The sequence below is a fragment of the Euprymna scolopes genome, chromosome 46 (genome assembly GCF_053919585.1).
Source record: "Euprymna scolopes isolate OS-2025 chromosome 46, ASM5391958v1, whole genome shotgun sequence".
NCBI classification, from domain to species: Eukaryota; Metazoa; Mollusca; class Cephalopoda; order Sepiida; family Sepiolidae; genus Euprymna; species Euprymna scolopes.
The window spans coordinates 47,085,438-47,157,526 of NC_136527.1; the positions used below are offsets into that span (position 1 = coordinate 47,085,438).

The 72,089-nt window shown below is 32.1% G+C and overlaps 1 long non-coding RNA gene across 1 annotated transcript; it reads left to right on the forward strand.

The window, feature by feature from the left end:
- Positions 1-22,444: 22,444 nt before the first annotated feature.
- On the forward strand, positions 22,445-32,196 carry LOC145270666 (uncharacterized). The gene is made up of 3 exons (XR_013865496.1): positions 22,445-22,540; positions 25,387-25,474; positions 29,107-32,196. It is a non-coding gene; the product is annotated as an uncharacterized LOC145270666 (long non-coding RNA).
- The last annotated feature ends 39,893 nt before the right edge of the window (positions 32,197-72,089 follow it).

The window sequence follows — 72,089 nt, forward strand, 5'->3', positions numbered from 1 at the left end:
GCTTCCATGTTCTTGCTGTCAGCAGCTCCCTGCAGTGCAATTGCCTTATTGTACCACCATTGTTCTTTAATAGCTCGGAGAGCTCGCTATACTTCACCTTTACACTTTTTTGTAGGCTGTGTGCTTCACTGTTGAGTTTTTGTCCTCAATCCAAGATTTGTGAGATGAGTGCATTTGGTTTATCAGTGCTTTACCTTCATCGTCACTTTCGGCAAACCAATCCTGGTGTTTTCTTTTCGGTATTCCAAGGACTTCTACTGCTACAGCTTGAGTGCTTTTCGCAATGCTTTCCAAGAAGATTCAACATCATCAGTTACATCAACACCCTCAAGGTTTTCATCAAGCTTATTGGAGAGCTCAGTTCTCTTTTCCCTGGATTTAAGAGGCCGCACATCAATGCGTTTGGGGACTGTTGATTTTTTAACTCTGTGCCTTTGCACATGCAACGACAGTTTACTTCTGAGAAGGGCGTGATCCGAAAGAGCGAGTGATTTTGAAGTCACTCATGTGCTTCCGCTTTGTTATGATGAAGTCAATAAGATGCCAGTCCTTTGAACGAGGATGCATCCATGTCGTCCTCCGATGCACAGGTTGTTGGATATTGTATTGGTAATACAGAGGTCAAACTCCCTACAGATTGTAAGAAGTCGTAAACCATTTGCATTTACCTTGCCTATGCCATGCTTACCAAGTACACCGGTCCACGACAGATGGTTACTACCAACACAAGCATTGAAATCGCCAGCAAGAACGAGTTTATCATGGTGTCGAACTCTGGAGAGGACATCACGGAGGGTATCGTAGAAGTCATCCTTCTCTTGATCTGAACTGGCTAACGTTGGGGCGTAACAACTAACTAGCGTCAACATGGAGTTTCCTTCTAACTCTAGGGAAAGAGTTGCCACACGATCAGATATGCCTTTAGGAAAAGACGACAAGGACTTTGCCATCTTGGACTTAATGGCAAAACCAACGCCTGATTGGCGGGGTTCATTTTCTGCCTTTCCTGACCAAAAGAAGTCATATCCACCCTTTTTCTCTCGAAGTTGAGAATTGCCAGGCAAGCGAGTTTCACATAAGACAGCAATGTCAACATCATACCTCTGTAACTAAAGAGAAACAAGGGCTGTCTTGCGCTCGGGTGCAGCATTATTATCCTGGAGGGTACGGACATTCCAACACCCTATTGATAGATTCTTTGTTGAGGTTTTTTGTCGTATTCTATTGTTCTGACTGCGTAATTGGATAACCAGACAGCTGCAGCGGGCTGCCAAGTTAAGTGGTGAGCAAGCAATTTTTTAGGGCTCCTTTTATCGCCCCCTCCCCGCCACAGGGAAAGCAGTGCTATCCCTAAATAGGGCTGCTTTGTCCCTGATGGAGGACACGAACAGCACAATTGCTCACAGGTTTGTGCTAGAACGGCCATCTACCATCAGCCGCCACTGTGCAGAGATCCGGCTGAGGACTTCCAGTAATATCCTTTACCTGTCCCCGTCGCTTTCACTCCATCGCCAGTGGACTTCTTGCAGGACAGTATGAGGTTTTCATAATGAAATTATGACACGCTGTCCGAAACCCACACAAAGGACTTGATTTAAGTGGTGAAGGCTCGTGTAGGACCATCCACACTTTTTGGAACTGCTGATTAACTTACTCGGTGCAAACCAATTGCCACAGAACAAGCAGACAACAACCCTCAGGTTTGATGTAAAGGTTTCCTTCTCTTAGTGGTATAACTGCGCCCCCAGACACCAACCTGGTAATTTCCTTGTACCGACGCAATATATATATATATATATATATATATATATATATATAAGTATACATACACACATGATGCTAGTTGGCCGTTGACCCCGAAAAGGGGTTCATTCGCCCTTTGAAAGGTCTTGTTTTTAATCCTTCAGGGAGACTAGCCGCCCTCCTCACCAAACAAGTCTGGTGGGAGAACCAGTTTAGTCGCCGGTGACCCGACCATGTGGCAGGTAGTACTGGGTTACATGGTACCAGTAGCATATGACATGACCTGACTATGGCAAGTTTTAAGAAGGCTTGGTATTCCAGAAAACATGCTGAACATGATCATTTCCTTTCACGAGAGGATGAAGGCCAGTGTTGTCTCAGATGGTATGATGTCTGATCCATTTGATGTTACGAATGGGACCAAACAGGGATGTGTAATGGCGCCAGTCCTCTTTGCGCTCTTCTTTTCACTAATGCTGAAACATGCATTTGATGATTTGGACACTGGTGTCAAGTTTCAATTTCGGTCATCCGGTGGCTTATTTAACCATCAACGGTTTAAAGCCAAGACTCTTCTTCGCACCGAAATTATTCGCGACTTGCTCTTCGCTGACGATGCCGCACTGGTAGCCACGTCCTTTGAGGAAGCCCAGGTTCTTCTTGATCGATTTTCAGCCGCGTGCAAGGCCTTTGGCCTGACAATTAGCATAAGGAAGACCGAGGTAGTGCATCAGCCACACCCTACCCCAAAACAAGTTGAAGGCGTAAAGCAAAATCCACCAGAGTATAGATTTCCTGCGCGCAAGCTGAAAGTCGACAGCCATGATATCAATTATGTCAAGTCCTTTCCTTACCTTGGTAGCAAGGTGAACCAGGGCGGTTCTCTTGATGATGAAATTGTCAACAGGATTGCTAAGACCACTTTTGCCTTTGGAAATCTCCGCCATCGCTTGTGGAATGAAAGGGGTATTCGACTAGACACAAAAATCCTTGTCTACCGTGCTGTTGTTCTTTTCATTCTTCTTTATGGATCTGAGTCATGGACTCCATACAGACATCACATTAATCAGCTGGACGTTTTCCACAAAAGCTGTCTACGCTCCATATGTGGTCTTAGCCTCTGCGACAAGGTATCAAATGCCGAATTATTCACAAAATGCAAAATATCTGGCATTGAATTATTCCTTATTAAATCGCAATTGCGGTGGGCTGGTCATGTATTGAGGATGCCCGATGACAGAATTCTAAAAATTGCGATGTACAGTCAATTTGAGGGTAATAAAAGAATTGTCGGACGTCCTTGGCTTAGGTACAAGGACAAGTTGAAGAGTAACTTTTCTGCAGTGAACATACCATACAGGAGTCTTGAAGATGAGGTGAATGACCGAAAAGGATGGAGATCAAGGTGTTTTGAAGGTCTCCAGAGGTTTCAATCTGAAAGCTTAAGGCAACTGAAAGAAAACAGAGTAAGAGCAAAACGACTACCAGCCGAACCAATATCTGCAGCATTAAATCCACATTCATGTTCTATTTGTGGCCTTGTCTGCAAGTCCCTTGCTGGACTAAAAAGTCATCAGAGGCAAAAGCATAAATGAGTTTTAGAAATATGGGTTGTCTGAACCTCATACGTCGAAATCGACGGGAGAGTCCATCATATATATATATATATATATATATATAGAAAGCCAAAAGAGTCTGCACTTAATTTTTTTAAAGCTGCAAATTGCAGCTTAATTGAATGTAACAGTTTAAAATACCTTTTATTCCTCTATATTTTTTATGTTCATATTTGACTTTTAATTGAAGTATCCTAGTGTTCCTGTCAATTTAAGAATAAACTTCAAATTGAGAAGGCAAAAGCTCTTCAAATAACGTTTTGACACTGTAAGTTCCATGAATAGGAGCATTATCCTACATAAAGATGGGATTATTATCCAAATTTCGGTCAAAGTAGGGTAGAAAATGCTCAGTCAAAGTATTAATTAATTTGACCTTGTTACCAAACTGTATGCACTAATAATACGCCACACTAATACTGAACCTCAACAACCTTGTAGCATTGAAATTGTGCACCTAGGATTTCATTCGTCGTCCTCCCTTCGAGTGATGTACTGCCTGCCATCAGTGCCTTACCTATTGAACTTGCGGTTATTTCTAAAAATCACTTAGTATTAATATCAAGAGTCATGATCTTGAATGCAATTGACGGAGCCCAAATGACACTTTCTGTTCTTTACAGGAATCATTGATTTGCGTCTTTCAAAAGCGTCTCACAAATTAAATTCCTCCAATCTGTTCTTAACTGTAGAAAGAGAACACTTTTTAATACTGTTGTTGGATTTGGGAAGCCGTTACAAGTCTGTTTCTGTGAATATGGATAGCATTGTCTTCCCTGTAAGAAGTAACTCTATGACGACTAGATTTAGGGGTGTCATGAACACTGCCATCTAATCACATTTCAATCTGTGGCTGATTTCTTGATTAAATATACCAGAAAGATGGAGATTCTGACAGCGACTAAGAGGAAATCAAGGTATATAGACTCGATGTTACATTGTCTTACCTGGAACGACAACAATTACGATTACAGACACTTTGTTGCCTAAAAGGTGATATTTTAAGCTGGTATAAAGCTTATTTATTTCCTTAAGACAGCTTACTTTTCACTGTTCTTCACAATCTATAATTATTTACTTCATCCTATAAAGGTCAATGGTTTCCCTTTTCCATCAATATATTGCGCCATAACTGATTTTTTAATCTCTCCTCATATTACAGCTTTTCAATGTTTTTCTAACCTTACTGTTAATGAATGACATGGCTCACATTTATACAATTTTCCACATCTACATGGAACTCTTACTCAGGACATACAATTTTCCAGTACATATTTCAGTACATATCTTCTTAGTCATGATTTTGCAGTACACATTGCTTTTGCTCTGTGTTGTAGGAGACAGACTGTTACTTTCTTTAAAGATATCAAGAAATATTTAGGGTGTTATGAGAGTCTTTTAATGATGTTAACCCTGTGTTGAACCATATGACTGGGAAAGTAAAAGAGACAAGTCTTAAATTACAACACAGGTCACATATATAGCCCAGAGAAAAGGGTAGAATAACATGACTTGGAAAGTAAAAAAGACAACGGTTTAATTCCTTGGTATTGTATGTTGAAGGTGCACACACACAAATACATGCATGACAGCTGGTAGCAAATGCGCTGAACGATGGGGTCAGGTTGTCAAAATTGATACCGTTAGTAGGGAAAGGTCAACTATTTGATGTGTGCAGCTATCGAAGGTCACTGTATTAGTAAACAGCAGGTCATATATATAGCTCAGAGAAAGAGGAAAAAGAAAAGAGAGGGCTAAAGTGTGTGCTGTTATTTTTACAATGTTTGTACAATAAATAACACTCGAGATGAGAACAGTAGTCTTAATAATCTAAATAATACAAAGAATCATTCCTCATCTAAAAAAATTCAGAACCTTAATATTGTAATTTGTTTAAAATCATGATTATTTTTTAATTTAATAAAAGTTAATTTGTAAGGTTTGTTGAATGTATTTTTCAGAGAACTTAAAAATACAACATAATAAGTTTCTTTAATTATCAGCATTCTTTAAACAAACGAACAGAAAATTTGATAACTGCATTTCCAAATAAATTAACAGGAAAACTCTTTGGTATATTACGTGTGTACAGAGTTTCTAATATATCAACCCCCCATAGAATACAAACATTTAATTTAAGAAATCGGAAAACAACAACTAAATGTCATACAATTACATCAAAGAATTACATTGCTATATGCGATATTCGTTTTCAGCATACCCGAAAACCAACAGGGATCGTCATGTGAAAGGTGATTGTTAAGGTGGAAAGTAAGAAACAATTTACCAAAGCGGCTTTTAGGCAGCAAAAAAACAAAATTATCACCATATGGGCAGAAAATGGGTGCTCATTTTACATTAAATTCATATAGAAAAGTGATCCCACACTTTTTGAAAAAGTAATTCCACTTTAAAAAAAGTAATTTCCTCATATCATGAAATCTTTGCCACTTTTGAAGTATATATTCGTTTTCAGTAACTCTGAAAACCATAAAACGTCATCATTGTAAAGAATTTTTTTAGAGTTGGAAAGATTCTAGACATTAACAACAACAACAACAACAACAACAACAAAATATTTAAGTCAATGCCTAGAATCTTAACAAACGCCCCCGAAAATTTTTCAATGACAACTTCTATTAGTTTTCAGGGATGCTGAAAACGAATACATACTTTAAGTGGTGATCACATTTTTTTTTTATTTTAAAACAGTTTTTTGTTTTTTTCTGATTTCATGTTTCAATACGAGGACATTAAAGAAGAAAAATAGAGAAAAATTGTGATTTGTGTCATTCCTTATGTTAAAAATGGTTTCCATTTCTGCATGTATAAGCTCATATATTTTGCCGTAAAGAATTAATTTTTCATATATTAAGCAATGTAATTCCTTATGTTATCGGTGGTCGCCAATTCTGTATGCGCAAGTACATAAAGAATTGGCTCCCACTGATAACAAAGAATTACATTGCTTAATATCTGAAAAATTATTTGTTTGTGGCAAATTTAAATTCGATATTTGTTTTCAGCATACCTGAAAAACTAAAGAAATCGTCATGTTAAAGGTTATTGTTAAGGTGGAAAGTAAATAACAATTTACCAAAACGGCTTTCAGGTTAGCCTCTCACATCACTATGTGGTCAGAAAATGGGTGCTCATTTTGCATTAAATTTATATAGAAAGTTATCCCTACTTTTTGAAAAATTTCCTCATATCATGAAAACTAATCATTTGCACCAATTTTGAAGTATATATTCGTTTTCAGCACCACCGAAAACTTACCAAAGTCATCATTGTAAAGGTTTTTTTGGAGTTGGAAAGATTCTAGACATTGACCTTTTTTATTTTAAATTTATAAAATTATTATTGTTTCCTCAATGACGACGTCTATTAGTTTTCGTGGGTGCTGAAAAAATATATACTTTTAAAGTAACACAGAGAAATAGTGTCTTTGATATAAAAATTTCCTTTTTAAAAAAGTGGGGGAACACTTTTCATTATAAATTTTATGTAAAATGAGCACCGAATTTGTGGCCACCTAGTAATGCGGGCATGTTTGTTTTTGTTTTTTTTTAGGCAAAAGCTTTTTGTTTTATTTTTTTTCTTATTTCATGTTTTAATAAAAACAAAAGGACATTAAAAAGCAAAAATCAATAAAAATGTTATCAATTCTGTACGTGAAAACGCATACAGAATTGGCCATCAATCAAAGAATTACGTATTGACCTTTTTTATGTTTAAGTCAGTATTGAAAACAAAATCTGATAAATTAGTGACCATTCGATAATAATCCGATGAAAAAAAGATGAAAATAAAAAATACACATACGTGCGCCATGTAATACTTACGTTTTTGTTTTATAATCTGCTTTCGATTAACTTTATCTGCTTTTATAAAGGAAACGATTTTTCAAATGTGATTGACTTCACAAGCTCAAATTAACATTCAAGATGACGAACGGAAGAGCAAGTTCGCAGAAAACAAAATTGAAAAGGAAAAAAAAAAAAAGAAATCATTTCGAAATAGAGCCGATCTATTTGGTGAATATCACGGATAAAATTAAGCGCGATGAAAAACTGGCTCCAGAAAGCCTGTGTTTAATTTAGGCGGGAGGCATTGTTATTGGCCCAAAATATAAATGTTATGTTGCCGATGTCGCGGAATTTTAATATTTACATGAGAGAGAACAGATTACAAGTTTCATCTTTATTAATTCTTTAATTCGTTAGGAAGATATTTTTGAAAGCCGGATTATTATTTATTTTTATTTTTATTTATTCGTTTTTAGATTTCCGGTGTTTTTTGTTTGAAAGATAAAATTGAAAAAAATTACACGTAAAAAATAAATTAAAAAAAATATATTTTCATGTCGGCTTCAGAAACTAATAAATTCAGTGAACCTTTTTTTAGTTATTTCATTTTCTACACTGAGACACTTTATGATAGAGAAGTAATTGGTACTTAGGTTTTTTTTTGGTACGCGCTGAAATAATAAGGTAATCGTTTTGTAAGTATTATGTGCTTCCACCGAACAATTCAATAATAAAAAAGCCATCGTGACACTTGAATTAAACATGAAAAAAACTATTTAAAAATACCAAAAATACATAAGCATAGGCACCGCCAAAACTGGGGGGGGGAGGTCAGTACTTTTTGACGGACCGTCTTTTTAAAAATCTACCAAAAATCAGGTAATTATCCGATCAATACGAAATTTTCAGCGATTATTAGGAGAAGAATGAACTTTATAACAGTGTACTTATTTTTCATAAACGATATATATATATATATATATATATATATATATATATATATATATATATATATATATATATATATATTTGCATACAACCCCCCCTTGTTTTGAAGTGGGAACAAATATGCTTAAAATAATCATCTGAAACTGAACAACACATATTGTGTTGTTGTAAGGGACAGAATTATAGATTAAAAAAAAATTGTTTGCATACCTTATTTTGACATCTGAATATCAGAACTTCGATTGTGTTTAATTATCCCGCTTTTGAGTTTTGAAGTGTGAAATTCGGTGAATATGTTAAGTAAAATAATTAATTTAAGTTAAGCAAAACAAAAAAAAATGTTTTTAATATTTATACGAAAAAAGCCATTTTAAAATTTTTGATAAATAAATTAACAATTTTTTTTAGCGAGCCGAATAATGCATGACCATTATAAAACAGGGCATGCTTTGATTAATCGATACAAAAAAAATCGATAAATGTTGTGCCCTTTGTGTTAAAAATAGCATAATTTTTTTCGATCCCGTTTAAAAACGTTTGCCGCCTTTCGACTATGGTGGACCAAACGCGCTGAAATAATTTTTTTTTATTCTGCTTTAAATTGCCCCCCCTCCCATTTTTGGGGAGTCTGGTCCCCACACACATACACATTAAAAACCAAACTCATACAAATGGTCACCCATCTGGTACTGGCCAGCCTCAGCTTAATAATACATTGAAATTTTCGTCACTGAAAAATATTTTTTGGGCCTGTTTGGTCTTCCATAGTTTTCTTCTTATAAAACGCAAACGTAAACAGAGTCGATTTCGACTCTACATGGACGCGAAATATCTGGTTACCTATATGAATAAGTGGAATTATTTGAAATTCAGGTACTTATATTATAATATTTTTGCATATTCTCTTAGAAAATCATCCTAAATCTTAGTTAGACAATAAATAAATAAATTAATTATTTCAAAAACCTTTTTTTTTTTAAAATATTTTAGTACGTTTTTTGTGCAAGATAAAAAATGTCAATTGTTAACTTTTATGAAAATTTAACATTTAAAATTTAATTAAAAATAGTAGAAAATGTTTTACATTATTCTGTTTTCTATATGATAAAATTCAGGGTTTTATCTTTCTGGAAAAAAAAGTTACTCAGAAATAATGGATTTTAATAAATGTAATTTAGTTTTAAAAACAACAACTTGATTTTGCGGCCATTTTTGGCGGTGCCTACATAAGCACCTATATATTTAGATAAAATAGTCTTCATTAATAGCTTGATATCATTTTCTTCATGAATAGCTTGACATCATTTTCTTCATTAATAGCTTGATATCATTTTCTTCATGAATAGCTTGACATCATTTTCTTCATAAATAGCTTGACACCATTTTCTTTATGAATAGCTTGATATCATTTTTTTCATTAAAGCTTGACATCATTTTCTTCATGAATAGCTTGACATCATTTTCTTCATTAATAGCTTGACATCATTTTCTTCATTAATAGCTTGACATTATTTTCTTCATTAATAGCTTGATATACTTTTCTTCATGAATAGCTTGACATCATTTTCTTCATGAATAGCTTGATATTTTCTTCATGAATAGCTTGACATCATTTTCTTCATTAATAGCTTGACATCATTTTCTTCATTAATAGCTTGACATTATTTTCTTCATTAATAGCTTGATATCATTTTCTTCATGAATAGCTTGACATCATTTTCTTCATGAATAGCTTGATATTTTCTTCATGAATAGCTTGACATCATTTTCTTCATGAATAGCTTGACATCATTTTCTTCATTAATAGCTTGACATCATTTTTTTCATTAATGGCTTGTCATAATTTTCTTCATTAATGGCTGGACATCATTTTATTTATGTATAGCTTGACATCATTTTCTACTTGGTTTCATGCATATATATATTTTTTTATATGTATTTATATGTATATAGTTTTTATATATGTATATATTTTTTATATGTATGCATATGTATATATTTTTTATATGTATGCATATGTATATATTTTCATATATATGCACATGTATATATTTTTATATGTATGAATATGTATATATTTTATATGTATGCATATGTATATATTTTTTATATGTATGCATATGTATATATTTTTTATATGTATGCATATGTATATATTTTTATATGTATGCATATGTATATATTTTTATATGTATGGATATGTATATATTTTTATATGTATGTATATGTATATATTTTTATATGTATGCATATGTATATAATTTTATATGTATTCATATGTATATATTTTTATATGCATGGATATGTATATATTTTTATATGTATGTATATGTATATATTTTTATATGTATGCATATGTATATAATTTTATATGTATGCATATGTATATAATTTTATATGTATTCATATGTATATATTTTTATATGTATGCATATGTATATATTTTTATATGTATGCATATGTATATATTTTTTATATGTATGCATATGTATATATTTTTTATATGTATGCATATGTATATATTTTTTATATGTATGCATATGTATATATTTTTATATGTATGCATATGTATATATTTTTATATGTATTCATATGTATATATTTTTATATGTATGCATATGTATATATTTTTATATGTATGCATATGCATATATTTTTTATATGTATGCATATGTATATATTTTTATATGTATACATATGTATATATTTTTATATGTATACATATGTATATATTTTGTATATGTATGCATATGTATATATTTTTATATGTACGGTATGTATATATTTTTTATATGTATGTATATGCATATATTTTTATATGTATGCATATGTATATATTTTTATATGTATGCATATGTATATATTTTTATATGTATGCATATTTATATATTTTTATATGTATGCATATGTATATATTTTTTATATGTATGTATATGTATATATTTTTATATGTATGCATATGTATGCATATGTATATATTTTATATATATTAATATGTATATATTTTTATATGTATGCATATGTATATATTTTTATATATATGCATATGTATATATTTTTTATATGTATGCATATGTATATATTTTTATATGTATGCATATGTATATATATTTTATATGTATTAATATGTATATATTTTTATATATGTATGCATATATATATTTTTATATGTATGCATATGTATATATTTTTATATGTATGCATATGTATATATTTTTTATATGTATGCATATGTATATATTTGTATATGTATGCATATGTATATATTTGTATATGTATGCATATGTATATATTTTTATATGTATGCATATGTATATATTTTTTATATGTATGCATATGTATATATTTTTATCTGTATGCATATGTATATATTTTTATATGTATGCATATGTATATATTTTTATATGTATGGATATGTATATATTTTTTATATGTATGTATATGTATATATTTTTATATGTATGCATATGTATGCATATTTATATATTTTTTATATGTATGCATATGTATATATTTTTTATATGTATGCATATTATATATTTTTTATATGTATGCATATGTATATATTTTTATATGTATGCATATGTATATATATTTTATATGTATAAATATGTATATATTTTTATATATGTATGCATATATATATTTTTTATATGTATTCATATGTATATATTTTTATATGTATGCATATGTATATATTTTTATATGTATGCATATGTATATATTTTTTATATGTATGCATATGTATATATTTTTTATATGTATGCATATGTATATATTTTTTATGTACGTATATGTATATATTTTTTATATGGATGCATATGTTTATATTTGTATATGTATGCATATGTATATATTTTTATATGTATTCATATGTATATATTTTTTATATGTATGCATATGTATATATTTTTATCTGTATGCATATGTATATATTTTATTATGTATGCATATGTATATATTTTTATATGTATGGATATGTATATATTTTTTATATGTATGTATATGTATATATTTTTATATGTATGCATATGTATGCATATGTATATATTTTTTATATGTATGCATATGTATATATTTTTACATGTATGCATACGTATATATTTTTATATGTATGCATATGTATATATTTTTATATGTATGCATATGTATATATATTTTACATGTATAAATATGTATATATTTTATATATGTATGAATATATATATATATTTATATGTATGCATATGTATATATTTTTATATGTATGCATATGTATATATTTTTATATGTATGCATATGTATATATTTTTATGTGTATGCATATGTATATATTTTTATATGTATGCATATGTATATATTTTTTATATGTATGCATATTATATATTTTTTATATGTATGCATATGTATATATTTTTATATGTATGCATATGTATATATATTTTATATGTATAAATATGTATATATTTTTTTATATATGTATGCATATATATATATTTTATATGTAGGCATATGTATATATTTTTTATATGTATGCATATATATATATTTTTATATGTATACATATGTATATATTTTTTATATGTATGCATATGTATATATTTTTTATATGTATGCATATGTATATATTTTTTATGTATGTATATGTATATATTTTTTATATATATGCATATGTATATATTTGTATATGTATGCATATGTATATATTTTTATATGTATGCATATGTATATATTTTTTATATGTATGCATATGTATATATTTTTATCTGTATGCATATGTATATATTTTTATATGTATGCATATGTATATATTTTTATATGTATGGATATGTATATATTTTTTATATGTATGTATATGTATATATTTTTATATGTATGCATATGTATGCATATGTATATATTTTTTATATGTATGCATATGTATATATTTTTACATGTATGCATACGTATATATTTTTATATGTATGCATATGTATATATTTTTATATGTATGCATATGTATATATATTTTATATGTATTAATATGTATATATTTTTATATATGTATGCATATATATATATTTTTATATGTAAGCATATGTATATATTTTTATGTGTATGCATATGTATATATTTTTATATGTATGCATATGTATATATTTTTTATATGTATGCATATGTATATATTTTTTATATGTATGCATATGTATATATTTTTATATGTATGCATATGTATATATTTTTTATATGTATACATATGTATATATTTGTATATCTATGCATATGTATATATTTTTTATATTTATGCATATGTATATATTTTTACATGTATGCATACGTATATATTTTTATATGTATGCATATGTATATATTTTTATATGTATGCATATGTATATATATTTTATATGTATTAATATGTATATATTTTTATATATGTATGCATATATATATATTTTTATATGTATGCATATGTATATATTTTTATGCGTATGCATATGTATATATTTTTATATGTATGCATATGTATATATTTTTATATGTATGCATACGTATATTTTTATATGTATGCATATGTATATATTTTTATATGTATGCATATGTATATATTTTTTATATGTATGCATATGTATATATTTTTTATATGTATGCATATGTATATATTTGTATATGTATGCATATGTATATATTTTATATGTATGCATATGTATATATTTTTATGTGTATGCATATGTATATATTTTTATGTGTATGCATATGTATATATTTTTATATGTATGTATATGTATATATTTTTATATGTATACATATGTATATATTTTAATATGTATGCATGTATGCGTTAAAGCGTGTATGCAAATTTGCCAGTGTTCTGTCCTAGAAGATCTGCTCGCAGGTAAATCTTTCTGGTATGCAATAGGTTTTTACTATATAATAGCTATATTTGATAAATCACATTCCACCACAAAATTATTACCAATGAATTTCTTAAGGTAATTATATTTATTTTTTGTGAATGCATGAACGTGCTATATTTGAGGATTGCAGAATAAAAAACTTAGCATATAGAGGATAGTGTATTACATAATCATAATCCAGCCATTAGTGCATCTTAGATTTATCCAACAGATAATTGAATTGTAATGTTATACTCATGTTGCCATAATATCATTATATTTTTCAGACCTCCATCATTTTGGATGAATAAAGTTAATGTCTTAAAATAGTATCGGCCTACTTATGTATGATGAAGGTCCGATCGCCGATAGTCGACCATGTTCTTTTCCTGTACCCTGGGCGCGAATTGACCATGTTTATTTTCGTACTTGACAATACGTACACTAGGTATCATACGCCTTCAGCATGACGGACAGGATGCAAGCATTCAGACAACTGTTGAAACCTGAAACTCGATTCAACTGGGACAACACACTGGAACGTCTTTTTCAGGAGTCAAAAGCAGTCATCATCAGTGAAATTGAACATGGTGTCCAGATATTCGACAAAAACAAACCAACTTGCCTAGCTACGAACTCGTCGAAGAATGGCATTGGATTCTGGCTGTTCTAAAAATACTGCACATGCATCAAAACTGTGCACTTCTGTTGCCGAGACGGGTGGAAGATAACTCTTGTTGGTAGCAGGTTCACCAGCCCCACAAAATCCAGGTATGCACCCGTCGAAGGTGAACCCCTTGCAGTTGCTGACACCTTGAAGAAAGCAAGATACTTTGGTCTGGGATATGACAAGTTGATCATCGCAGTAGACAACAAGCCCCTGATCAAGCTTTTTGGGGACAGATCACTGGAAGACATCCCCAATTCAAGACTTCGCAATCTGAAGGAAATGACCCTAAGGTACAAGTTCACAATGATACACGTGCCTGGTGCCAAACACTGTGCTGCCGATACCGTATCTCACCATCCAGTTGGAAGGCCTGACAATATGGTTCTCATTGATGACATAGCCTCTGCTGATGGCTACAGCCAGAGTGAGGTGACACAAACCATCCCAACACTGCAGCACAAAGCCTCGGATGTTATTACCAGAGACCCAGACACTGCTTCGCAATGTGGTAAAGCCATATTCTACTCATCAGCCTTGTCTTCAGTCACATCATTGCAGTGTATCTCCTGGGACAAGATTAGAACTGCAACAGCCAGCGACTAGGAGCTGCTCAATCTAGTACAGCAAATTGAAAGTGTTATGTCAGACATCCGAAATGATCTGCCGCCTTCTTTGAGAGTATACCATCAGTTCCCCGACCACATTTCCACCGTTAATGGTGTCATTATATACAAAGACAGGATAGTGGTTCCACCGTTACTGAGAAAAGATGTGCTTACAGGGTTGCACTTTGCACATCAAGGCATTTCATCCATGACTTCAAAGCAGAAACCTCTGTGTTTTGGCCTGGTATAAGTAATGACATCACCAAACTCAGAAACTCTTGCAATCATTACAACCGAAATGCACCATCTCAACCAAGTGCATCGCCAATGCCACCCGTCTACCCCTTGTATCCATTTCAGTGTGTATGTTCGGACTTTTTCCACTACAAAGACGGTAATTACCTGGTGATTGTTGATAGATACTCAAACTGGCCCATCGTTTAAAGGGCACACAATGGTGCCTCTGGCCTCATTGACTGCTTACGACGCACATTCGTCAAATTTGGAATAGCAGATGAGTTATACGCAGATGGCGGTCTAGAGTTTACAGCTTCAACAACCAGAGATTTCATAAAGACCTGGGGTGTGAATCATAGGCTCTCATCTGTAGCTTTCCTACGTTGCAATTGTAGAGCAGAAGTTGGGGTGAAGACCGTGAAATGCATGATTACAGACAACACTGAACCAAATGGTGAACTAGACACCGATGCCTTTCAGCCTGCCATGTTGCAGTATCGAAACACCCCGGACAGAGATACAAAATTATCTCCAGCAATGTGTGTCTTTGGACGGGCAATCCGAGACTTCATCCCAATCCTGCCCGGCAGCTACAAACCTCATGAGACATGAGAGGGACACACTTACTCTGAGAGAGGAAGCTTTACGCAACCGACACATGAAAACTGGAACTGTTATTGAAGTTCATCAATTTGACCAATATGTTGTACGCATGGACGGATCAGGCAGAGTGACATTTTGCAACAGGAAGTTTCTACGAAAGTACATGCCGGTGTATTCCCCTCCTGAAAAACATACCATTGACCATGATTTGAGATATCACTTCAAAGGAGGAAATCCCAACCCACCTACACCAGTGAGTGGGATACCAATAGCCCCAGCTGTTCCATCTCAGACCGTCACATTACACCAGCTGAGCAAGGTAGACCACCTCATGTCACTCAGCCTTAATCACCAATGCCATCAGTCTTGGACAGACCACCACCAGTGGATGACAGTCAACCTCCCATGCCTGCATCTACCAGGCCACCTCCCACACCGCAGGCTCCAACGCCATCATCCACAGTACCAACTACAGCGAGAAACTAGAGTAAGACCAGAACAACTTTCCTTCGACCAGACTCCAAGATGCTCCAGTCACCCACGACAAGAACCAAAGTAGCTCAGTGATTATGAACATTAAACGGGGCAGAATAATCCCTGAACCAGAGGGCAGTTTACCCAATGATGATTCATGACTGTCTCTTTATTTTATGTACAAGCAGTACACGTATTAATTCTTATTTTAATTTCATTTTCCCACATGATTTGAGGTCATAGTGCAAAGACAGTATAAAGACACTATCTATTAAAAAATTATCTTTGAAAAGAACATCATCCTATCTGTAATCATCACCAGTAACAGACATTCAGAATACTCTCAAATGACTCGGGGAGGGATAGAGGATAGTGTATTACATAATCATAATCCAGCCATTAGTGCATCTTAGATTTATCTAACAGATAGTTGAATTGTTATGTTATACTCATGTTACCATAATATCATTGTATGTTTCAGACCTCCATCATTTTATACCCATGTTACCATAATATTTTGTTTGTTGGCTTCTCTTAACAAAACTCTCCAAAACGGTTAATTATAAATTATGTTTCAGACCTCCCATGCCTGCATCTACCAGGCCACCTCCATCACAGCAGGCTCCAACGCCTTCATCCACAGTACCAACTACACTGAGAAGGAGCGTGACTCCTAGAGTAAGACCAGAAAAAATTTCCTTCGACCAGATTCCAAGATGCTCCAGTCGCCCACGACAAGAACCAAAGTGGCTCAGTGATTATGAACATTAAACGGGGCAGAATAATCCCCGAACCAGGGGGCAGTTTACTCAATTATGGTTCACGACTGTCTCTTTATTTTATGTACAAGCAGTACACTTATTAATTCTTATTTTAATTTCATTTTCTTACATGATTTGAGGTCATAGTGCAAAGACAGTATAAAGACACTATTAATATGTGCTTTGAAAAGAACATCATTCTATCTGTAATCATCACCAGTAACAGATATTAAATCAGTCATTCAGAATACTCGCAAATGACTCGGGGAGGGATAGAGGATAGTGTATTACATAATCATAATCCAGCCATTAGTGAATCTTAGATTTATCCAACAGATAGTTGAATTGTTATGTTATAGTCATGTTACCATAATATCATTGTATGTTTCAGACCTCCATCATTTTATACCATGTTAACATAATATCATTGTATGTTTCAGACCTCAATCATTTTATAGTCATGTTACCATAATATCATTGTATGTTTCAGACCTCCATCATTTTATACCCATGTTACCATAATATCATTGTATGTTTCAGACCTCCATCATTTTATACCCATGTTACCATAATATCATTGTATGTTTCAGACCTCCATCATTTTATACCCATGTTACCATAATATCATTGTATGTTTCAGACCTCCATCATTTTATACCCATGTTACCATAATATCATTGTATGTTTCAGACCTGCATCATTTTATATCCATGTTACCATAATATCATTGTATGTTTCAGACCTCCATCATTTTATACCCATGTTACCATAATATCATTGTATGTTTCAGACCTGCATCATTTTATATCCATGTTACCATAATATCATTGTATGTTTCAGACCTCCATCATTTTATACGCATGTTACCATAATATCATTGTATGTTTCAGACCTCCATCATTTTATACCCATGTTACCATAATATCATTGTATGTTTCAGACCTCCATCATTTTATACCCATGTTATCATAATATCATTGTATGTTTCAGACCTCCATCATTTTATACCCATGTTACCATAATATCATTGTATGTTTCAGACCTCCATCATTTTATACCATGTTACCATAATATCATTGTATGTTTCAGACCTCAATCATTTTATACTCATGTTACCATAATATCATTGTATGTTTCAGACCTCCATCATTTTATACCCATGTTACCATAATATCATTGTATGTTTCAGACCTCCATCATTTTATACCCATGTTACCATAATATCATTGTATGTTTCAGACCTCCATCATTTTATACCCATGTTACCATAATATCATTGTATGTTTCAGACCTCCATCATTTTATACCCATGTTACCATAATATCATTGTATGTTTCAGACCTCCATCATTTTATACCCATGTTACCATAATATCATTGTATGTTTCAGACCTGCATCATTTTATATCCATGTTACCATAATATCATTGTATGTTTCAGACCTCCATCATTTTATACCCATGTTACCATAATATCATTGTATGTTTCAGACCTCCATCATTTTATACCCATGTTACCATAATATCATTGTATGTTTCAGACCTTCATCATTTTATACCCATGTTACCATAATATCATTGTATGTTTCAGACCTGCATCATTTTATACCCATGTTACCATAATATCATTGTATGTTTCAGACCTCCATCATTTTATACCCATGTTAACATAATATCATTGTATGTTTCAGACCTCCATCATTTTATACCCATGTTAACATAATATCATTGTATGTTTCAGACCTCCATCATTTTATATCCATGTTACCATAATATCATTGTATGTTTCAGACCTGCATCATTTTATACCCATGTTACCATAATATCATTGTATGTTTCAGACCTCCATCATTTTATACCCATGTTACCATAATATCATTGTATGTTTCAGACCTCCATCATTTTATACCCATGTTAACATAATATCATTGTATGTTTCAGACCTCAATCATTTTATACTCATGTTACCATAATATCATTGTATGTTTCAGACCTCCATCATTTTATACCCATGTTACCATAATATCATTGTATGTTTCAGACCTCCATCATTTTATATCCATGTTACCATAATATCATTGTATGTTTCAGACCTCCATCATTTTATACCCATGTTACCATAATATCATTGTATGTTTCAGACCTCCATCATTTTATATCCATGTTACCATAATATCATTGTATGTTTCAGACCTGCATCATTTTATACCCATGTTACCATAATATCATTGTATGTTTCAGACCTCCATCATTTTATACCCATGTTACCATAATATCATTGTATGTTTCAGACCTCCATCATTTTATACCCATGTTACCATAATATCATTGTATGTTTCAGACCTCCATCATTTTATACCCATGTTACCATAATATCATTGTATGTTTCAGACCTGCATCATTTTATATCCATGTTACCATAATATCATTGTATGTTTCAGACCTCCATCATTTTATACCCATGTTACCATAATATCATTGTATGTTTCAGACCTCCATCATTTTATACCCATGTTACCATAATACCATTGTATGTTTCAGACCTCCATCATTTCATACCCATGTTACCATAATATCATTGTATGTTTCAGACCTCCATCATTTTATACCCATGTTACCATAATATCATTGTATGTTTCACACCTCCATCATTTTATACCCATGTTACCATAATATCATTGTATGTTTCAGACCTCCATCATTTTATACCCATGTTACCATAATATCATTGTATGTTTCAGACCTCCATCATTTTATACCCATGTTACCATAATATCATTGTATGTTTCAGACCTGCATCATTTTATACCCATGTTACCATAATATCATTGTATGTTTCAGACCTCCATCATTTTATACCCATGTTACCATAATATCATTGTATGTTTCAGACCTCCATCATTTTATACCCATGTTACCATAATATCATTGTATGTTTCAGACCTCCATCATTTTATACCCATGTTAACATAATATCATTGTATGTTTCAGACCTCCATCATTTTATACCCATGTTACCATAATATCATTGTATGTTTCAGACCTCCATCATTTTATACCCATGTTACCATAATATCATTGTATCCTTCAGACCTGCATCATTTTATACCCATGTTACCATAATATCATTGTATGTTTCAGACCTCCATCATTTTATACCCATGTTACCATAATATCATTGTATCCTTCAGACCTGCATCATTTTATACCCATGTTAACATAATATCATTGTATGTTTCAGACCTCCATCATTTTATACCCATGTTACCATAATATCATTGTATGTTTCAGACCTGCATCATTTTATACCCATGTTACCATAATATCATTGTATGTTTCAGACCTCCATCATTTTATACCCATGTTAACATAATATCATTGTATGTTTCAGACCTCCATCATTTTATACTCATGTTATCATAATATCATTGTATGTTTCAGACCTCCATCATTTTATACCCATGTTACCATAATATCATTGTATGTTTCAGACCTGCATCATTTTATACCCATGTTACCATAATATCATTGTATGTTTCAGACCTCCATCATTTTATACCCATGTTAACATAATATCATTGTATGTTTCAGACCTCCATCATTTTATACTCATGTTATCATAATATCATTGTATGTTTCAGACCTCCATCATTTTATACCCATGTTACCATAATATCATTGTATGTTTCAGACCTCCATCATTTTATACCCATGTTACCATAATATCATTGTATGTTTCAGACCTCCATCATTTTATACCCATGTTACCATAATATCATTATATGTTTCAGACCTCCATCATTTTATACCCATGTTACCATAATATCATTGTATGTTTCAGACCTCCATCATTTTATACCCATGTTACCATAATATCATTGTATGTTTCAGACCTCCATCATTTTATACCCATGTTACCATAATATCATTGTATGTTTCAGACCTCCATCATTTTATACCCATGTTACCATAATATCATTATATGTTTCAGACCTCCATCATTTCATACCTATGTTACCATAATATCATTGTATGTTTCAGACCTCCATCATTTTATACCCATGTTACCATAATATCATTATATGTTTCAGACCTCCATCATTTCATACCCATGTTACCATAATATCATTGTATGTTTCAGACCTCCATCATTTTATACCCATGTTACCATAATATCATTGTATGTTTCACACCTCCATCATTTTATACCCATGTTACCATAATATCATTGTATGTTTCAGACCTCCATCATTTTATACCCATGTTACCATAATATCATTGTATGTTTCAGACCTCCATCATTTTATACCCATGTTACCATAATATCATTGTATGTTTCAGACCTCCATCATTTTATACCCATGTTACCATAACATTTTGTTTGTTGGCTTCTCTTAACAAAACTCTCCAAAACGGTTAATTTTAAATTATGTTTCAGACCTCCATCATTTTGGATGAATAAAGTTATTATCTGAAAATTGTATCGGCCTACTTATCTAGGTAGAAGAGTAACTTATCGCATTAAAAAACATAACTTATCCATGTAGGTAGAAGAGTAACTTATTGAACCGAATAAAAGCATTAAAATACATAACTTATCCTGGTAGGTAGAAGAGTAACTTATCGAACCGAATAAAAAAACATTAAAAAACATAACTTATCCAGGTAGGTAGAAGAGTAACTTATTGAACCAAATAAAAAACATAACATAGAAAACTTATCCAGGAAGGTAAAAGAGTAACTTATCTTGCTTTGTCACTTTTTTTGTTTGTTGGCTTCACTTAACAAAACCCCCGAAAACGGTTAATTGTTATTTTAAATTATCTTGAATGCAACTAATATTTTTTTTTTTTATTACAAAATATTTTTGTACTTTATTTTTTGTTGCGGTGAAAAGTGAAGATACAGAAGAAAATAATTAAAACTAATTATTGCAGTATTTAAAAAAAAAAAATAATAATAAAACGGAAGAAGTTTAACTGTAAATATCAAAATGTTAAATAAAATAATATTAATTTTATCCGTGATATTCACCAAATCGGCTTTATTTCGAAATGATTTCTTTTTTTTTATTTTTCCTCTTCAATTTTGTTTTCTGCGAACTTACTCTTCCGTTCGTCATCTTGAATGTTAACTTGATCTTGTAAAGTCAATCACATTTGAAAAATCGTTTCCTTTATAAAAGCAGATAAAGTTAATCGAAAGCAGATTATAAAACAAAAACGTAAGTATTACTACATGAATTTCATCTTTTTTTCATCGGATTATTATCGAATGATCACTAATTTATCAGATTTTGTTTTCAATACTGACTTAAACATAAAAAAAAGGTCAATACGTAATTCTTTATGTTATCAGTTGTGACCAATTATGAATGCGTTTTCACGTACAGAATTGATAACATTTTTCTTGATTTTTGTTCTTTAATTTCCCTGTGTCTTCATAGAAACATGAAAGCGAATAATCCAAATGAAAATGTTGATTTATCGTTTGAAAATATTTCGCTGTCGATTGTTTTTGTTTTCAACATTGACATAAAAAAAAGTTCTTTATCTTTTTTTAAAAAAATAAATAAATAAAAATAAAAATATAATAATTTTATAAATTTTAGGTTTTTAAATGTTTCACAAGTCAAAAAAAAAATCAGATTTTGTTTTCACTACTGACTTAAACATAAAAAAAGGTCAATTTCTAAAATCTTTCAAAATTACAAATATTCTTTACAATGACGACTTTTATAGGTTTTCAAGGATGCTAAAAAGGAATAAATATTTTAAAAGTGACGCAGAGAATTAGTTTTCATAACATGAAGAAAGTATTTTTTCGAAAATTGAGGTTCACGTTTCTATATAAATTTAATGTAAAATGAGCACCCACTTTCCGGCCACATGGTGATATTTGGGGGAGGGGCTGCCTGAATGCCGTTTTGGTAAATTGTAATTTACTTTCCACCTTAATAGTCATCTTTACCATGACGAATTCTATAGGTTTTCGAATATGCTGAAAACGAATATCACATTTTAAATTGCCGCAAACAAGTAGTTTTATGGATATTAAGCTAAGTAATTCTTTATGTTATCAGTGGTGGCCACCATTCATAACATAAGGAATTACTCGTTATTGTCTTGCTAACTAAATTTTTTCTTTCCAAGAATAAGTTTCTTTTTTCTTTTGTTAAATGTCTTAATATGAGGCACGCCCGATGCATGGTAAATACCATCTGATAATTTAAAATTAACATCGGTAGATGACACTTGATGACTTTCATGCTCGAGTTTATAAACAAGGAAAAATTCATTTCTTTTGTCTTTCTAATAATCTTTTCTTTCATAATTCATTCCAAACGCTTCACATACTCTGTCAAAATGGTTAACCGAAATCATCTTCCAAAGTGTCACATATAAAACGAATCCCGAGAAAACAATATTTTTTTAAAAACAGAATATAGATCGTACGAATTCCCTCTCACTGGTTCCTTTTCCCCACTTCCAAACTCTGAACCAACTCTAGGCCTTCCTAAGTGGATCCGATTAATGTCTTTGACATCCACAATAGCTGCAAATAGGAGATAACTTGTGTCCAAATTATTGGCAATTTTTGATGCCGCGTTATGTGTCAGGACTCTCCAATCCATCAACGACCTTTCCCGTTGATGTAGACTCCATTATATTATATATTACTGTCTTGGACATCCACAAACGATGATACAGCAGATAATTTGTGTCCAAATTATTTGCAATTTTCGATGTCATGCTATATGTCATGACTCTACGATCCATTAACGGCTGTTGATGTTGACTCATCCATATTGAGATACCAGTTCCAAACTCTAATATATATTGAGATATCAGCTTGTTCTGTGGCTCAATCACTCTCCAACTCATTGGACTTTTCACAATCGACGTTACCCACAGATGTTCCACATGCGCCTTCTGGTGGTTCTTATAAAAAACAAGATGTCCAATCTTAAAATCTACTGACTTTATTTTCTTATCCTTGTTCTCTATCAGTTTTTTCCTAACTTTTAGAATCTTATTCCGTACCAAAAACATTGATGCATCACTTTTAGAGCGATCTCGTGTTACTCATCACCATAGTATACTCTACAAGGCATCAATATATTATCTAATGTCAGGATCACGTCTATGTTGTATAGCAAGTAGTATAGTGATAATTTCGTTGTTTCGTTCACATGAAATCTGACAGCTGCCAACATTTGGTTTATGTATAAATCCCATGACAACTCATTGTTCCTGATCTTTTTTGCTTAATTGTCATGCATCATCCTATGAAATCTTTCCACTTCTTTCTTTGTTTGGTAATAAAATGACGTCATCACATGATGTATGTTGATGTCCTTCAACACCTTCTTCATGACTTTGTTAATATTTTCCGGCCATTATCTTTTAACAGCTGGGGTGGTCCTCCGAATCTGGGGAGAATTTCATCCAACAACAGATGCACCACCGTTTCTGCCTTCTTATTAGGAACCGCAAAAGCCTCCAGTCAACCTCTATACATATCCATGAAAGTCACTATCTCCTAGTTACCCAAAAGTGTCTTAATAATAATAATAAAAACATAACATATGACAGCAATAAGCCTTCAACTTTCTTATACAATGAAAACTATTTTGGCTCAAATAAAACGATTTTACGTACTATCTCTTTTGCATATCACTAAGATTATGAGATAAAAAAGTAAATTTGTTTTTAACAAAAATCATATCAGATCATAGATCATTTGAGGCAGAAATTATTTTTTTATAAATCAACAATAATATAACGTCATACCAATGAAAGATCTGACTTGTCTCACAGTAGTTGGAGTCGAGATTTTATCGATTTTGACTTTTTCCAGGTCTGGCTATATACTCTGTTCACTAACTTTGAACCCCAGATCCTGTTCTTCTCCTAAAATCTCACACTACATCACTTTCAACCTGAGGTTGTGCTTATGTAAAATGACTAGTAGTACCCTATCTATGTGATCCAAGTGACTTTCCATCGTATCTTAGAATATTAAAATATCATCCAAATATGGTAATGCATAATCTTTCTGTCCCTTTAGAACTATGGACATTAATTGCTGAAAGATCCTCGGGGTGTTTGCGAGACCAAATGGTATAATGTTAAAGTGAAATAAACCTCAGTTGCAGGTAAATGAAGTTCTTTTCTTTATTGTTCTTATTTAATTTAACCTGAGAGTAACCTGATTTCAGATCTAAGTTTACAAAGTATTTTGCCGACCCAAGTAAGGCTAATATATCATCAATGGCCGGTAACACTCAGGCAAACTTCTTCATGACTTTATTTAAAGCCTTTACATCTATTTTACTACCATCCTTTTTTTTCTACTTACACAATCAGAAAACTCCATGGACTATTCGATCGCTCAATTACATCTGCTTGCATCATTTCACCTAAATTGACGTATATCCTCACCCCATTTTTCTTAAGCCACTTGCAGCTTTTATCACATTTGTGTTGAGATTCTCTGCAACAAAGAAATTATGGTAGAAAGACTGACTTTCATTCCCTACTCTTAATCGAGCAAGCCCTTCTACAATTAATGGGGAAACATTAGCTGTTCTTAAACTTTTTTATCACATAGTCAAGGTTCCTATAAGTGCTTTAAAAACACTGCTAATTATTACTAACACCTAAATCGAAGTACATTCTCATCTCCTTTTTCTTAGCAACCCATGGCTTTTATCACACGTGTGTTCAGATTCTCTGCAACAAATCACTCATGACAGAAAGACTAACATTCTATTCCTACTCTTAATCGAGCATTAATTAACCTTCTACAATTAATAGGGACTCATTAGCTATTCTAAAATTTTTATCACATAGTTCAGGTTCCTGTCTAAGTGCTTTAAAACACTGCTATTTATTACTTTATTCTTAAATTTCTACAATTAGAGCTAAGGGAAGTTATGCGTTAACATCCTGGATATTTGATAGAAACAAAAAGAACTTTTAGAATTTAGAGTGGGGGTTGGTTTCATATGAATTTAATGTAAAATGACTTAGCATTTAAGACCATTCTAGCGTCTTAGGACAGTTGACCAATATAATTTTTATGGGAAAACAATCATTTGCACTTTTCCTTAAGGAAAGATCTTTTTTTACGTTTATATGTAACTTACCGAAAAATTTTGTTTAGTGGGGAGCTCTACCACTTGGACTTAGCGTTATTGTAAGGGCTGAAGGTTTTAGAAGTAGGCTTGCCACTCGTACCTAGGGTTAGACAAAGGATTAAGCGAGTTTTTGTTACGAGGGCATTTGACACCCATAAGCAATTATACAAGAATTACAACAAACAAACAAAAATAAATGTCATTTAAAACAAGTGACGTCACTCTAACAGAAAACGCAACGTTTGTAAAAGTATCAAGTATTTTTACCCACCTATTTATATATTTAAAAAATAATAACTATTTGTTAAAGCTGACATTAATATATTAAAAAAAACAAGTTTTTATTAAAGCTGAAAAATTGTTCACACATTTTGAATAAATTTGATTTTTTAAAAAATTACATTTCATGTCTTTTTCTACCGTTTTTATTTTTTAACTGAGCATCTCCTACAAATATTTAAACATTGGGAAAAAGACGAAAATTTAAAAAATAGAGAGCTGATACCGCTCATACATGTGAACCTAAAAAATAATTCAGTCACATATTCGGTTGTTCAAAACAAAAACACAATATTTAAAATTTTGACCACTAGTCAAAGTATTTAAATATTTATATGCTTGATAAGAAAATAGCTCTAACTAAACACGTAAGAAAAGTTTTTATAATCAAATTTTTGATTTAAAAAAATCGATCTGGAATAAAAGTCAACAACAAAAAACGTCCTTTTACAGTGGCTGTACTATCGCTGCTTCTGGTTATTATGCTATTCCTAATGCTACAGTCTACACTCCAAATCAAAACGATTTTTTACGGATATCATGTTTTTTAATTGCTATGTACAAAAACAGAAAACCATATACAATTATTATTTTAACAGATTAAAACAGTAAAAAGATTGTTTTATGATAGTTCAAATAAAATTAAAACAAAAAAGTTTCATACTCATGTTGAAATCTTTTTTACACAACGGAAAAACGAGTGCTCAAATCTATTTCAGACAAGTTAAACTATTAAAAGTGCAATCTCTTCTTGGCTAGATTCTAAATCTCACGAAAACATTCTTCATACCAGCGCAGTACAAGCATTTAGAAATCGGGGGGGGTTGTTACAAAATCTTACTGAAAACGTCATTTTATGATGTTAACATTTTTTATCAATTTATTTGCGTAAAATTCTTAAAATATACTATGTACATTATTATTTATAAATTTATTTGTTTAAAACTGTTAAAATATACAATGCACATTTATCAATTTATTTGTTTAAAACTCTTAAAATATATAATGTACGTTATTATTTATAAATTTATTTGTTTAACACTCTTAAAATATATAAGGTGCATTATTATTTATACATTTATTTGTTTAAAACTCTTAAAATATATACTGCACATTATTATTTATAAATTCGTTTGAAAAATGAAAACAGTGGTATATTGACGACTTAAAATGCTTTGGTTTGTAAAATATGACTATTTTATCAGAATCCCCTTGGAATGTGTGATTATCCAAAGCATTTTATCGTTCATGTGTATTGCTACTGATAAAAATATCAAAATAAGGTGGAAAGTTTAAGAAAACAATATAACAGAGAGCTAGACATTATATAGTATTCAAGAGTGATTCAATTCTACAGAAACATGTTGTTCATGGAAAGCCACTTATGAAAAAATCATGACTAATAGATTCCATGTAAATGTGGAAAATTATACAAATGTGAGTCATGTCATTCACTAACAGTAAGGTTATAAAATCATTGAAAAGCTGTAATATGTGGAAAGATTGAAAAATTAGTTATGGCAGAATATATATGGATGGAAATGTGAAATCATCTACCATTATGGGATAAAGTAAAAATTATAAATAGAGAATAACAATGAAGAGTAAGCTAGATTATATATTATTTAATACGATAAAGGAACTATTAATAATAATATATATACATATAGTAATATGTAATAAAAACTGTCTATATATATGTATATATATATATATATTTATATGATATGAAGTAATGAATACTGATAACATCTAGAAACAAAATAGTTCTTCAAATTCATACTAGGATTGTCTGCTAGGACCTGTAATGCTAATATATGTTGCTATGATTAGAGCACTAGGTGAAATTTAGTTGTAGATTACATACTACTGAACGCAAGAAGTTTTTATCCTCAGTGAGATTGAAAATAGAATTAAAAATTACTTGGGAATTTTTACCCAGTCATCGCTACCAATACTAGAGTGTGCTAATCCCATGTACTAATTAAAATGTTCCATTCAGAATTATGTAAAGATTTTTGAGTTCAAGAGAAAGGTTCTCAAGTTCGACAAAATACACCCAAATAAGATCGGAGGTAACATAGAAATGTTGTGAAAATAACACCCAAGTGGAGAACAGTATTCTGAAGAATCAAATATGAAGACTCAATCCTCATCTCTAAAATAAAAAAAACGTTATTACTTTCAGTTGGAAAAATAAAAACACATTAATTTTGTAAACAAACCTGTGTTGAATTAAAAATACACTCATTTTATTTTTTAATTTAATTAATTAATATATGTTTCGATATTTTTTGATAACTACCAACATATTAAATTGAATTTTACAACATGAAATGTACTTTTTCAAATTTATTTTATACTTTCAGAATTTGCAACAATGAAAAGAAATTCATTAATGGATAAGAAGCACCTTTCTGCATTGTTGATTTAAAAATCGTTTAAAATAATTATGAATTTCTTCATACAAATTTTCCAAAGTTGAAATTTATTAGCGTGCCTATCATCACACACTTCATTACATTCCTACTTTTTGTGGAATCAGATGAAAGCAAACATGAGATACAAACAACATTCTTGTGAAGTATGTGGTTCTTCTTTTGCACAGAGGTCACATTTATTGCATCATATGCTAACACATGCGGGAGAGAAACCACATTCTTGTGAAGTATGTGGTTCTTCTTTTGCACAGAGGTCACATATGTTGCGTCATATGAAAACACATACGGGAGAGAAACCACATTCTTGTGAAGTATGTAGTTCCTCTTTTGCACGCAAGTCAAGTTTATTGCATCATATGCTAACACATACGGGAGAGAAACCACATTCTTGTGAAGTATGTAGTTCTTCTTTTGCGCTGAAGTCAACGTTGTTGCATCATATGAAAACACATACAGGTGAGAAACCATATTTTTGTGAAATATGTGGTTCTACTTTTGCATGGAAGTCAAGTTTATTGCATCATATGAAAACACATACAGGGGAGAAACCACATTCTTGTGAAGTATGTGGTTCTTCTTTTGCACAGAGGTCACATTTATTGAGTCATATGAAAACACATACGGGAGAGAAACCACATTCTTGTGAAGTATGTGGTTCTTCTTTCGCATGGAAGTCAAGTTTGTTGAGTCATATGCAAACACATACTGGCGAGAAACCATATTCTTGTGAAGTATGTGGTTCTTCTTTTGCACAGAGTTCAGATTTATTGAGTCATATGAAAACACATACGGGAGAGAAACCACATTCTTGTGAAGTATGTGGTTCTTCTTTTGCATGGAAGTCAAATTTGTTGCGTCATATGAAAACACATACGGGAGAGAAACCACATTCATGTGAAATATGTGGTTCTTCTTTTGCACTGAAGTTAACGTTGTTGAGTCATATGAAAACACATACAGGCGAGAAACCATATTTTTGTGAAGTATGTGGTTCTACTTTTGCATGCAAGTCAAGTTTGTTGCATCATATGAAAACACATACGGGCGAGAAACCACATTCTTGTGAAGTATGTGGTTCTTCTTTTGCACAGAGGTCACATTTATTGAGTCATATGAAAAAACATACGGGAGAGAAACCACATTCTTGTGAAGTATGTGGTTCTTCTTTTGCATGGAAGTCAAGTTTGTTGAGCCATATGAAAACACATACGGGAGAGAAATCATATTCTTGTGAAGTATGTGGTTCTTCTTTTGCATGGAGGTCACATTTATTGAGTCATATGAAAACACATACAGGAGAGAAACCACATTCTTGTTAATTATGTGGTTCTTTTGCATCCGATTGAAATTTTGTGAGGCATATGAAAACACATACAGAGCGTTCCTACTGATGCTTTACTTAACAGAGCAGCTACAGAAATCAAAATAGTAGTTAAAAATACTCCACACATTGTATTTCAAAAATTGGAAAAAATATTCCAAACAATAGTGTGCTAAGTCTTTTCTGGAATTATTATTATTATATAAGTAAGGAATGTTTTATAGGCTGGCTTTAAAGAGGATTTCTTCACTATGATCAGGATAGAATTATAATGACTGCTCACAATGAAAGCTTACCACTGCTTTTAATAAGATAGAAAAAAGCTGGAATCTTTGGAAAATTTTTATTTCAGTAATTATAAGAGCAACTGAATTAGACAAAGGAATTTAAAAAACTGACAAATATATTTGGTTAAATGATTTCTCGGTTGAAATGCATAAGAATTAATTTCTCGATTGAAATATATTAAATTAAAAAACAGACAAACAACATTCTGGTTCTTTTAATAAAAAGAAAGATTTATTATGGTAGGATCCCCTTCATTTATGAGAACTGCAAACGTGAAATAAAGTTAAAATGTTCGAATTGATTCTTTTATTAATTTAACTTTTGATTAAGTATTTTATTCTGCATTTTTTTTTCCATGTATTCACGTAATTTGGCATGAAAAACTGTGTTTCTTCTTTCAAGATCCTTTCCAGATTCAGATTGGAAACTCTTTTCTATCCTCAAACACATGAGATACTTCTTTGCCATATCATGTGACACATTTCTTATATGTTTATTTAGGGAAACTTTTAATCACGCCACCTGAAGCATATTTCTGGTTAACGACAGGTTATTATGAGTTGTACGACTGTAACCCTCACGAAAATTCATAAGAATTAACAAAATTGTTATAGGCGTATGTTCTCAATATATAAGATTAAGAGTGTGGTTTTTCTAGTTTTAAACAATTTTCGATTATGAATATTTTGAATTAATGAATCCTTGTAAGAACTAACTTGCATTTGAAAATGACGAAAGGAATTAATCACCACTATAAAGTATACAAAAGTACTATGCTAAGTTGTTTGTTTTGAAATCCTCAAATATAGCACTCCCATCCGTACACACAAAAAGAAATTTAATCACCTTAAAAACGTCATGGTCATAATTTTGTGGTGGAATGTGATTCATCATATATAGCTTATATGTCGTTAAAACCTTTTGCACAAACAACATACAACAATTTAATTCTATTTTATAATCTACATTTATTCACATGCCTCACAGAGTTGCATATTTTATCATTGGAATCTATCTTTCCGAAAATTGAATAAAGACTGCAATAGAAAAATCACACATTCAAAGGTTTTACCTGCGAGCACATCCTTCTAGGACAGAACAAACACTACATTTAAATAATACCACGAAAGTCTGATTTGTTCATATGCTTTCTATGGCTTAAGTTAGACACAAGGTCAATTCATATTTAGAATTAACCTCTTAGAAATGTCAAATTAATCAATTGCTGAAAATAACCTTTCTACCCTCGCCATACTTCACGCAATGATAATATAAAATTTGTGATTCAAAATAAGTAGATAATGCCTGGGATAATACATTCATGAAACAAAACATATACTTGACTTTTATTATCACCAATTGCTTATTATAATTATTGCTAATACCTTGAAATAACTTCCACCGTTAAATGCGGGGGGGGGTCACATAAATGTTTTTTGGGTTAGTGTGCTCTTCCATATGTTTTTTTGCTGTCTCTTCAAATCCCTCGTTCCGAATCACGTGTTTCATAAACAGTGTGAACGAGGATAAGATGAAGAACTTCATTCAAGTTTCAGAAGCAGTTTTTTGTGCAACCGGTAGAGAGCAACTACAGTTTCGGTCTTTAATCACACATAAGAGTTAGAGATGACGAAACATGTATCCATGATTATCTAAAAGAATAAAGACAATCGAAATAGAAAGAAAAATTCCATTAAAATCTAATAATGTTACAGATGAATTCATATTTTTAATCCTAGTTAATTTTGTAGTTAGCAATGTTTCTTCTCTTAATACAATTACTTATTTCGGTTTTCTAATGTTTCTTTTCTTCTTTCGATTTTCTAATTATTATTTTTATAATCTTATCCAATTTATATTTCGATCTGCACATATGGGTATTGCCAATATCACACAATTACGTTATCATAGCCTGGGTTGTACTCATGTCCTGGGTTGTACTCTCTGCACTCCCTTCAACTTAACAGTAATTAAGATGATAAAATGCAAACACATCCACTCTCCAAAATAAGGATGCAATACCCGGAAGTAAAGACCATACAACATTATCTAGTAGAAGATGAAAACGGCCATTTTACAAAATTAATCCGATTCAAAAACTTGTTAATAGAATAAAAGATAAAAATGAAAGTTTTCGGATGGCAAAATAATTGTTTGAACGTTTTATAACGCCTCCATATATTTATATATGTTCAAAACACAAGCATGTCTATGTAAAACAAATTAATAACTCGGTGGCGATAAAAAAATAAAAACGGTTCTGTCGACAGAACGAAGATCGGATTTTTTTACAAAGGTCTACCACACCAGCAATATTAGACACAACTTCAATTTATCTAAAAAAAAATCCAGCTCCACAAAACATTGCCCCCCTCACCTGATTCCCCGAAAAGAGATAATCTGTTCCAATTACGCACATAACCTTAACAGTTCTTCAAAACCGGTAGTGATTAAGGTTAAAGGCAATATAAAATAGCAAGCCAGCTATCTTATAGCTGCTGCTGATTTTCTCATGAGTACTCTGTTACACTGCTCCAGAAAAATTTTTACTTATTGTTTCGATATTTTGTAAAATTAAAACATAAAAATACATATATATGCATACATATAAAATATATAAGCTTAATAGAATCTTATATAGAAATAAATATTTTATTTTGCATAATTCTTATTGTTTTAATTTGTAAGGAAAGATCATTTTCAACTTGATATCTTGTGTATTAGTGAAATATATTTTTTCAATTGAAAGCAATGCTAGTTTCTTTAGGAACTCCTTGTGTTTCTTCGAATTTTTAAAATCCTTTTCAAGGTTGAAAAATAGTCTTTTTATTTGATTTAGTCATGTAAAATTGCAAGAATATTTTCATCAGTTTTGTAATTTCACTATAATAGACATGAGGGGAAAACGAATGTACACATATCAAAAGTAATAGCAGAGGTATTAGAAAACTACGTTCAGTTTGTAGAGGAATGGAACCGCAAATGATAAAAAACAGGTAATGCTACTAAGACTAAGCTTCGTTCCTTTAACAATCATTAAAAAACTATAAACTATTACCATAACTAAAAACATATTACCTGACAACCCATTTTTTCAAACTTTTCGGCCTAGCATTTCCCACATATCCTATATCTCTACCATGGAGAGTATTGTCGTCACATCTAAGCTGATAAATCTACCGCTAGTCTTTACCTATTAGACATGATCCAAAAAGAGTTTCAAATCTAATAGAATCTGCACTATCTGCCATGCTCCAACCCCTGTCACATCGCCGGAATGTTGCATCGCTTTGCCAATTTTGTAACTTCTTTAATTGAATGCGCTCTGATTAAATAGCACTTGTGAACCCTCGATCTACAAACTCCCGAATGATGCGAAAGTAGAAAAATACCAACCCTTCAATGTTGAAGCCTCTAGGTGCCGACAATCCTTATATTGTAGTAGAATTCCCCTTGACTTTTGAACCCGCTTCCCATGATCCCTAATTCCCTGAGTGTAATAATATGCAGAAGTTTAAATGTAATGTGAATAGGCATCTCACTGGTAAGCTCTCCACAATCCCATGTTAGATATGATTCCAATTAGTAGCACCTTACGTCCAAGTAGCAATACGCCATGTTTGGTCTCATTTTACAGAAATTTTTCCTTTCTTATGGGCCCATTTTTAATTAAAAAACTTTCTGAAAATAAAACTTTCTAATAAATAATAAACCTTTTTTTTTAATAAAAATAGATGAATTGAATAGAACAGGATAGTGAATAGATGTGAGGGAGAGAGGGAGTTATGTGAAAGCGAGAATGATGAAATGATGTAACCGTGATAGAGTAGGGAAGGAATAATATAGAAAGAAGGGGGAGTGGGGGAGGGGGTTAGGGGCAGGGTTGGGAAGAGTAAAAATAATAGAAAGAAGGGGAGAGTGGGAGAGAGTGATATGGTGAATAAGAGAGGAGAGAAGAGGTTGGCGGAAAGGATAAGAGAGAGAGAGAGAGAGAGAGAGAGAGAGAGAGAAAAAGAAAAAAATAAATAGAAAAATAGGGAGAAGAAAGAAGAGAATATATATCGTTCTGTAGAAATATATTTTCTTATAATCTATACCAATCCTTATTTAAGAAGCTCAATGTAATTATAGAGCAATATAGAGAATAAATAACAAAAAATTATATTCCAAAATTCATGATGTTGGCCAACTTATAATTTATTCCTTTAATTAAGTTGACTTACACAATTCTTGACAGTATCTGTTTCGTAGCGCAAAATCAATCACTTAATTATTATATCAATCAGTGAATCTATTATGTCCTTAACTCATCAGAAGAAGTTCTATTTAATAATTAGTAAATTTATTAATTCTAACTTGTGTATTCATACTTATAAAAATAACATTAATAAATTATAAACTATGTTACATGTTTGTATGTACGAAACTAAACTAAGCTTAAAACGATTGATCGCTACGATTATTATGATTAATCAATTGATTTGAATTGAAAACCAGACATCATTCAATTTTCTTGACTATTATAATCAAGCTTTCAAAAATCATACAATCCAAGCATATACCTACGTTAACTTTAAAAATTATCTGAAACCTTTTTATCGTAATTGTAAATAATAAAAATTATGTGAATTAAAGTGAGGCAGAGTTACTTCCCTTGGAACAAAACTAACGAAATATTAAGTTTAATTTTATTTATTTTTTCCTCTTTAATTTCATTTTTACTTCTCCTTTAACGTTCATATTATAAACATTTCGTAACCCATAGTCATCCATATTCAACTAATAATTCATCTAATATTGTTTTAATGTCTTTCACTTAATATTATAAAAAAGATTTACTCGGTTTATATTATAAATTAATTCACTAATCTGTCCAATATAAAATTTAAGTATAAAAAATTATTTCAATCGATAGTCATAAGTTGTACTTCATTTCTGCTAATGGTGAATTGTAAAATAATTGGTTACTTACATTCATTGATATAATAATTTAGTGATTGATTTTGCGCTACGAAACAGATACTGTCATGAATTGTATAAGTCAACTGAATTAAAGGAATAGCTTATAAGATGGTCAATATCATGCATGTTGGAATATACTTTTTACTTATTTATTGTCTCTCTCTCTCTCTCTCTCTCTCTCTATATATATATATATATATATATATATATATATATATATATATACAGCTGTGCGCAAAAATATTCGACCCCTGTCTAAATTTTCTTGTTTCGTTGAATATATACTTCAAAAATCTTCATAACGCCTTTTAACGGCTAATTATGAATAAATTGTATATTTTTCAACAATAATTCAGTAAAAGTAATTCGAGATTAAGGATATATATCAATTTATTTACAAAAAATATAAATATGGATGTTGCAAAAATATTCGACCCCTTTAATTTAAAGTTTAAATAAAAGCGTCATTAAGTTTATTATTTTAGTCTGACCTTGTATTTATTTCCTATAAATAATAGTTATGACTCTACTGAATCTAAAATCAGTTCAAATTGAACTTCAATGTCATATTGAATGATTGAATAATTGTTTCAAGTAAAAAAAAATCTTTTTCAACGTCAACAAATCTGCAACTATGACAAAGAACAAAGAGTACTCTGAAGACATTAAAAAGAAAGTAATCGATGCCTACCAGTCTGGAGAAGGTTATAAATAAATTTCCAAACGTTTTTCTATACCACGGTCGACCATTATGTCCATTATCAAAAAAATGGAAAGTAAAAGGGATTGTATCAAGTATTCCAAGAAAAGGTCGTCCAAGAAAAATTACGACACGTGGGGCTAGGAAAATTGTTAGACAAGTTTCAATAGACTCTAAATCTAACCTAAAGGACGTGCAGAACGATTTGAAGAATGCTGGCTCAGATGTACACTTGTCAATTATTCGTAGGGCATTAAATCGTCCCGGATTGCATGGACGTATTGCCAGAAGGAAGCCCTTACTTTCCAAAGCTCATCAAAAGGCTCGATTAAATTTTGCAAAAAAGTTCCAAGAAATGCCTATTGATTACTGGAATAATATAATTTGGTTAGACGAAACGAAAGTGGAACTATTTGGACGCAACCAGCAACGCTGTGTTTGGCGAAAAGAAAATACTGCTTATAATGTGAAGAATACCGTTCCAACCGTTAAGCATGGAGGTGGATCAATCATGGTGTGGGGCTGTTTCAGAATAAATGGAACTGGAAGATTAACCATAATCGATGGAAGAATGGATTCAGTAAAATATCAGTCCATACTGAAAGAAAATCTTGTTATGTCTGCGAACCAGTTGGGGCATGGAAGGATATATACCTTTCAACAAGACAACGATCCTTAACACACTTCAAAGAGCACTAAGGCATGGTTAAAGAATAATAAGATGAAAGTTCTAGAATGGCCCCTCCAGTTTCCAGACCTAAATCCGATTGAGCACTTATGGCATGATTTAAAAATTGCGGTACATAAAAGAAAACCATCTAATTTGATTGAATTAAAACTGTACTGTCAAGAAGAGTGGCTTAAAATTCCAGTGGACAAATGTAGAAGTCTCGTTAGATGTTATAGGAAACGTTTACTTGCAGTAATCAAGGTCAAAGGAGCTTCAACCAAGTATTAATGAAAAGGGGTCGAATACTTTTGCAACATCCATATTTTTATTTTTGTAAATAAATTTATTTATATTATCAAGCACTAATTGCTTTTTATTTTTTTTTGTTGAAAACTATACAGTTTATTCGAACTTAGTCGTTAAAGAAGGTTTTAAGGATTATTGAAGTATCCATTCAAAGAAATAAGACAATTTTGGTAGGGGTCGAATACTTTTGCGCACAACTGTATATATATATATATATATATATATATATATATATATATATATATATATATATATATATATATATATATACATATATATATACATATATATATATATGTAACTGTTGGTTCGTTCTAAAAAAATAAAACCATATTTCTACGTTACCAATTTATTTGAAATTTTCAGACAACCCATTTTTAGAGTCGAGGTATGTTTTTATGTTATTAAAATAAATTTACCTAATTAAAATAAAAATATTAAATAAAATAAATATATTTTTTAACCGTTACTGCGAATCTGTTCTGTTGATAAAACTGAACTTCCGGTTCGATTCATTTCACAGCCACGAATTGACGAAAGATTTCATTTTCTGTTAACTCGATAAGTAAAAAAAAAACAAAAAAAATATTTCATTTGTTTATCTTCCAAATTTTTTTAATTTACACATCTTTTCTTTATTATATAAGGCCAAAAAAAGTTTGTTGCTTGCTTTTGAGTTTTTTGTTTTGTTTTTCGATATAAGATTACTTATGCAGAGAGTGATCCGTGCTGAAATAATGTTATTATTTAAAAAGTCATTCTTAACATGGGGAGGGAAGGATGTTTTGTACCTATTCTGTACTTTAACCTTACAATTGAATAAATAATAATAAAAAACATATCGTAAAACGTTATTTAAACGTGGAAATATGATTTAAAAAATAGCGCGGATCGCTCTCTGCATTAGCACCATTTTTATTTATTGCGGACTATTATTCTCATCTTTATTAGTTGTTGTTTCACGACTTTTCGGCCAGCTATTCCTCTGGCCTTCATGAAAAGAAGTAAGTCCTTTTATAAATGTTCAGTAACTTTTTCCTTTTATTATTCTTAAAGAGTAAAATTTTTCTTATTCATGAAAGGAGTTAAGCCTACGTAAATAAATAAATGTTTGTACACGTGACAAATTATCAATAAATGGCTTAGTTACTTTTTTAAAAAAATGTTTGTAAAAGTGCGAAAGGCGACGTTGTTGTACAACCATTACTCCCATGCTTAATTTCTATACTTATAGGTTTTTGGATTTTTTTTCACTGGATTATTATTGATTGGACACTAATTAAACAGATTATTAAAAAAAATGTAAAAAAGAAATCATTATTTCGACATTTGAAAGTGGTGCTCACTTTTTAGTTACAACGTTCTGATAAATCAGTCACCCATTTTGTAAGCAATAAAAACGCGGTATATCAAAACCATAGAAAGTAAAAATAATGAGTCTCTACCGCATTTGTAAGTCAGAAATATATTTGTTTCTCAAAGAAAAAAAATAGAGAGAACAGGACTTTTTTTTATTGTTTTCATGAACATAAAATTTCGAGATTTTTAATTATTTTTTTTTTTACTTATTTAGTCAGTTTGTGGGTTTTGTTTTTTTTAAATTGTTTTTGTGAAAGGTGAGTTTTTTTTCAAAACTTTTGTTTTGTTTCTTTTTAATCTTTTTAAAGTATTATAAATTTCACTAACATGCTGGAGAAATTTAAAGTATTATAAATTTCACTAACATGCTGGAGTATGCTGAACACGCAAATTGCATTGAAATTTTGCGGAAATAAATAGTTGTATTATGCATTGTATTCTTCGGCGGCCATCTTTTTACGTGCACACGCGCCATAAAGACATACACACACGTAAAAAAGATGGCCGCCAAAGATTACGATGCATAATACAACTTTTTATATCTAGATAACTACTTATTTCTGCAAATTTTCGATGCGATTTTCGTATTCAGCATAGTTGAAAACCATTTCAAGCCGTCATTTAAAAGAAAATTGAGGAGGTGGACCTAATCTAAAAATTTACCAATAATTTTTAATCCCGTACGCCTCCCGATACATTGCTTCGTCAACATGCGACCATTTTATATCTCCCGAAGACACTTCCGTATTTAGAAAAAATAAATAAATAAAAAGTGACCGCTTTACCAGAACGTGGTAACTAAAAAGTGAGTACCCGTTTCAAATGTTGAAATGATTTTTTTTTTCAATTTTTTTTCATAATCTGGTTAGTGTTCAATCAATAATAATCCAGTGATAAAATTTCAAAAAACCTATCAGTATAGAAACTCCACCACCACCACGTAAGTAAATAAATAAAAAATGTTATGTGCGCATGTGTTAGCCTTGACTAGGGGGGTACTAATGGAACGACCATTAAATAATTCTGCGGGTAGCCATGGAACTCAATGCCCAAGGAGTACCAAAATAGTTTTCATGATCTGAAGAAATTTTTTTTCGAAAAGTGGGTGATCACTTTTCCATGTAAATTTAACTTAAAATGAGCACCCACTTTCTGGCCACTTTCTTTTCAATTTATTTTCGTGTTTATTGGCTTAAAGGTTTTTTGACAAGGCAGTTTGGTACGCGAATGCATATTTAACAGTTTTCGTTTATGCTCACGCATAGCATAAACAAAGGTTACGTCTGTGAAATGGAAAATAGTCCCAGAGTTCAGGGGTTAATACCATGCAAAGGAAATCAAAAAGACTTTTTAGCCAAGAAACACACAGAAAGAAAAAAAATAGCATCCATTTTTTTTCTATCGAATTCATTTGCTGTTTTTATTAAAAACTATTTCCCCCCGGATTTTTGATATAATTTTCCATTAAGGGCCGTGCGTCTCACGTTCGTAAATAACAATTTTTTTTTTGTAGATTTTGGTGTGCTAAAAACGAATCTGCAAACCGTTTCCGTCGCAAAAAAAAATAGTTTTTATGATATGAAGAAATTACTTTTTCGAAAAAGTGGCGATCACTTTTCCATGTAAATTTAACTTAAAATGGGCATCCACTTTCTAGCCACCTGAGAGAGGGGGATTTTTTCCCATGTTTATTGGCTAAACAGCTTTCGTTTATGCTTACGCATAGCGTAAACGAAGGCTACAGCTGTTAAATGGAAAATAGTCCCAGAGTTCAGGGGTTATTACCATGCAAAAGAAATCAAACAAAAAACTTTTTAACCAAGAAACAGAAAAATGCCCCTCTCTCAGGTGGCCAGAAAGTGGGTGCTCATTCTAAGTTAAATTTACATTAAAAAGTGATCACCCACTTTTCGAAAAAGTAATTTCATGAATATCATGAAAACTTTTTTTTTGCTACGTAAACGGTTTGCAGATTCGTTTTTAGCACACCGAAATCTACAATAAAATATTTCGTTATATATGAACGTGAAACAGGCCTTAAAGTAAAATAATACCGGATTTTTTTAGCAGATTTGCCGTTTAGTTGTACAAATATCCTCAAACCAGATAATCACTAAAAGGGACTTTTAAAAGTCGTCACCTGTATCGAGCAAAAGTTTAAAACCACCGATTATATGCCAGCCTACATCATGGTAACATATATTGAGTGAGTTCCTAACAGTATTTTGTATAGTTTTTTTAGTTTAAACTCATTTTCTCAAAATTTCCCCAAACTTAACGTGTTCGATACAGTCTGCCGCCATTTGTATTTTTCAGATATACCGATAAACATTGAATGTTTTTGAACCGATTATACATTACATAAAAACACTAAAATCTTATCCAGTTAGGTAGAACACTTACTTTTCTTGCCTTTGATAACATTTATTTGTTATATATTTATTTTTTGACAACTTCTTTGTATCTGTGTTTAGTAATACAAACCCTTTTCATTTAATGTAACGTTTAGTCGGCTCGAAAAACAGTGTTTATTGGTGTATTTGAAAGCTACCAATAGTGGTGGACACTGTTGATTACTTTAAGTTAGAGAAAGTGAGTTAAAACTAAAAAAACTATACAAAATACTGTCAGAAACCTACCGATTATGCCAGCCTATGTCATGGTAACATATAATCGGTGAGTTTCAGACACTGTTTTGTATAGTTTTTAGTTTTCAACTTACTTTCCCAAACTTAACGTATTCAACAGAATCCGCGACCATTTCTGTTTTTTTGAGCCAATTAAACATTTTACATTACATAAAAACACTAAACAATTATCCAATTAGGTAGAAACGTAAATTACCTTACCTTTGCTTTCATTTATTTGTTTTTGGACAACTTTTTCGAATCTGTGTATAGTAACCCTCCTCCCCCCACCATCAACCAAATATTAATTACTAACTCACATTTTTTAAAACAACAACAAAAAAAAACATTTAGCGTTTCAACATTTTTGCTACGTTCGGCTTCATCCACTGATTGTTGGTCAAGTCCAAAACATGAATGATTGACAGAAACTCTCGAGGATCCAGATCAAATTCTGCAAGAGTACCATTTTTTTTAGTTTCGCCTTCTTTTTAACTTTTTGCAGTGAATTGCTGTACTAATATAAGAAACATGCATTTTCTCTTTTATTAAATTTTTCCATTACACCAAATTGAGCCACTGCAACGCGTGGCAGGGTACAGCTAGTATATATATATATATATATATATATATATATATATATCAGTGGCGACTCTAGCCTATTATTGCTTGTCGTGCCGCCCCCCCCTGCCCTTTGTCAACTTTAGTTCCCAATCCGTGGCCCGTGGACCCAAATAAGTAATCATAGTTGCTATTGCGTGATTCCCCATTGCATAGCACAGATTGACTAACGTACCTTGCATGGTGTTTGTTTTTGTTTTTTTGTGAACAATCACGATACTATATAATTTGTGGTCTTGTTGATACAGTAGATAAGATATTTTTCCCTTTCAAAAGTATAGAAGAAAAGAGATATTCATTACTATGAGTAGAAAAATATGTTTATTAGAATAAAGAAATTGATGACAATGACAACTAACCAGATTAGCAATTAAGTCCACAAATCGCCAGGTCATTTGTCTCATGGAATTATAAAATAATTATATGATTTATTTTTTATTAGCACTTCACAATCCCTTTTTGTTTCATTAAGGAATGGTTTATTCGTGAATTTTGAATCATAGAAATCTACAAAAAATACGGGTTCTATGTCATTTTATATTAATAGCAAGAAAAACCCTCAAACCTCGGAACCTTCGTAGAAGTCCGTAGTAGTACATAAATAAAAAAAGCTTTACTTGAGGTACATTTTTTGAAATCATTGTCAGAATACAAATACCTGAGCTCACTTGTCAAGGATTTTAGGTCAAAAATACCAGGGTATTTTTGCTTAGGAAAAAAACTTCAAACTTCTTCACATCGAGCAATTCAAAATATGAAAAGTCTCCTATGTTGGCGAATGTTGGCGAATCGATCCTTTAGTGACGAAATGATGTTTTGAATTATTTCAAAATATACACTTTTGTAGTTGATTCGATTTCCCCTAGTTCTTTTTGTGGGTGGAGCGTGTGATTCGTCAGATATCTACATGTACGTCATCGTTTGTTGGATCATATTTTCATAATGTTCATTGTCACAATTGTTTGATATTGATTGAATGAAATCATGTATTTTATCTTGAGCATATTTCACGTCGAGTTTTCTGCACTGTAAAATGTCAAATAGTTTCTCTGCTTGAGAAAGAATGACATAAAAACAGTTAATAAAAACATGAAAGTGAAATCATTCAATTTTGACAATAAATTGTCGGTTTCACTTAGTGTTGCTTCATCCCATATTTCGCCATGATCAAGAATATCTTCGAGTGCGTTCATTATTTTTTGACGATCGTCTTTTATAGCGAATACAGTTCTTGATTTATAAAACCATCTGGTAGCACACAAAGATGGGATGCTGATTTCAAATTTTCGGAACACACTCTTCCGTTTCGTACTAGATGATGTGAATTTACTAAAGCTGTGTAAATGTGAAAAAAATATTTTAACGCCATCAACATTTTCCGTACTTTAAGTTTATGGGCATAACAATGGATGAAATCGGCGTATTTAAATCCCCTCTCTCTCAATTTAATTTGCACTCCGTTCCGTTCACCTGCCATCACGGCTGCTCCATCATAAGTTTGGCAAACCAATTTTGATTTTGCATCATCAAAGGAATTTAAAGACTTCTCGATTACATCAGCTAATCTTGTGGCACTTTCGTCATCGCTCACGTCATGAAATCCAAGGAATCGTTCAATAATTTTGCATCGATTCACATACCTAACAATGATCGAAAGCTGTGCATGCATTGCACAGTCAGTTGTTTCATCAGCCTGCACTGAAATAAATGGGACACTTTGAATTTCAGCGTAAATAACATCAGCAATCACGTTATCAATTGCAGATATAATTTCATTCTGTATTGTTCTGGAAACACCTGAAAATTGCCTAGAGCCTTCTTTTGCGGAAAGTTTTGATGCAAACACACTGTCAATTTTAGAGAAACACTGCAATAATTCTCGATAATTACCTTTGTTAATACTATCTTCCCCTTCATCGTGTCCACGCAATGGTAGTTCTTGTTTGCAAAGATATAATATTGCGTTTATCAGGTGTTTCAGATATTGTCTATTTTCTTCGACCAATTTATTGTGCCTTTCTCTTTCAAGTTTGGCCGATTCACTAATAGCAGTAACTATGTCATACATGCCAAATGTTTTTAAACGCTTATAATTGTTCAAATGAGTCATTGATTTCGAATGAATTTTGCAGTCAGCCAAAATATGCCTATAATCAGTATCGCCAGTATTAGTCCATGATTGTCCTGATTTAGGCGTGAAAAGCAAGCAAGGCCAACAATAGAGTTTTTCCTCAGATTTACTCGCACATAACCAGTCAATGTCATTAAACCATTTGGCTTGGAAAGAACGAGTTCTAACCTTATTCACCAATAAAGGAGTTGGGCGCCCAACTTTGATAATTTCTCGCTTCTCGGCTACATTTCTTTGGCCAAACGATCTATTTTTCAGGTCGCACACAATATCCATTTCCATTATATCTAATTTTAAATTCAGATCATTAACAGGAAATGCAGTAAAACTTTTTTTTTAATGTTTTAGAGAATAATCTGCTTACCCGTGAAACACAGGAAAATTAGCCCAAGTGACGTTATACGCAAAAGAAGAATAAAAAGAGGGGGAGAGAGAAAGAGGAGGGCAAAAGGAAATGAGAGAGTGGTAAGTTATTGAAGGAGAAAGAAAGAAAGAAAGAAAGAATGAGGCAGACGGTTAAATAGATGAGCGGGGGTTTCACATCATTAGGCCGTTTATCAAGGTATGGAATATAAAATGTAGAAAGTAAAAAATAATAAAATAATAAAATAAAAATAAAAAAACTGAAATAGAAAATATATTTCTGGTCTCAGAGTCGGAGAGAGAAAGTGGTAGAGAAGAAGAAGAAGAAGAAGAAGAGACGTGAAATATAATATATGAGGGTAGTGCATTGAAAGGTAAATACCTGAATTATTTTTTGGGGGGAGATAGGTGTGTCAGAAGTTTCGTGAAAATAGTGAATAATTCCACCCCATCTTTCCAAGCTTATAACTCCTCGAAAAATGTAATTCAAGCCCTAATTTTTATTTCAATTAAAGGAGCAAGGACCAAGGTGTCATAAAAAAAAACAAAAAAAACAACGTGGTTATTTTTTTTTAAGTTTTAAACTTCGGACTTTACAGGTAAATTTCTAATAAAACAGTACTTTTTTTGCTTTAAATTTGAATATATTATTTATTGACCTTTTCTCTTGAATTTGTGATATATAAGACTTTGGTACATACATAAATTATTTACTTTTTAATAGACATTTAAAAATGGGAGGCGTGAATTATTCGACCCCCTGTCTCTCCAAGCTTATAAATCCTCGAAAAATGTAATTCAAGCCCTAATTTTTTTTTCAATTAAAGGAGCAAGGACCAAGGTTCCATAAAAAGAAGAAGAAAAAACAAATAACGTGGTTTAAAAAAAGGTTTTAAACTTCAAACTTTACAGGTAAAATCCTAAAAAGACATTACTTTTTTTTTTGTTTTAAATTTGAATATATCATTTATTGACCTTTTCTCTTCAATTTGTGAGTAAGTTAATTATTTACTTTTCGGTGAGTAAATTAATTATTTACTTTTTAATAGAAACTTGAAAATGGGGAGGGGCGTGAATTAAAAAAAAAACGTTTGCCTAAAATATTATATTCGGTTTATTGGAAAGAACATAAAATTTCACACTGACACTGAAAATATCGTAAAAATAGAATGAATAGAAAAATTTTGATAGATTTTTAAAGTTTAAAAATTGAAAAATATTGAGTTCGTAAAATTCATTAGTTGTTTTTTGTTTTTTTTTAAATATTTCTTTTACTTTTAAAACAACTTTAATAGTTTATTTTGGAAGTATAATCCATAAAGAAAATAAATAACCCACTTTTAACAGAGAAATTACGAGATTTTTATATTTTATTTGTCAGTTTCGTGTTAGGGGTGTCAAAAAATCCTACAAAAATTCTGATACATCTACACTACACCTACAGCTACGCCTAGCTGAATTTACTAACCACCCAAATGTTACCTTACGCTACAACAGAATACTGATCACTCTAATTTGGTTTTATATGGGTATTCGAGGTCGCTGACAACTAAGGACCTCCAAACTATTCTGTATTACGTCATCATTCTAAACCAAAAACACGTCGTCGTCATTTTGTGTGTTTACTGTAATTTCTATGGAAAAACATTATCAGCATTAGCACTATAAAATTTATTGTCAGTAACGTTATTTTACTATCGGATATTCAAATTTACATTTAGATTATATTGATTTAGAAAAATTGATAATTGAATATTTATGTATTTATTAATCCGTTTTGGCTTACATTTTTCCTATACATCTGAACAAAATAAAAAAAGTTAATCTAAATATTTGGCTGCATCCGAATTTACATTAGTTGTGTTATTATAGAGTTTAATAAATAATAAAAATATTTGTATATTAAATAAAAACTATAAACATTTGAAGAGTATTCTTTTCATTTTACATCAAATAAATCGTAGATAATAAAAATTCTCGGGTTTGTATTACTGTACACATAGATTCGAAAAAGTTGTCAAAAAACAAATATATAACAAATAAATGTTATCAAAGGCAAGATAAGTTACTTTTCTACCAAACTGGATATATTTTTCGTGTTTTTATTCAATGTAACATATTTATTCAGCTCGAAAAACATACAGTGTTTACCGATGTATTGGAAAATTCAAGATGGCGTCTGATTCTCTCTTTAACACGGTAAGTTTGGGAAAAGGTGTTATAAATAAAAAAAAAACTATAAAAAATACTATTAAAAACCCGCCGAATATATGTCAAACTATGTCACGGTAGAGCGAGTTTTTAACAGTATTTTATCTGGGTTTTTATTTATAACACCTTTTCCCAAACTTACCGTGTTAAAGAGAGAATCAGACGGTATTTTAATTTTCCAATATATCGGTAAACAATGTATGTTTTTCGAGCTGAATAAACATGTTACATTGAATAAAAACACGAAAAATATATCCAGTTTGGTAGAAAAGTAACTTATCTTGCTTTTGATAACATTTATTTGTTATATATTTGTTTTTTGATAACTTTTTCGAATCTATGTGTACAGTAATACAAACCCAAATTCTCTAATTCGTTGCATGTGCAAATTAATAGCGGAAACTGATAGGTGAACATAGTTTTGAAAGCTGCCTGATCGTATTTTTTTTTTGTTTGTTTTATAGAAACAGATTTATTTATTAGTGATTTTTTAAATAGATTTCTCATTTTTAAATTGTGTTTGAAAGATTAAAATATGAAAAATACACGTGAAAACAAAAGTTATAATGAAAAATGTTTTTACGGCGGCTTCAGAAACTGACAAATTCAGCTAAATTTAGAAGTTAAATAAATTTCAAAGATAATTAATAAAGTAAAGTGTTAAAATATTGATACAAAAAAAAGCTTAATTACCCCCCCCCCCAACCTCCCAAGCGAGAGTGGAGTAACAGATCAAAACAAGTGACAACAAGTCGCGAATAAATTCTACAGAAGCCAAAAAATGGCAAAAAGTTCATTTTATTTTATTACTAGCGGGGGGGGGGGAGGCTTTTCCCGTTCAGAACATACGATTAAATATAACGTTTTTATTTGTTCAGATTTCCTGTACAGGGTGGCCACAAAGTCACGCACCAAATCAGATCGAGCGTCGGAAACCGAAATGACCAAATTGTTCATTGGCTTTTTTTATCTTTCTTTTTTTTTTTTTTTTTTGCTTAAACTTTGAGCTTTTCGGATTACTTTGTTATGTTTCATTTTCTTGGTGGATGTTTTTTTGTCAGTTTTTTTTTGGGGGGGGCAGAGATTATAGTTATAGGTAATTATTAACAACAAAATTGGTGCAAGTCCAGATTAGCACTTGTAAACAAAAACGAGTACCTTTTATTTTCATAAATAATAATATTTTTAAAAAATACTCGACGAGAACACGACTGTTTTTGATTTAATAATATTTTTTTATTCAAACGTAACAAATAAAAATTTCAATTTTGCTTGAACTTTGCAGTTTTCGGATTATTTTGATTTTTATTATTATTTTTTAGCCGGATTTAACAAACAGACAAAACAAAACAAAAACAATTTTGGTGCTTATGCACTTATGTTACCGTTATTTTTTTATGATTTAAGTGCCTTCCCCACTGTTGGAAGTGTTTCTAATGATTTTACCTATAACTATAATCTCTGACCCCCCCCAAATATCCATCAAGAAAATAAAACATAACAAAATAATCCGAAAAGCGCAAAGTTCAAGCAAAAAAAAAAAAAAAACACAACATTTAAATCATGATTTTCTCTAGTTCAGATGGGTGCAGCAAATAAAATTTTAACTCGAAATGACCCATAATGTACTAATGTACATAACATAAAACACAGAAAGGAACATTTATAATGTGTAAACAGCTTTATTTTCTCATATAAACACCATACGCTCTCAATGGATTTAACCTTTTTTGTTTTACATCGAAAAAACTATTTGTTATGATACTGAGCAAAAGATTCGACTTTTAGGAAGAAAAGCTAATATTAAAGATGGGAGGGAGTGTCGGCGCTTTAACTGAAGTTATCTCACGTGGTGTTTCTAAAATTCAAACATTTTTTTAAAAATCCAAGATGTCTGCCTTCAACGCGCTCTCATAAAAACGTGTTTTCCCGCTGAAAAAAAAACAAAAAAACTACTTAATGAAATTAAGAGAACTTTTTTTTCCGGAGAACTTCGTTCCATAACGGATACATACAATTTAAACTTTTTTTCCGATATTTTCCTTTTTTTAATGTCTTGGTTAAACTGTGCAAGTACCATATTTTTATAATTATATTATTTTTTGTGAAAATATTGAATGAACATTGCTTATAGTATTGTTTGTGAAATATTAAAAATATTTTCATAATTATATTATTTTTTCATGAAAATATTGAAGGGATACTGCTTATCGTAATGTTCGTGAAATATTAAAAAATATTTTTATAATTATATTATTTTTTCAGGAAAATATTGAATGAACATTGCTTATCGTAATGTTCGTGAAATATTAAAAAAATATTTTTATAATTATATTATTTTTTCATGAAAATATTGAATGAACATTGCTTATCGTAATGTTCGTGAAATATTAAAAAATATTTTTATAATTATATTATTTTTTCATGAAAATATTGAATGAACATTACTTATCGTAATGTTCGTAAAATATTAAAAAATATTTTTATAATTATATTATGTTTTCATGAAAATATTGAATGAACATTGCTTATCGTAATGTTCGTGAAATATTAAAAAATATTTTTATAATTATATTATTTTTTCATGAAAATATTGAATGAACATTGCTTATCGTAATGTTCGTGAAATATTAAAAAATATTTTTATAATTATATTATTTTTTCATGAAAATATTGAATGAACATTGCTTATCGTAATGTTCGTGAAATATTAAAGAATATTTTTATAATTATATTATTTTTTCATGAAAATATTGAATGAACATTGCTTATCGTAATGTTCGTGAAATATTAAAAATATTTTTATAATTATATTATTTTTTCATGAAAATATTTAATGAACATTGCTTATCGTAATGTTTGTGAAATATTAAAAATATGTTTAAGTTATTTTTTTAAACATTAGGTTCACCTCAACAATTCACTTTAAAATTCACTTAATGTTGTATGCACACGCGATAAACAAATCTACTTCTCTGTGACCAACAGTGCCACCTAGCGGAAACAAATCCACTTTTTTCACAATCGAGAAATTAGTAATATGCATGTGTATGCCAAAAACAATTACGACTTTACTTCCTTGAGTAATTTCATGTTAAGAACGGCTTTCAGAATAGACATCCTCAACCTCCCCATGTAAAGAACGGCTTTCAGAATAGACAACCTTAATCTCCCCATGTTAATTCTCGAAATTCTTAAAGAAATGGATTTTGCAATAAACATTCCATTTGATGGGGAGGGGGGATATTTGCTCCAAATGTAACTGTGATATTCGTTGTCAGCGTACCAACCCGCAAATACTATATTTAAAAAAAGTGGGAGTTGGCAGTCGCAGAGAAGTAGACTCATTTAACACACGCATAAATGGAAGCCAGTGAATTATAGTGCACAATAAAAGTCTTTATATCCCCAAAAATACTCTGCAAAATTTAAATGATATTTTCTCATTCAGCATAGTCGAAAACATTTAAAAGTCGTAATTTTAAAAAAAGTTGTGGAGGTGTTATCATCTATAAAAAAGCAACCAGAAATTCATGCGTTATTTTTTTTTCTTTAGTTTTTAAAACTTTATATTGTAGGTCGATTTTGGAATTGGAAAAATATAATTCGAAGGAAATTGCCAGACTAAGCACATTATCTACATTTGTCCTCTGAATCAGAAAATAAGATATTTTCGTTTTTAATTTATTGTGAAGGGGATAAGCATGATATCTAAATTGTACAAATGTTGAAAGAAATGAATTTCTACTGTTAAAATAAATATTGAAAGTCATTTTTATTCAATATTAACAGATTGTAAAAGCTGCCGTGCACAAGAAAATTGAATTAACTCTTAAATCATGATTGTTTCAGTTACTTTTATATTTTAATATGTAAAAATAACAAACAAACTAAAAAACACACACAAAAAAATCGGTACGGCCAACACTAAAAGAGAAAGTAAGTATATTTTTTGACGGAGGCTTTCTTTTAAAATCTATCAAAATCAAGTAATTATCCAATCAATACGTAATTTTCGCCGATTATGAAGTGAAGAATGAATTTTATAATGATGTACATTTTTATAATATATATATATATCCTCCTCAATCAGAACGACAAACTAAACAACATACTTAAAACAACAAAAATAATAAAAAGCAAACGCCAACCCAAAAACTTAAAACACATCCTAACTTCCTCAAAACTCGTCCCACATACTACAAAAGGAGTTACAAAATGCAACAAACCGCGATGTGGAGTATGTGACATAATAATAGAAGGTAACACATACACATTCAAAAACCCAGTACAAACATTCAAAATAAAAAAGGATCTAAATTGCACCTCCAGAAATGTAGTATATGCACTAAGATGCACAACATGCAATAAATCCTACATAGGCGCCACCAAAAATTTCAGCAATAGAGTAGCATTACATAAGAGCAACATCAAAATTGCAGATAACAGACACCTCTATGTTTCAAAACACGTACACACATGCAGTGGAAACAGCTTCAAAATAATGCCAATCTTCCAAACAGACAATTATTTTTATTTACTTACACAAGAAAAAAAACTTCATCACCAAATTCACTCCTGAACTGAACAGAACCTAATACCATCACACAAAAACATGAAATGCAAGGTACACTCGCATGCACACCCATACACATACACATACACACACCCACACTTAAATCAGAATCGACACATTAAAACACACACACGTGCGCGCATACAACCACAAACAGACATAACACCCCTATCTTTAATACAACACACTGAACAATACCAACCCTACTTAACCTCGAAACCAACAACACTAGGAGACACCTAGAACCATAGTATAATATCTGTTCCAACACCTCGCTCCCTCCTCAGTCAGGGGAGGAGAACCCCCTCATGACTGAAACGACTATCTTCCCTTCTATCATCCCCCATACCTACACCCCCCAATGCCCCCCCCCCTCTGGGGAACAAAATCTTCCCTACACTAGGAACCGATCCTGGGTCTAGCCATACCCACATGGGGAGACAAATAAATAGAAACATTAAAAAATCCCCTATTTTAAATACACCCCTCTTTCTAAACAAACATAATATAAGACTAAAAGGAAAAAATCACAATATTAAAATACAAGAATCAAAAAAAAAATATCAAAATAGAATGAAAGCACCCCCACCCTTACTTCAGAAGAGCCAGTCCCCCCTCCCTACGCATACACATTAGTAACGACCTCGGACCACAGCCGCCTTCCTAAGAAAGCAAATGACCCCAAAATATACACATTCCCAAACCAATAAAAGCAAACACACACACGCGCACACACAGACATAAACACACACGCACACACACACACACACACACACACCCTACCCCACCCTAAAGGAAAAGAAAAAACACATTAGCAGAAAGAAATTGCGACTGACCGACTACAGCCAGGTCAAAATCTCCCTTGAAAAAAAAAAAAAAAAAAAAGCATACCAATGTATAATAAACACTTACAAGCCTCCACCCCTTGGAAAAACTTCAAACTAACGAAAATCGCCATTTTTACACATTTGAAAATAATTTCTGACGAGGACGCATCAGACCGTCTGAAACGTACGTAAACGATTTCAATAACTTAAAAACATTATCACAATGATCCAAACATAATTCTCAATGAAAAACCAAGACACGGAATAATAAAATAATGTTAAAAAATACACATTGTTGGTGACTACTCCCTTATTTAAATATATATATATATATATATATATATATATATATATATATATATATATATAGTCTACAACCCCTTCTGTATTTGTGGGCCCAAATATGCTTAAAACGATAAGCCGAAACTTTCATTTTCAATATACCATGCTTTTAAGTACTTTTAAATCCTTTTAAGAATCGATACCATAAAAGAAAAGAAATTAATAACTGCGCATTTTGCTAAAAATACGATGATTTCTTTTGGAAATATCTTCTTTATTCACCTAACCGTGATACTATATGCAAGAATTGTTTTCAACACATGCGACGCATAGCATTCCCCGAATAGTTACGCATCTGGTATTGGCTAGCCTCATCATTGTTTCAGTTTGGGGTTATGTAGGCAACAAATATATATATATATATATATATATATATATATATATATGTATATATATATATATATATATATTTGTTCTCTTCTTTCTGTTTATGTGCTTATTATTCTTATTTCTTATTATTATTAAACTTTTGGTTTTACTGTTTACTTTTACGTTTTCTTGTTATGAGTTTTCACTGTTCTTACGTGTGTGTGTGTGTGTGTGTGTGTATGATCTTACGTATCTTACATGAAGTCCACTGCTATATGTGTGTGTGTTCTCAATCTTACACAGTTTCTTTTGCCTTGGAAGGTTTCTGAGACGTGTATGCGCAATGTAGTTTGAACATACCTGGTTGCTTTGGCCAGCGGATATCTTCTGGTCGCTTGTCTGCCATCTTGCTGGGGAGTGGTACTTACTGCTGCAGACAGATTCATTAATGAACAAGATGGGATTTGAAGCTTCAAATTTTTATTCAAGGCAAGCCTATCATCTAGGACCCTGATTGTCGGGAGGGACCCAATTTTCCGTCTGCTTCATCTGCTGCCTGGACCAACTCCCAGCCCATGTGGTCGTCAACTGGAAGCGAGTTTGATGCCTGTCAAACCTAACCTTCTGACCCTGCTAACTCGCTGATGAGAAATCAAAATATGCTTACATAACTTTCTATTTCTAAACTACCTAGATAGCAATTAAGCTGGGATTCCCAATACTACATTTCTTCATTAACACTACTTTTTATATGTATTTTTCGTTTTATATTCTTTTTTATTTTTTAATTCACTTCCCCCACTTTTCCCTTCCTCGTTCTCCCCGCCAACCTTGTTCTCTCCTCCTAACCTTTAAACTAGAAAAATAACGCTCTTAATATTGGGATTATACGTCTGAATTTTAGAGCCGTACATCTAAGGGTAATCTGTTTAGCAAATAGAAATATGCCATGCTGCAGGTGGTGTGATTGAAAGTTTCGTTCAATAATTAAACACGTAAGAAATGAAAGTGTAACATGATATAGAAAAAAGTATATCACGTATTTGAGGATGGAATAGAGTTTTGAGGGAGTCTGAATCTGGATTCTATACAAGCAAAATAAGTCTGAAAATGGAAGGAAAATCTAAACCATCAAAACCTTCATATCTAGCTGTCTGCATCTCTAAATTTTCATCCTTAAAACTAACTTAGAAAAACTGATCAAGAAGTAATTAGTTAATAAGATGATGGTCTCTCCTCTGAAAAATTTCTCTTAAAATAAAACCTTTCAAAACCAGAAAATCTTTGTAGTAAAACACGTGTAATTTTTGTCTGTTAAATTTATCTAAAGTGACGGCCAGGCCTCAACCACCACGAGGAGATCAGAAATCAATTACCCTAATTTAATCGAGTATTAAACCAAAAACCTTGATCACTTGAAAACGAAAATGCAAGTGAGAAAAACTATGTGGTTATGAAAAGACTGTACGAACTTCTGAACATTAAAATATTACATTAAGTAAACAAAGCAATTTATAGCCAGTGCTTTGGGTAAAAAAAGTATACTTTCTCGATATCATGATGCTGCAAAAGTAAATGATAATGCCACAGTCTAATTTCTAATATAATTAGAACAAAAATTGCCACAGTTTTTAGTTTCTTTTTCAAACATCAGAGTTACACATTTCTCACATCGTTTAATGCATTTCTGGAGAAAGTTTTTGTAGAAGATGCAGAAATTCAGAAATCAAGCTGCATCATCTGATTATCGGAGTGATATTTTGCAGGGACATATTTGCTGATCTGATCTCACCTCTTAATGCTGATTTTATTTAATTTTCTATTAAATGAAGTACAATAAGCCCCTTAATGCTGATAGCTTTATTTAATTTCTTATAAAATAAAGTACAATAATTTCCTTTAATTGAGTTAAACATTGCCAGGAAATCTCTCATCTCTATTCTGGTCATTATTGAACGTTCCTCGTACTTAAAAAAAAATCTTACAACGCTTAAGTAGATATTTAAACATGAATACTCGATATAAAACAGATGTTTTATTGAGATGTAGTAAATTTTAGAAGTAAAAACTTGTTAAGATTTGACCTTGGCATAAAAGTTGTGTTCTTTCATTTTGAACATTTACTTGAGAATAAAAACTTTTTTATTTAAATAAAATTATCAACATAATCAAAGGATTCTATTCTTTTCTCTTTTTAGAGAAGAGCCACATACATTACAAAAATATGGCTTTTTAGTTTTTCTTATTTTACTTTGTAGGAAATATCGAAACTTACTTGGCATGTGTGAATGCTTTAAAAGGTCTTGTAACAAAAACAGAAAAAAAAACACTAAATAAGTTACCAAGTTGGTTTTATCATAGGCGATCACTAGAGCGATGCAGACTTGCATTTCTATGCAAATGATAAAAAGGTGAATAAAAACAGACGTAAAAAGAAGACGAGTAAGAAGAAGACGTGCAAATAAACTTGAAATGTGTTTTGGATTTGGACGTTTTGACAATAGAGTGTGAGTTTGAGAGTTGAGAATTTTGATAACAGAGTGTGAGTTTGGGAGTTGGCAGTTTTGACAACAGTGTCAAGTTTGGGAGTTGGAAGTTTTAAGATTCTAACGGTCCCTCTTGCACTTGGTTCACCAGATATATTTATCAGGTACTTTGTTAAATTCTTTTAAGTAATTTTATTTTCTCCTATGATTACTGGAATAGAGATTTCCCAAAAATTCCATCTTCTTTTCTATCTACTTAGAAGCATTGATAATCAAATTTTTATAGTGAGAAGTCATTATAATTCTATCCTGATCATAGTGAAGACATCCTCTTTAAAGCCAGTCTACAAAAATTCCTAATAATAATAATAATAATAATAATAATTATTATTATTATTATTATTATTATTATTATCTAGAAAAGACTTTTTCCAATTTTCTGAAATGCAAGTTGTGGAGTATTTTTAACTACTATTTTGTGTGATTTTTGAAGCAGATTTATTTTCTGATTTTGTCATATCTGTAAGAAAGTCTTGTGAAAAATGGTTGGCCAGTTTCCTGATAGACGTTGTTCTGCTGGTTCTTGTTTTGTGATGCTGAATACAATTTTGAGGCATTGATTTTGGAAAATCATCAAATATTGTTTCTCACATGTGTTTCATATGATTCAAGGAAGTTGACATTTGTTCAAAAGAAGCATTGGTAATCAAACTTTGATTGTGAGCAGTCATTATAACTCTGTCCTTATCATAGTGAAGACATTCTCTTTAAAATCAGTCTATAAAGTCTCCCTTTTTTCATATAATAATAATAAATCCAAAAAAGACTTGTCACACTCTTGTTTGACCCATTTTTCCAATTTTCTGATATGCAAGTTGGAGTATTTTATCTATTTTGTGTGATTTTTGTAGCAAATTTGTTTTCTGATTCTGTAATGTTTTTAAGAAAGCCATGTGCAAAATGGTTGGTCAGTTTCCTATATGACTTATCTGCAAAAGAACAGCCACATACTTTACAAGAATATGATTTGTCTCTTTTTTTTAAATAAAAGTTCTCAGAAATCATGGGGCCCACAACCTGTAGCTAACACTTGAACTCTATATGAGATACATAGATATTCGAATGTTCCATTTAAGTTCTTTATCTCTTAAACACTGAGTTAGTAAAGAAATTGTCTTTAGTATGTTTTTTCATATGATTTATCAAAGTTGACTTCAGTGCAAAAACACAATCATATATAACACGTGAATGTGCTTTGTCTCTCGCATGTTTTCATATGACTCAACAAATTTGACTTCCATGCAAAAGAACCACACACTTCGCAAGCATATAGTTTGTCTCATTTTTAAAAAAATTTCTTCTTTAGAAGATTGTAACACTGGGTATGGGGCAGCCAAACAAGCCACCAACATTGCCCCACTTTTTATTGAAACCAACCAAGAGCTCTTTTTAGTATCCTCACTCTTCTCTTAAGTGAAATTGTCTGAGTCTATTTTGCACTTTGTTCACCAGGAAGATTAGCTAGGTAGGACTTCATGTTCCTCTTCATAAGCCTTGTGGCACCTATAACTGGTATGATTGATATCTCCCTAAGATTCCAGTTTCTTTTAATATCATACATGAGACATTGATATTTTGTCTGTTTCTCTCTTTCAGAGCTGTTCAGACGTCCATCATTAATGACACTCACTACAACCAAGGTTGTCACTCTGATTTATTCCATATAACTATGTAAGGTTTGACAGCAGCATTTTCAAGGTAGGTGGCTGTAGGGATTACATAGTTGTAATGTATGGTATATATAAATCATTTCCAACTGTTCTTTAAGGTTAATATTCCCAGAACTTGCTGCTACACTGGATGTTGATTTTTTACAGATGGTCCAGTTGAGGTACTTACATACTCCATCATGTCTTGCTGTGTAGTAGCCATCTTTTAAAAGAAACTTCCAACTCGATATCAGATGACTCACACTTTCCAATTCCGTGTGGCAGAATCTGCATTGTCTCTCTCTTTTTTTTAATTTTCTTCCTTTGAAGATTGTAAGGCTGGGTATGGGGCAGCTAAACCAGTTGCCAACATTTCATTGCTTCTTATTGAAAACAACCGAAAGCTCTTTTTAGTATCCTCGTTTTCCCCTTAAGTGCAATTGTCTTGATCTCTTTTGCACTGGGTTCACCAGGAATATTAGTTAGGTAGGACTTCCTGTTCTTCTTCATAAGCCCTGTGGCACATATAATAACTGGTATGACTGTTTCCTGTATATGTTTGTTGGAATCAATCTGATGATACAACCAATCTGACTTTTATACAAAAGAACAAAATATTAAATCAGAATATTTTTCTCTCCTGTATGTTTTCATATGACGAAATAAAGGAGAGTTCCATGCAAAAGAACAATATATATCAGAATAATGGGGTTTGTCTGTTTTAATTTCATTTGTTTTTGATGGGATTCTGCTATATGTCAAACATTCTCCCATTAATTAAGTTACCCCAACGAATGGATCTTTAAAAACAATTTATTGAATTTCTCTTGTACTAGGGAATTATTATTATATTGTATTAGGGACGCCTCGTACGTGTTAATATGACTCAACAAAGTGGTTTTTCTCTTTTTTTTTCATTTTTCTAAAACTTTTTTCTTCTAGAGGGTGGGACATCCAACCAGATGTCTGACATTTACCCCTATTTTAGTGAGTCCAACCAAGAGATCGTTTCAGGATTCTAGCCGTCCCTTTCAGTGCAATCGTTTGTATTTCACTTGAACTTGGTTCACCGGGTATGCTTGCTATGTACTTTTTAAAGTTCTTTTTCATAAGTCCAGTTGCTCCTATGATGACTGGTATAATTGAAACGTCTTTTAGTTTTTAATTTCGTTTCATATCATACATAAGTCCTTGATACTTTGTTATCTTTTCTCTCTCAGCTCTGTTAAGCCCTGTATCATTGGGTACACTGACCTCTGTTACGGTCGCTTTTTTGTTTGCTCTGTCCCAAATCACTATTTCTGGTTTAACAGCTGCGTTTTCTAGATATGTAGTAATAGGGATTATGTAGTCATAGTGAATAGTGTAGTTGTCATTCCCAACTGTTCGTTCGTTGGGAATGACAACTACACTATTCACTATGACTACATCATTTTCTCCTGTATGTATTAGCATATGATGTGAAAAAGTGGACTTCCATGCAAAAGAACCACATACTTCACAAGAATGTGGTTTCTTTCCCGTATGCGTTTTCACATGACTCAACAAATGTGCCTTCCGTGCAAAAGAAGAACCACATATTTCACAAGAATGTGGTTTATCTCCTGTATGTATTTTAATATGACGCAACAAATGGGACTTCAATGCAAAAGAAGAACAACATACTTCACATGAATGTGGTTTCTCTCCCCGTATGTATTTTCATATGACTCAACAAACGTGACTTCATTGCAAAAGAAGAACCACATACTTCACATGAATTTGGTTTCTCTCCCATATGTGTTTTAATATGGAACAACAAACTTGACTTCTTTGCAAAAGAACCGCATATTTCACAAGAATGTGGTTTATCTCTATTTTTTCATTTTTCTTATCATTTTGTTTAAGCCAGGGATGGGGTATCCTACCAGATGCCAAACATACACCTGCTATTTTAGACACTCCAACCGAGAGATCTTTTTAAGATTCTAACCGTCCCTTTAAGTGCAATTGTTTGAATCTCCTTTGCACTTTGTTTACCTGGTATATTTGTAAGATAGTTTGTAAAATTCTTTTTCATAAGTCCGGTTGCTTCTATAATTACTGGAATGATAGAGATCTTTTTAAGGTTCCAGTTTCTTTTCATCTGTATGTATTTTCATATGATGCAACAAAGTTGACTTCTGTGCAAAAGAAGAACCACATATTTCACAAGAATGTGGTTTCTCTCCCGTATGTGTTTTCATATGGCGCAAAAAATGTGACTTCCATGAAAAAGAAGAACCACATACTTCACATGAATGTGGTTTCTCTCCCGTATGTGTGTTCATATGACCCAACAAAGTTGACTTCTTTGCAAAAGAAGAACCACATACTTTACAAGAATGTGGTTTCTCTCCCGTATGTGTTTTCATATGACTCAACATATGTGCCTTCCGTGCAAAAGAAGAACCACATACTTCACAAGAATGTGGTTTATCCCCCGTATGTGTTTTCATATGACTCAGCAAATTGTACTTCCATGCAAAAGAAGAACCACATACTTCACAAGAATGTGGTTTCTCTCCCGTATGTGTTTTCATATGACTCAACAACTGTGCCTTCCGTGCAAAAGAAGAACCACATACTTCACAAGAATGTGGTTTATCCCCCGTATGTGTTTTCATATGACTCAGCAAATTGTACTTCCATGCAAAAGAAGAACCACATACTTCACAAGAATGTGGTTTCTCTCCCGTATGTGTTTTCATATGACTCAACAAAGTTGACTTCCGGGCAAAAGAAGAATCACATACTTCACATGAATGTGGTTTCTCTCCCGTATGTGTTTTCATATGACTCAACATATGTGCCTTCTGTGCAAAAGAAGAACCACATACTTCACAAGAATGTGGTTTATCCCCCGTATGTGTGTTCATATGACTCAGCAAATTTGACTTCCATGCACAAGAATAACCACATACTTCACAAGAATGTGGTTTATCCCCCGTATGTGTTTTCATATGATTAAACAAATTTGACTTCCATGCAAAAGAAGAACCACATACTTCACAAGAATGTGGTTTCTCTCCCGTATGTGTTTTCATATGGCTCAACAAATGTGACTTCTCTTCAAAAGAAGAACCACATACTTTACATGAATGTGGTTTGTCTCTCATGTTTGCTTGCATCTGATTACACAAACAGTAAAAATCCAATGAAGTGTATGATGATAGGCACGCTAATAACTTTCAACATAAAAAACTTTTATGAAGAAATTTATAATTGTTTTAAACCTTTTTAAATCATCAATGCAAAAAAGTACTTCTTATCCATGAATGGATTTCTTTTCATTGTTGTAAGTTCTGGAAATATAAAATGAATTTGTAAAAATACATTTCATGTGGTAAAATTGTATTATGTTGATTTTTATAAAAATATCCAAAATATTTATTGGTAATGAATTTTTAAAAAATGAGTATAGTTTTATTAAATACTGGTTAGTTAACAAAATTATTTTTTTAAATTTAACTAAAAGTAATCACGTTTTTTTTTTCATTTTGTGGGTGAAGTTAGATTTTTATTCCTATTATTTGGATTCTTCAGAATAATGTTCTCACCTTTTTCATAATGTTTCTATTTTACCTTCCATCTTATTCAGGTGTTTTTTGTCGAATCTTTCCCTTGAACTAAGAAACATTTACATAATTCTGAATCGAACCCTTTGTTTAGTATATGAGATTAGCATGCCCTTGGATTGTTAGTGATGACTGGGTAAAAATTCCTAAGTAATTTTAAATTCTATTTTAAATCTCACTGAGGATTGAAACTTCAACATTCAGGAGTATGTAACTTACAACTGAATTTACTTAGAACTCTAACAATAGCACTATGGCCCTGGCAGACAATCCTAGTATGAATTTGCGGAACTATTTTTTTCTAGACACTTTTTATTACTTATTACTAAATATATACATACACATGTTAATATATATATATATATATATATATATATATATATATATACATGTTAATATATATATATATTAACATAATTTATAATACATATATATATATATATATATATATGTATATATATATATATATATTAACAGTATTTATAATAAATGGTTTCTATATCGTGTTAAATATTATACTAGATATGCTTAGTAGTTGATTATCGGAATATGCACTGTTCCCTTAAGCAGATTATGCTTCATTGTTTACCTCCATCTATAATTTATTTTTTATTACATAACTAGCCTGTGTACCCAGCGTTGCCCGGGTGTTTGTAGGTGTGCGTTGGGCAAAATAAATGAAGTTGTAGTAGGCAGGCAGGCTCAGACTGGTGATGCAAAGGCAGAAAAGAAAGTTGAGGTGTGTGTAAAAGTGTTGGTTGAGCAAAAAAAACAAAGGAAAATTGCGAACACAAAAAAGTGGTAGTAGGCAGGCAGGCAAATGTGTACCGCGAAGGAGGAAAAGAAAGTGAAAAAAATGTAACGTGTTAGATGTTGTGCCCATCGAAAGTGACATAGGTATAAATTAAAGCTAGACAATCGAAAAGAAAATCCGTTGCCTCTTGAACTTTTTTGCGAGACATACATATATACATACACACATTTAAACAGATTTTTATCCCTTGTATTATAGATGGTAGAGGGTTGCCCTTTTCCATCCATATATATTCCACCATAACTGATTTTTCAATTTCTCCACATATAGGTTTTCAATTTTATTTTTTAAACCTTACTGTTAGTGAATAACATGGCTCACTATTTGACGCATGCAAGTGTTGAAGGTGAGAGCATCTGCAAAAAGCATGTCACATATATAAACCATAGAAAAAGGAAAAGGATGAGAGGCCTACAATCAGCCAGGAATGAGCATCGCACAAGCATTGTTTACTCTACCAACCTCCCGGTCCACACTCTCCATCTCTAGCTAGGCACACAAATATGATGCAGTATGAGAAAGAGAAAATAAAATTGTTTATATTTTTATACAAAAACAAATCAACATCGCAGTCCACACTCTCCATCTTAACAAAAATTGATTGTAAGTTGTATTGTTATCTTGTTCTTTTATCAGTAGCATTTGCTATTGTTATGATGGAGTAGCAGCTATTTTCAAATAGATAAGACGGTGGCTACAGGAGGTGGATGGATGATGTAGAGAATTAAAAAAGGCAGTAGGGTCAGTAAGAAGATTGAGAAGAGAGAAATCTTTCCTAGGGAAAACAATGTTGGAAAATAGAAAATACGGTGGCTACAGGAGGTGGATGGACCATGTAGAGCAGTATTTTAGGGTGACCAGAGCACTGGATGAGGAAGAATATCGGATAGCTCTCTTAACCACATGGGGCCTGGTCGAACAATTCATGACCAGACTCATCTTAGACAATGAAAGTTTAACATGGGTTGATTTGAAGAGGTCTTTAGAGAACTACTATGGAATTGTCAAAAATCCTAACAAACAAAGTTGAATTAGCAAACGTGAGACAGAGTAGGTTAGAAGGTGTACCTGACTATATGCACAGGATAGTTAGATTAGAATAAGGCGCTTTTAGTGGGATAGTCCAGAGAAGCAGACTAGTTAAATACCAGGTACTGGGATTCTGTATAGAGGGTCTCAAAGATAGGAAGGTGGAGATGCTTGTGATGAGACATGAGCCACATGATCTTCAAGTGGCTTATCAGAAAGCCTTCGAAGAGGTTAAATGGAGGATCTGGCCTCATGCATAAAACGAGTATAAAAACTATCCCATGGAGGTTTGTAGCAGATACTAGTTGAGGCTATGGGTCTAGCCAGTTCCTGAAGATATGGAGACAGACGAAGAAGAGGAAACCAAGTACAGAGTAGGGGACTAAGATTTTAAACTAGAGAGAAGGAAAGAGGCAGATAATTAGGTGTTACTATTTTGTTGAGGTGGGCAACATACAGAAATTCTGCAAGAACCATATCCAGGGAAACCAGGAGAGCTTCATTCATGCAATACCACCCAGCTGAATAAGGGTATACCGATGCCATACTTTATAATATGGGTGCATCATATTCTGTTTTGATTAGAATTGAGGGAAAGAATTATAGAAGTCTGGTGGCTCAGACTTGTCAGTAATAAATAGCAGTGTTTTTTAAGCACTTAGACAGGAACATGAATTATGTGATAAAAATTTAAGAACAGCTAATAGGTCCACATTAATTGTAGAAGGGCTTGCTCGATTAAGAGTAGAGATAGAAAGTCAGTCTTTCCACCATGACTTGTTTGTTGTAGAGAATCTCAACATAAGTGTGATAAAAACTGCGAGTACTTAAGAAAAATGGGGTGAGGATGTACTTCGATTAAGCTGAAATGATGCAGGCAGATGTAATTGAAAGATTGAATAGCCCATGGAGTATTCTGATAGTGTAAGTAGAAAAGAAGGATGGTAGTTGTTAAGTGTTGAAACATTATGTTGAACAAAGATGGCGGTAGTAAATCAAATCGGCAAAGAATCAATGTAGTCAATGTCTCAACATTTAACAGGTTATGTGCCATCGACCTTGCTTTGACGGATCCAAATTTGAATTGTGGCAGGTGAAATTCCTGGTGTATTTTATATACGAAAACTACACTAAAATTATTCAATCTCCACAAGAGAATCCTAATGACACTGATTTTATCAAAAAGTATGTGACTATTTTTGCAGAACTGATTCAATGCTTAGGCGACAAAAGTCTGTCTCTAATTATAAGAGATGCCTTGGATGATGGACCTAAAGCATTGAACCTATTAAGAGAAATTATTAATCAAAAGGGAAACCAAAAATGATATCTCAGAACTAACGTCTCTAAAATGTATGGAAGACAAGACGATTACTATGTTAAAAGGGCAAAAACCTCAGCAAATGAATTAAAACTCTTAAATCGAATATTTTGCAACATTCAATTAAAATTTAACAATTAAAATTTAAAATTAAAATTTAACACTCCATAATTATTTAATAGAACAAGAATTCAGGCAGTGTCCCATAGAGGTGTGCATGCATACCAAAAATATGTGTAATAAATACTTGATTTTGGTGTTTTGGGTTGACGATATATTGCTCAGAACAATTTTGAGACAACACTTTAAAAGATGTTAAAAAATAAGTGAAACAAAAAATTTAAAATTACCAATCTTCGACAATTGTCATAGTTCCTCGGTATAAAGTTTACCTGTGAAAATGAAACTATAACAATGAACCAATCATGGTACATTGAAAAAATCCTGATGAAGTTTGGAATGTGAGATTGCCAACCACCACCATTGAGATTGATATAAATAAGAATATAGAGATACTATGGAAAGTCACTTAGATCGCATATATAGGATACTACTAGCCAGTTTACATAAGTACAAGCTCAGGATGAACGCTATCAGTGTGGGGTTTAAGGAGAAGTACAGAATTTGGGGTTCAAATTAGTGAATGGGGTATATAGCAAGAACTGGACAAAGTCAAATCGATAAAATCCAACTCCAACTTGTGTGAGAAAAGTCAGAGCTTGGATTGGTATGACGTCATATTATTGATTATTTATAAATTATATTTCTGAGATTGTCGAGCAGTTAGTTCATCTAATGATGAAATATGTGGAGTTTTAATGTGACGTTATATGTCATTTTTCCTTTGATAATCTAAAACCAAAGCTCACAGATATGATTATACTGGCTTATCTTGATCCTGAGAAGAATTACAGAATGTACACAGATGCCCCAATCATGCGATTGGGGCATGTTTGTCACAAATTTTGTGTCACAGATTTTATCGATTTGACTTTGTCCATTTCTCGCTAGATACCCCATTCACAGGAGAGACGTTGCGAACCTGTCTTTGTTTTATTATTACTTCAATGGCAAATGCTCGTCTGAGCTCCAATCCCTGGTCCCCCCTCGCAGATCTTTCATGAAAAAACACCCGTCTAGCTGAAACCACTGTCCAAAATTTTCCCCACTCTTTATCTGTGCCAAAACCAAAACGTAGATTCCATGAACAAAACTTCTTTCTTAGAAGTGCACGCCTGTGGAACTCTGTTCCGTCTGCCTGTTTCCCACCTAACTACAACCTGGATGTCTTCAAGTCCAACATAAACAAATTCCTGATGAAGCGTCCTCTTAACTAAGACACTTTATCAAATCTCAACACTAACGTACTGTACACTCAATAACCCTTAACCCCAAGTGGCTTCCAGTCCTTTATAAGTAGTGACCACCTTGTAAAAAAATGATCTATGATCTGAGCGAGGGTAAAGATGTTAAAAACAAATTTACTTCTTATCTCATAAACTTAGTGATACGCAGATGAGATGGTACTTGAAAAGGAAGGACGCTGTTTGTGTGGACCTCTAGTCGAGACAATGAGGATCCTGGTAGAAATAGATGATAGCAATTACTTGAATCATTTTGTTTGAGCCAAAATAGTTTTCAACATATCAGAAGTTTGAGGGTTCATCAGTATCGCACGACCATCCTACATTATTGGGTTTTTATAAAATAAGGGAACCAGAAAAAGATAATTAAATTTTTAGATTCAAAGATGCAGATGCAGAACAAAAAAGTTCATAGAGTTGGACAAAATAGTGTATTACTTGTCCAAACCCGACACCAAACTATTGATGAGGTTATATGTACCGTCGCATCTTTTTAAAAAAAATAGTGGTAGTATAATACCAGGACAATAATGGTCGTGGAAAAGACGTTTTATGCAATTTAGCAAAAATATTTCTGGCGGTGTTTATTTAAGGAGGTGAATGAATACGAAGGAAATGTATCAAATGTACCAAACCAGAGATCTGATGAAGCAACAACCTCAAATGCAGAAGTGCAATCTGCCTCCTTTTCCTTTCATAAAACTGGCATTGGATATTTTCAGGCCCAAAACACTTTTGGGTAACCAGTACACAGTGATTTTCATTAATATCGAATATTGGTTGGCTGGAGGCTTTTGCAGTTCCTAATAAGCCAGAAATGGTGGTGCATCTGTTGTTGGATGAAATTCTCCTCAGATTTGGGCACCAACCTAGCTGTTAACAGATAATGGGCCGGAAAATATAAACAAAGTGATGAGGAAGGCATTGAAGGACCTCAAAATACATCATCGAACAACATCAGTTTATCACACAAAGAAAGAAATAGAAAGATTTCATAGGATGATGCATGACAGTTAAGCCAATATATATATATATATATATATATATATATATATATATATATATATATATATATATATATATAAGTGAAAGTACCTGTCTGTGTGTGTGTTTGTGTACATTTCCCTATGCACCAACACTGTCAATTTTAAGCCTACAGATTTGGAATTTGATATACAGGGTACTGAGACTTGGGAAAATCGATGTCATTGGTTTTCGGACAGAAATTTGGCGATTAAGGGGTCAAAGTTCAACGATTTGATATTTGAGAACTCTACCAAACTCCTCCTACAATTTTGGGTCTAAAGACGTCAAATTTTAGATATAGATTTCTTGGACATGGATCTAACTTAATAACTTTATTTGAGCCCTAAACAATAAATTTTAAGGGGTCATAATAGGGGTTAAAGTTAAAAAAATTGACCTTTTTTTCTTTTTTGCTAAGCATACACCTCAAAACACCCGCGCAATGCCGGGCACCCATATATAAACCAAATGTTGGCAGCTGGCAGATTTCATGTGAGCTAAACTACAAACAACGAAATTATCACCATACTATTTGCTCTACAACAGAGACGTGATTACTTGTATGTATGGTGATGAGTAACATGGTAAGGAATAAACATTCAGGACGTTAGGAAAAACTGATAGAGAACAAGAATAAGAAAATAAAGTCAGTAGATTTTAAGATTGGAAATCTGTTTTTTATAAGAACCACCAGAAGGCGCACGTGGAACATTTGTGGGTAACGTTGATTGATGAAAGTCCAATGAGTTGGATAATGATTGAGCCACAGAACAAACTGATATCCCAATATGGAGAAGTCAACATCAATGGGAAAGGCTATTGATGGAACGGAGAGTCATGACACATAGCATGACATCAAAAATTGCAAATATTTTGAACACGAGTTATCTCCCATTTGCATCAATTGTGTTGTCAACCACAATAATAGGATCCATTTGGAAAGGCCTAGAGTTTGCTTGGAGTTTGGAAGTGGGGAAGAGGAACAAGTTAGAGGGAATTGTTTAGGTTGGGTAAGATCTATATTCTATTTTGAAAAAATATTCTTTTCTCAGGGTTTGTACTATATGTGACAATTTGGAAGATGATTTCAGCTAACAATTTTGTCAGAGTATGTGAAGTGTTATGAATGAGTTATGAAAGAAAACATTATGAGAAAAACAAAAGAAATATTTTTTCTTGTTTTTAAACTCGAGAATCAAAGTCATCGAGTGTCATCTACCGATGTTAATTTTAAATTATCAGATGGTCTTCATCATGCATCGCGATTTCCCCATATTAAGACATTTGACAAAAGAAAAAAGAAACTTATTCTTAGAAAGAAAAAATTCAGTTAACAAGACAATAACGATTTTTTCAAATATTAAGCAATGTAATTCCTTATGTTATTAATGGTGGCTATCACTGATAACATAAAGAATTACTTAGCTTAATATCCATAAAACTACTTGTTTGCGGCAATTTTAAATGTGATATTCGTTTTCAGCATACCCGAAAACCTATAGAATTCGTCATGGTAAAGATGACTGCTAAAGTTGAAAGTAAGTAACAATTTGCCAAAACGGCTTTAAGGCAGCCCCTCCCCCAAATATTACCGTGTGGCCAGAAAGTGGGTGCTTATTTTACATTAAATTTATATAGAAAAGTGATCATCACTTTTAGAAAAAATACTTTCTTCATGTCATCGAAACCTATTCTCTGCGCCTCTTTTGAAATATTTCTTCATTTTCAGCATCCTTGAAAACTAGGCACCGCCAAAACTGGGGGGGGGGGCAGGTCAGTACTTTTTGACGGACCGTCTTTTTTAAAAATCTACCAAAAATCAGGTAATTATCCGATCAATACGAAATTTTCAGCAATTATTAAGAGAAGAATGAACTTTATAACAGTGTACTTATTTTTCATAAACGATATTTATATATATATATTTTTTTGCTTACAAAACCCCCCTTGTTTTGAAGTGGGAACAAATATGCTTAAAATAATCATCTGAAACTGAACAAAACATATTGTGTTGTTGTAAGGGACAGAATTATAGATTAAAAAAAAAATTGTTTGCATACCTTATTTTGACGTCTGAATATCAGAACTTCGATTGTGTTTAATTATCCCGCTTTTGAGTTTTGAAGTGTGAAATTCGGTGAATATGTTAAGTAAAATAATTAATTTAAGTTAAGCAAAACAAAAAATTTTTTTTTTAATATTTATACGAAAAAAAGCCATTTTAAAATCTTTGATAAATAAATTAACAATTTTTTTTTAGCGAGCCGAATAATGCATGACCATTATTAAACAGAGCATGCTTTGAAGAATCGATACAAAAAAAAAATTCGATAAATATTGTGCCCTTTGTGTTAAAAATAGCATCATTTTTTTCAATCCCGGTGCAAAACGTTTGCCGCCTTTCGACTACGGTGGACCAAACGCGCTGAAATAATTTTTTTTTTATTCTGTTTTAAATTGCCCCCCCCATTTTGGGGAGCCTGGCCCCCACACACAAACACATTAAAAACCAAACTCATACAAATGGTCACCCATCTGGTACTGGCCAGCCTCAGCTTAATAATACATTGAAATTTACGTCACTTAAAAATAAATTATTTTGGCCTGTTTGGCTTCATTAGTTTGCTTCTTATCAAACGCAAATGTAAACAGTGTCGATCTAGATTCTAGATCGACGCGAAATAACTAGTTACCTATATGAATAAGTGGAATTATTTGAAATCCAGGTACTTATATTATAATATTTTTGCATATTCTCTTAGAAAATCAACCTAAATCTTAGTTAGACAACAAATAAATAAATTAATTATTTCAAAAACCTTTTTTTTTTTTTAAATATTTATGTACGTTTTTTGTGCAAGACGAAAAATGTTAATTGTTAACTTTTTGGGAAAATTTAACATTTAAAATTTAATTAAAAATAGTAGAAAAAGTTTTACATTATTCTGTTTTCTATATAAAATTCAGGGTTTTATCTTTCTGGAAAAAAAAAGTTACTCAGAAATAATGGATTTTAATAAATGTAATTTCGTTTTAAAAACAACAACAACTTGATTTTGCGGCCATTTTTGGCGGTGCCTATTGAAAACCTATAAAAGTCGTCATTCTAAAGAATATTTGTAATTTTGAAAGATTTTAGAAATTAACCTTTTTTTTTTTAAATCAGTAGTGAAAGCAAAATCTGATTTTTTTAAAACTTGGGAAACAGTTAAAAACAGAAAATTTATAAAATTATTAATATTTTATTGTTTTATTTTGGTAAACGATAAAGAAGTTATTTTTTGTTTAAGTATTGAATCTAGTATTGAAAACAAAAACAATCGACAGCGAAAGATATTCAATGATAAATCAACATTTTCAGTGGGATTATTCGCTTTTTCTTTCTGATTTCATGTTTCAATAAGGACAGAGGGAAATTAAAGAACAAAAATCGAGAAAAATGTTATCAATTCTGTACGTGAAAACGCATACAGAATTGGCCACCACTGATAAAATAAAGAATTACGTATTGACCTCTTTTATGTTTAAGTCAGTATTGAAAAAAAAATCTGATAGATTAGTAACCGTTCGATAATAATCCGATGAAAAAAGGATGAAAATAAAAAATACACATACGTGCGCCATGTAGTAATACTTACATTTTTGTTTTATAATCTACTTTCGATTAACTTTATCTGGTTTTATAAAGGAAACGATTTTTCAAATGTGATTGACTTTACAAGCTCAACTTAACATTCAAGATGACGAACGGAAGAGCAAGTTCGCAGAAAACAAAATTGAAGAGGAAAAATAAAAAAATAAATTATTTCGAAATAGAGCCGATCTATTGGTGAATATCACGGATAAATCATTATTTTATTTAACATTTTAATATTTACATGAAAGAGATCAGCTTACAAGTGTCATCTTTATTAAGTCTCTAATTCGTTGCATGTGCAATTTAATGGCGGAAACTGATAGTGTTTAAAGCCGTATTTTCGTATTTTTATTTATTTATTTTTTTTTTTTTAATATAGATTTCTGATTATTTCTTGATTGTGTTTAAAAGATTAATCCAAAGTAAATCTATACGAGCAAAAAATGAATTAAAGAGATTAAATGTAAAAAAATTACACGTGAAAAAAAAAGTTATAATGAAAATTGGGTGCAGGGTGCAGGGTGCACTTACTTCCGCCCTGTTTTTTAAATCGTATTCCAAGTTTTATTAGTTTTATATGTTTTTTTTAATATTCAATTGTACTGCAATAATTACTTTAATTATTTTCTTTTATATCTTCACTTTTTCACCGTTTTGGGGAGTTTTGTTAAGAGAAACCAGCAAATAAAGTGACAAAGGAAAATAAGTTACTCGTCTACCTACCTGGATAAGTTATGTGTTTTATAATGCTTTTATTCAGTTCGAAAATGTAGAGTCGAAGAAAATGAAGGGAGGAAGCGCCCACGTGTCTGCGCGTCATGCCTTACCTTGGAACGCTCCTACGGTGTGCGTACGTGCATGGCCAAAACATGAAAGAAATTCCAAAATGGCGCCGTCCTCATCTTGTAGATTGTGCGATCATCACTGGGCCCCACGTGACCGTTCTTTGGCTGCTGATTGGCCGAGGACGAACGCCGGAAGGATAAAGGGAGTGTGTTTGGAACATGGGGGCGTCTTTTTCTAGGATTTGCAGTGCTGAGATTAGTGTCGTCGGTGTAGAAATCAGATTGTATGAAATGGTAACAGGGGCCAAAATTAACTGTGACAAATCTTCGGATTTGCGCATTGGTGCCTGGAGGGGTATGCCCCTTTAGGGGCCCTTTAGTTGGAGCGATGGGCCTTGCAAGATACTCGGCGTCTGGTTTGGTCCTGACCTCCAGCTGGAGAAAAATTGGTCGGAGGTTCTGAAAGCGGTACGGTCTGCAGCTTCACGGTGGATCAGTAGAAACCTTTCATTAAAGGGGCGAGCGGAGGTGTGTAATACCCACATCTATCCAATCGCTATTTATCGTCTATCAGTGCTTCCAATCCCGTCAGATACACTGCTATATTTGCAGAGGGCTCTTTTCAACTTCTTATGGCTTGGAAGAGCCCCTAAGGTCTGTCGCGATGTCTGCTACCTACATCCTTCTGAAGGCGGTCTAGGTATGCCAAACGTGGAGGTTCGGCTATACACGCTACGGCTCTACTATCTAGATCGAATGTGCCCACAAGATAGGGAAAACGGTGGCCTCTGGATGGAGGACACCAAGAAAGCCTTCCCGGCTTTGAGAGGGGTGCACTACTCCGAGGGGGAGGCACACAGGTTGCCCCGAGGTGAATGTCCCTTCTACCGCGAGTGCCGGCGCGCACTGAAGTCCCTCTTAAGAGTGAAGGAAAGCCTCTCTAACACTCTGCTGTTGTCCCGAAAGGCATTATATCGGGTTTTAGTGAGAGGAACCGTAACGGATGTCATCGGTGGGAGGCTCCCTTTGACGAAGGAGCAGATCCGCTCAATCTGGCCTTGGGCAATTGGGTCAGGATGCCTCACTAACGACGAGGCTTCCCTGACCTGGCTGGTAATTCGGGATGCTCTCTGGGTCGGTAAGAGACTCTACTCAACTGGCTTGGTGGACTCGCCTATTTGTAAATGGTGCAGCGATGAGGACGAGACTTTATGTCACGCCTTCGTTTATTGTCGCATCATGGCGCCGCTGATTGAGTTTGTTACAGGTCTCATGGTCCACATACTAAACACATCCTCATTAACCTTGGTTCCTATTTATGTCTGTAGCAAGTGGGCTCCGACAACGGATAGGCTCAGAAAAGATTTGTGTTTGACCTTGCTAGCTGTGATGAGAGGTGTTATCTGGAACACACGTATGAAAGTGGTCTATGGATCTGAGGACTTCGCTCCCCTCGACCTTATACGACTCTTCCGTCATTATTTGAAGGATCGTATCAAGGCCGAGAGAGTGAAACTCTCTCCGTCAGACT